The sequence below is a fragment of the Aegilops tauschii genome, chromosome 7, assembly GCF_002575655.3.
Source record: "Aegilops tauschii subsp. strangulata cultivar AL8/78 chromosome 7, Aet v6.0, whole genome shotgun sequence".
Classification (NCBI taxonomy): domain Eukaryota; kingdom Viridiplantae; phylum Streptophyta; class Magnoliopsida; order Poales; family Poaceae; genus Aegilops; species Aegilops tauschii.
The window spans coordinates 506,168,589-506,240,677 of NC_053041.3; the positions used below are offsets into that span (position 1 = coordinate 506,168,589).

The 72,089-nt window shown below is 46.9% G+C and overlaps 1 pseudogene; it reads right to left on the reverse strand.

Moving 5' to 3' along the window:
- Nucleotides 1–13,452: 13,452 nt before the first annotated feature.
- LOC141027309 (diphosphomevalonate decarboxylase MVD2, peroxisomal-like) lies at nucleotides 13,453–42,927 on the reverse strand (annotated as a pseudogene).
- Nucleotides 42,928–72,089: the final 29,162 nt, after the last annotated feature.

Consider the following 72,089-nt stretch of genomic DNA (forward strand, 5'->3'; position numbering starts at 1 on the left):
TTGACAAATTTAACCGTTCTTTTCCATATAATTGTTCAGGATAGAAAACTATAGCTTTTGAATAGATAGTTTAGAGTAATCATATGGACCTTCCTAACATAAATATCAAGTAAGACATCATAATAAGCTAGTGTAGCTAAACATAAGTCTAGAAGTTATTGTGAGACCAATACATCTCTCCCCTACAAGTTTGACTGAACGGGCCTGTCCAACGGATGTTGTATGTGAATGGTTTTCAAAAGTTTTCATATAAGTAAGGTGGTTATTAGTTTTAGGAAAGTTTCATAAAGTTTTCTCCTTCGTTTTTCAACTAGTTTACCGGTTTTCATTTTCAGTTTTTCCTTTAAAAATTTTGTTCTTTTTTCTAACATTTTCTTCGTATGTTTCCTTTCTACAATACATAGTGACACTTTTACAAATACAAGTCAATTTTTTATTGAATACATGCAAAATATTTTTTCAAATCCATAACAAATTATTTTCAAGTTCATGTTGAACACTTTTCCATACACATGTTGCACATTTGTCAATAGCACGTTAAACATTTATAAATACATGACAAGCATTGTTTAAACACACAATGAACATATTTTAAAAATGTCATGAACATATATTTGAACATTTGAAACATTTTCATATGTCATAAACAATCTTTAAGGGTACGGAACATCTTTTTTTTCAAACATGCAAATAAATTTTACATTTCATGAAAAATTCCCAAAATAAAGTCATGCGCATATTTTTAAATGGGTGGACATTTAACAATATCATGAACATATTTTAAACATGTGAAACGTTATTGAAGTGTTATGAACATTTTTCTTTCAATTGTATGGAACAACTTTAAAAAGTTTTGCGAACATTTTTTTTACATTTCATGAACATTTTCTTTAGAATATCACTAAAGTATTTTCAGATGTGTGGACATTTGTTAAATGTTTTGAACATTTTTACAAACTACGTGAAAAATTATTCACATTTTCATCATTTTTCTTAAAATGTCATGAACATATTTTAAAATGTACGGAAATTGCATAAATGTCACAAACATTTTCTTTAATTTTACGACCATTTTCTAAAACCGCATGAAAAAAACTTAATATTCTGCAAAAAATTTAACATGTGATACAACACAATATGATTTATATGCTATGAAAAGTATACTGTTAGATACATATTCAAAAGAGGATTCCTCCACATGTTTTTCTGTATATATTTTATGTTTTGTTAGTTAAATATTTTAAGTTTTACCTAAACTACCAAAAGTGCCAATAAACCCGGAGAAAGGAAATTAGTAAAGAGATTAGGACATGCTAATTGAGAATGACACATCTTCTTTTTACGTCATCTCGTGGTGCGATTTAGGAATGCTATTGATGATATCAACAATTTTATTGAATTGGGAAGTTCAGGGAAAGGAAAGGAGTTCTAAGCATTGTTTATAAAGCGTCCCGCCTTAGATGCTTAGGCGATAAGGCGCCCTGGAAACACCATACAAATACTCCCGCTTTAGGTGCTTAGGCATCGGCGCGGATGGTGCTAGTCTTAATTAGGCTGCCTTACTGCTTATATACGGTGGTTCTAAACGAAACGTGTAGTGTGAAATCATCCATCTTTTTTGCAAACATGCTGCAAGCAAAGTGATAACCCCTCACATCCAGCAAAGTACAAAAAAGACATTCTTATCTAGAAAGTAAATCTAGATCTAGCTTTTCGGAGCACTTGCGAGCGAGGGTTTCATCGCAAACCTTCCACCACAGATCTACAACTAAGCAGTTTTTCTTTCTTGGCCTCCTTTCAATTAGTGTCATCCTGTCTCACCAGGTCCCACCTTAATCACCCTAACCATTGCCACCACTTGCTGGTGGTAGTGGGAAGAAGAGAAAAAAAACCCAAGGAGGAAGCACGAGGGCATGGATATCACACATAAAGTGGTCGATGTTGAGGAGGAAAGGATCCGAAATAGAACACCTTGTTCCACCCCCTACTGAGTGGTCGAATGAAAGAAGGATCACAGAGCAGCATTGTTAGTTTTTTGAGATGTTTGGTGGTATTGAGTTTTCTTTCTCTAGGTTAATGCATTTTTTTCTAGGTTCTCTTATGCATCTTCAATTGATTTGAATGTGGAGGTTGGTGTGATTTGTGACATGCTTAAAATATTTACATTTACATTTCCTCAACTTCCATGTTACTCCTTGTGTATCTTTGTAACAAACTCAAAATTTGAAATATATCCAGGTGGGATGCCTCCCATTCCTACTGGCATGCAATTTTTATCTTGTGTGTTATTGATTAGGTTGTTGTTGTCTTTTCAAGACACCTACTGCAACATATATGGGTGGAATAGCCTAGCTAATCTGATGACTGCAATCAAAGGCACTCGCGGGATATCAAGGGCGAAACAGTCAAAATAAATGAGGGTTTGGCATGTTTACAATTTCAGCGACCACTTCATTCGGGAACAACTAGCAAATTGGTCGTCACAAACGTGAATGCAAGGTTTGTGGTGCGTGGGCATCATCGTTATATCACACGTACAAATACTACAAATGTTAAGTAAGAAATTTTATTTGTATATGTCTAATGTGCCTAGTCCATATTATCTATCTATATTGAAATTATAAGGTATAATATTAATTTAATCCGGGGATTAATAGCGTATTCATGTTGTTTTATAGACTACAATACTGTGAAAGAACCAACATATTTTGTATTATTTCCGTACACCAGTCAGATTTAATCTAATTAATTGATTGCACAGAACTGAAATCATATTTGTTTCGAAAAGGAGATGGACCCATGGCCTCGACCCCAACCGATACACACATCCATCTATGACACCTAGTTTAGTTAGAAGTACATAACAAATAAATTAATAGTCACTTCTTCAAGTTGCTTGCACTCATAAATTCCCATGGGTCATTTGTATTGCGAAATTTTATCACGTGTGTTTTCCTTTATCTACACTAAGTTGTGGTTAAATTTAATTAGGCTTTGATTATCCTTATCAGAAGGCTACAATAAAACTTCTTGCTTCACAGCAACTTTTGTAAGTGGTCAACATATTCGTAATTAGGGATGGTTATGTAAAATATCTATAACATCTTGCACAAAGAAAGAATTTATAGTAATAAGCCAAAAAAGTGCAAACATGTCATCGAAAAGCACATCAAGTCTTCGAAAATTGTATTCACCTCAGTGTCTCAAAAATGTGCCGTAAAGTATTTGATTTTCTTTGAACACGGTTAGTTTCATAAGAATAGCTTGTCTATAGCCCTTTTGTAGTTTCTTTGATAGTTTCAGTACCAGTCCATCCAACAGACATTTGTTTCGAGCAAAGTCCAACTAATTAAATTTTGAGTATATATTCATTTCCTTCATTTTAGTATCAAGAATTGACAAATTTAACCTTTCTTTTCCATATAATTGTTTAGGATAGAAAACTATAGATTTTGAATTAATAGTTTGGAGCACTCATATGGACCTTCCCAACATAAATATCAAGTAAGACATAAAAATAACCTATCATAGCTTAACATAAGGCTAGAACTTATTGTGACACTAATACTGAAGGAAATATGCCCTAGAGGCAATAATAAAGTATTATATATTTCCTTATATCATGATAAATGTTTATTATTCATGCTAGAATTGTATTAACCGGAAACATAATACATGTGTGAATACATAGACAAACAGAGTGTCACTAGTATGCCTCTACTTGACTAGCTCGTTAATCAAAGATGGTTATGTTTCCTAGCCATAGACATGAGTTGTCATTTGATTAACGGGATCACCTCATTAGGAGAATGACGTGATTGACATGACCCATTACGTTAGCTTACCACCCGATCGTTTAGTATGTTGCTATTGCTTTCTTCATGACTTATACATGTTCCTATGACTATGAGATTATGCAACTCCCGTTTACCGGAGGAACACTTTGTGTGCTACCAAACGTCACAACGTAACTGGGTGATTATAAAGGTGCTCTACAGGTGTCTCCAAAGGTACTTGTTGGGTTGGCGTATTTCGAGATTAGGATTTGTCACTCCGATTGTCAGAGAGGTATCTCTGGGCCCACTCGGTAATACACATCACTATAAGCCTTGCAAGCATTATGACTAATGAGTCAGTTGCGGGATGATGTATTACGGAACGAGTAAAGAGACTTGCCGGTAACGAGATTGAACTAGGTATCGAGATACCGACGATCGAATCTCGGGCAAGTAACATACCGATGACAAAGGGAACAACGTATGTTGTTATGCGGTCTGACCGATAAAGATCTTCGTAGAATATGTGGGAGCCAATATGGGCATCCAGGTCCCGCTATTGGTTATTGACCGGAGAGGTGTCTCGGTCATGTCTACATAGTTCTCGAACCCGAAGGGTCCGCACGCTTAACGTTACGATGACAGTTTTATTGAGTTTTGATGTACCGAAGGAGTTCGGAGTCCCGGATGAGATCGGGGACATGACGAGGAGTCTCGAAATGGCCGAGACGTAAAGATCGATATATTGGACGACTATATTCGGACTTCGGAAAGGTTCCGAATGATTCGGGTATTTTTCGGAGTACCGGAGAGTTACGGGAATTCGTATTGGGCCTTAATGGGCCATACGGGAAAGGAGAGGAAGACCCCAAAGGGTGGCCGCACCCCTCCCCATGGGCTAGTCCGAATTGGACTAGGGAAGGGGGCGCCCCCTTCCTTCTTTCTCCTTCCCCCTTCCCTTCTCCTACTCCCACAAGGAAAGGAGGAGTCCTACTCCCGGTGGGAGTAGGACCCCCCCCCCTTTGGCGCGCCTCTCCCCTTGGCCGGCTGCCTCCCCCTTGCTCCTTTATATACGGAGGCAGGGGGGCACCCCAGGGACACAACAATTGATCCTTGAGATCTTTTAGCCGTGTGCGGTGCCCCCTCCACCAAATTACACCTCGATAATATCATTGCGGAGCTTAGGCGAAGCCCTGCGTCGGTAGAACATCATCATCGTCACCACGCCGTCGTGCTGACGAAACTCTCCCTCAACACTCGGCTGGATCGGAGTTCGAGGGACGTCATCAAGCTGAACGTGTGTAGAACTCGGAGGTGCCGTGCCTTCGGTACTTGATCGGTCGGATCGTGAAGACGTTCGACTACATCAACCGCGTTGTGATAACGCTTCCGCTGTCGGTCTACGAGGGTACGTGGACAACACTCTCCCCTCTCGTTGCTATGCATCACCATGATCTTGCGTGTGCGTAGGATTTTTTTTTGAAATTACTACGTTCCCCAACAAATACAACTCTCCCCTACGACGTTTGACCGAACGGACCGGTCCAACGGATGTTGTGTGTGAACGGTTTTCAGAAATTTCCATATAAGTATGGTGGGTATTAGTTTCGGTAAACTATCATCGAGTTCTTTCCTTTCTTTTTTCAACTAGTTTATCAGCTTTGATTTTTAGTTTTTTCTTTTAAATTTTTGTTCCTTTTTCTAAACTTTTCTTCTTATGTTTCCTTTCTGCAATACGCGGTGACATTTTTACAAATACACGTCAAATTTTTATTGATACATGTAAACTATTTTTCAGAGCCGCAACAAATTATTTTCAAGTTCATGTTGAACACTTTTCCGAACACATGTTCGACTTTATCAAACACTTGTTAAACATTTTATAAATACACGATGAATGTTATTTGTTTGATAGTTTCGGTACCAGTCCATCCAACAAACATTTGTTTCGAGCAAAGACCAACTAATTAAATCTTGAGTATATCTTCATTTACCTCATTTTAGTATCACAAATTGACAAATTTAACCTTTCTTTTCCATATAATTATTCAGAATGTAAGTCTATAGCTTTTGAATTGATAGTTTGGAGTACTCATATGGACCTTCCCAACTTAATTAAATATCAAGTAAGACATCATAATAACCTACCATAGGGGAAGAAAATTATAGAACTTACTGTGTCACCAATACAGCTCTCCCCTAAAATGTTTGCCCGAGCGGTCCGGCCCTACCGATGTTGTGTGTGAACGGTTTTATGAAGTTTCCATATATGTATGGTGGGTATTAGTTTTGGGAAAGTTTCATCGAGTTTTTTCCTTTGTTTTTCCAACTAGTTTATCGGTTTTCATTTTCAGATTTCCCTTTCAATTTTTTTTGTTTTTTCTAGCTTTCTCTTCTTATTTTCCATTTCAGCAATACACGGGGACATATTTCCAAGTACACATCAACTTTTTCTGATCACAGTAAAATATTTTTAAGATCCACAACAATTTCTTTCAAGTTCCCGTTGAACACTTTTACGAACACATGTTGGACATTTGTCAAATGCACGTTAAACATTTTATAAATACACAATGAACATTATTAAACAGATATTGAACATTTTTTTAAAATGTCATGAACATATATTTGAACATTTGAAACATTGTCAAATGTCATAAACATTTTTTAGTGGTACAAAACATCTTTTTAAAACACGCGAACAATTCTTTACATTTGATGAAATTTTTCTAAAAATGTTATGCGCAAATTTTTAAATGTGTGAACATTACAAATGTCATGCATATTTTTAAACATGTGAAACATTATTGAAGTGTCATGAGAATTTTTCTTGGTTGGTACGAAACAATTGCACAAATATATTTTTTACATTTCATGAACATTTTCTTCAAAATGTCATAAACATATTTTTAAATGCTATATTTTTTTAATTGTTTTGAACATTTGTTTGAATGATTTGAATTTTTTTACAAACTACATGGAAAAATATTTACATTTTCTCGATTTTTTTCTAAAAATTGACATGAATATATTTTAAAATGTATGGAAATGTTTAAATGTCACGATGTCTTTAAAAAATTACAACCATTTTCAAAAACCCCATGAAAAAACTTAGCATTCTGCAAATAATTTTGGACCTGTGGTACAACAAAATATGATTTATATGCTATAAAATTGTAATGAAAGAGGATTCCCACCATATGTTTTTGTGATATATAGTTTATGTTTTAGTAGTTAAATTTATAATTTTGACCAAAAATACGAGGGGGCCCAATAAATCCAGACAAAGGAAGTAACTAAAGAGATTAGGACATGTTGATTGAGAATGACACGTCTGTTTTTTCCGTCAACTGGTGGAGCACTTCAGGAATGCTATTGATGACATCGGCAGTTTTATTGAATTTTGAAATTCATGAAAAGGAAAGGAGTTCCAAACATTGTTTATAAAGCATGCTCCCTTAGACGCTTAGGCAATAAGGCGCCCTGTCAACACCTTACAAATATGCCGTTTTCGGCGCTTAGGCGTCAGCGTGGATGGTGCTTACCTTAGCTTGCCTTACTACTTATAAATGGCGGTTCGAAAAGCAATGTGTAGCTTGAAATGCTCCATCTTTTTTGCAAACACACTGCAAGCTAAGTGATAACCCCAGACTCCCACAAGTGATATCCTATCTGGAAAGTACATCTAGATCTACCTTTTTGGAGCTCTAGCGAGCGAGGGTTTCATCGCAAACCATCCACCATATATCTACAACCATGCGGGTTTCCTTTCCCGTCCTCCTTCATCCTGTCTCATCAGATCCCACCTCAATCACCCCAAACATCGCCATCACTTGCTGGTGGCAGTGGAAAGAGTAAGAAAGCTGAGGAGGAAGCAGGAGGGCATGGATGTCACATATAAACCAGGGGTTGTTGAGGAGGAAAATGGTCCGAAACAGAACACCTTGCTCCTTCCCTGGCTGAGTGGTCCATGAAACGAAGGATCATCGAGCAACATTGTTGGTTGTTTGAGGTGTTTGGTGTTATCGAGTTCTTTCACTAGGTTGATGTAATTTGTTTCTAGTTTCTCTTATGCACGTTGAGTTGATTTGAATGTGGATGTTGGTGTTATTTGAGTGCATGCTAAAAATATTTACATTTCCACATGTTTCATGTGACGCCTTGTGTGTCTTTGTAACAAACTCAAAATTTAAAATATATCCACGTGGGGGTGCCTACACTCCCTGCTCACATGCGATTTTTTTATCTTGTGTGTTATTGATTAGGTTGTTGTCGTCTTTTCATGACACCTATTACAACATAGATGGTCGAACGACCTAGCTAATCTGATCAGCACAAATCAAAGGCACCCGCCGGATATCCAAGGAGAAACAGTCAAAATAAATGAGGGTTTGGCATGTTTACAATTTCAGCGAGCACTTCCATTTGGGAACAACTAGCAAATTGGTCGTCGCAAATGTGAGTGCACCATCTTTAGTGCGCAGACATCAACTTTATATCACACGTAAAGTACTACAAATGGTAAATATAATATAAAAAATTATTTGTATATGTCCAATGTGCCTAGCCCATATTATCTATCTATATTGATATTATAAGGTATATAATCTTAATTTAATCAGGGGATCAGTAGTGTATTCATGTTATTTTAAAGACTACAATATTGCGAAACGACCTAGATATTTTGTAGTATTTCCATACAACAGTCAAATTTAATCTCATTAATTGATTACACATAATTGACATCCAACACATCCTTCTCTGAAGGACCCCTGGCCTTGGCCCCAACCACATCCATCAATGACACCTAGCTTAGTTAGAAATAGATTAAAAAAACGGAAACTCACAGGAGCGCTCGTCCTCGCCTGGTCACGTTATCATCCACTGTTCAACAACTTCCAGATCTGACACATCGTCTCTTGTGGGACAGAGTTGCTTTTAATGTTCTAATGAGTGGAGAACTTCAGGGCAGTAATGTCGTTTGGATGGTCGTCCAGACTTGACGAGGGAGTTGACTTTGTACCCACAGCCCAATTTGAGGCGGGTTGCACATGGGCTGTTTGGCCGGTCCGCAAAATCTTTTTTGAAAACCCTGTTAGTACACATCGCCAGTTACAGGTTTATTCAGCCAGCAAAATCCAATAGTTACACAAATTCTGTTCCTCACACCACACAGGAAAATTGATACACCTTTTTTCTACAAATGACTGCCCTACTCTACACCATCAATTAAATCCGGCACTTGCACTTTGTGAAGCCACCTACACCACAATTGGTGCACGTCGGTCCTTTCCTAGGTTTCTTTGGTATGCCCCCCCCCCCCCCCCCCCCCTCTTTGACTCTCTTTTCAAAGTCCTTTTCATCTTTCCCTCGCGGTACTTGTTCGCTATCGGTCTCTCGCCTGTATTTAGCCTTGGACGGAGTCTACCGCTCGATTTGGGCTGCATTCCCAAACAACCCGACTCGTTGACGGCGCCTCGTGGGGCGACAGGGTCCGGGCCGGACGGGCCTCTCACCCTCCCAGGCGCCCCTTTCCAGGGGACTTGGGCCCGGTCCGTCGCTGAGGACGCCTCTCCAGACTACAATTCGGACGGCACAGCCGCCCGATTCTCAAGCTGGGCTGCTCCCAGTTCGCTCGCCGTTACTAGGGGAATCCTTGTAAGTTTCTTCTCCTCCGCTTATTTATATGCTTAAACTCAGCGGGTAGTCCCGCCTGACCTGGGGTCGCGGTCGAAGCGACGTGCGCTTCGTTGCTGGGTCGTTCTGAGGCCATAATGTCGGCTGCGCGTCGGATGCACTGCGTTGATAAAGCGAGGACGCCCACCATGCGCTGTGTCCGGCGCGGTACACCGGCAGCCCGATCTTCGGTCCACCGCCCCTTGCGAGACGAGGGACCAGATGCCGCATCCCGATTCCCGATGAGGGTGGTTGGGAGCGTGTTTTGGCGTGACGCCCAGGCAGGCGTGCCCTCGGCCGAGTGGCCTCGGGCGCAACTCCGAATGTGCTTGCTTGTTCCACCATCATCTGCCTCGCCAAGTTTTTTTATTCATTTTCTTCTTCGAATTCTTGAATGCACGTTGAAAAGAACTACTCCCTCCGTTCCTAAATATAAGTCTTTGTAGAGATTCTATTAGGTGGACTACATACGAAGCAAAATGGATGAATCTACACTTAAAATGCATCTATATACATCCGTATGTGGTTCATAGTGAGATATCTACAAAGACTTATATTTAGGAACGGAGGGAGTAGTAGCTAGACTAAATGGATGGATTGTAGAGAACGAACAGTAGTAGAAGATGTGTACGTGAAGGAACTGTAGCTGATCGGAAGTAGCACATGTATAGTACGAAAATCCATAGGAGCTCATGAGGTCGCCTACTCATGGAAGCGCTAGGCACAGAATGACGTGCGCTAAATATAATGCGCGACTTTGAAAGCAAAACAACACGTAATGTTACGTGTGCACGGAAGCACCGTCGTGGGGGTTACTACGTGATTAATAAATTACTAGTAAAATGCCCGTGCGTTCCTACGGGCCATAATGCGGGTAAATGAATCAAATAGATTATTAAGTGACATAAATAAGTGATGAAAGTGAACAAAATCATGGCTTGCATTCTTCATTTAAGATTGGTCAGCAATATGATCCATCCACCAATAAGACTTGATTCATGCACAAGCTTTTGCATCACATTTGTAGAGCAATCAAGGTTTTAGCAACTTCATAATTGAACAATTATATGATATCTCAATGTTATAAATTCTCCTTCACCTGAAGGTCCACGGGAATGGTGACCACGGTCTCCATCTTGAGATTTTTTTTGTGGAACAGGGCATGCAGTAGGGTCACGAGGGCTTCGCTGCATGGGGACATTGACTTTGTTGGTTTCATGTTGACAAATGAAGTGTGAACCTTAATTCAATGGAAGTCACTGGCTTTTCAATGCGCGGTGATTAGCTTTGTTCCTTTTATGTTGGCAAAATAAGTGTCACCCATATCATGACCAGGAGTATAGTACATTTCTAATGCTTCCTAGGCAAGTATTTAGTTGGTTTAGCAAATTCAAATGAATGTCAAAAAAAAATTGAGACATGATTTATAGCCAATAGTAAACGTGTACGTGCCAACATAAATAAATAAAAGTAACTGTTGTGTGGCAATGCACATATGAACTAACGCACAAAAGTTTGGAGTATATACTAAGTATGCTACTTGAAACTCAAGCTAACATTAATATATATGTTCATGAAAGTAAACATCTCTTGTGAAAATGTGTTTGCTTCACCCGAGGAATTGCGAACCAATACAAAAGGTGTACTTATCTGCTAACAGAAAATAGTTTCCACTTCTCTTAAAAAAAGCAAGTCATGAAATAACAATAACAACGAACTACAAAAGTTCATATTTCTAACTTGTAATGGGGCAAAGAAGCATCTCAGTAAAAGTTTTGACCATGCAATTAAATGAAACTTTTTTTCACAATTATGCAAATAGTGAACATACCCAGAAAAATATCTCCAATTTTTCTTTCGGCTGCATACAGCAGTTTGTTTCAAATAATACTAATTTACATAGAGCCCGATGGCAGCAATACCAGGAATAGAAATTGTTCGATGGCAGAAACCAGGAGACCAAAGAATCGACGATGGATATAGAAATATCTAGGCTATACATACATACCAGCCATCCGGCTGCACTTTTGGCTTAACATCGCCCAACTCCACTCCGAGTTGCTCCAAAGTCTTCTCTAACTCGAGCAAACATACCCAGGCAGGTTCAATCACTCTCATGCCCCTCATGTTAGGCAATAACAGTGAAGAATGGCCTTGTAATGCCATCAATGGAGGTTACCCCTAATGATTCATCTAGAATGGCTTTCACAGTAAGCAAAAGAATAGGAATTAAACGCTTCCTGTAAAAACCTAGCTAGATCCTACAACATTGCAGGAAGGTGGAATCAAGTTCCGTAGTGTAGCACTTGATGGCACACCATCATGCATATTTTCAGTAATCCAGACTGAAGTAGGGCTGTCGGGAACACTGTTGAGGAGAATGCTGAAAGTGGACGTCAGCAACAATGTCGTCATCCACTCTCGAAACCTTGGGGGAACCCCCTCCTTTGGAACAGGTCAAGCAGGTATTCCCATTTAACTGAATCAAAATCCTTCTTGATGTCCAACTTGAGCAGAAGCGATGGCGTGTTGGTTCGTTGGAGATGGTGAGCATAGTTGCGTACATACATGAAGTTGTCATGAATGCATGCTTCAGGGTGACCCGTTATCGCCCCTTATTTTTGTCCTTGCGATTGACCCCTTTCAGCAGATTTTGGACGTGGCTACGGCCAATGGTAGCCTGGCCAAATTACGTGGTTGCGGGGCTTGTCTTCGCACCTCCTTGTGTGCGGATGATGCAGCGTTTTTTTAAGCCTATTAAGGAGGACATGGACATGCTTGCCTCCATCCTCCAGAGCTTTGGCAATGTCACCGGTCAAGTTACAAATATCCATAAGAGCTCGTTGGCCCTTATCAGATGCTCCAATGTCGATCTGGACATGATTTTGGGTGACTTCCTGGCGGTCTGAGCTCAATTCCCCTTGAAGTACCTCGGCCTTCCTCTTTCTATTCACCGGTTGTGGCTGTGGACTTCCAGCATTTGCTTGATAAGATTGCCAGAAAAATCATGCCCGTTCGAAGGAAGTTCCTTACGATGGCTGGCAGGAGCACTTGGGTAAAGTCGGTTGTCACTTCGCTGGCCATCCACCACCTCACTTCGCTTGTCGTACCCAAATGTCTTCCATTGGCAAGTTGCAACAAGCTTTCCTTTGGAGTGGCACAGATAAGGTTTCCGATGGAAATGTAAGATCAGATGGGCCAACATTTGCAAGCCTAAGGATTTGGGCGGGGGCCAACATTTGCAAGCCTAAGGATTTGGGCGGGGGCCAACATTTGCAAGCCTAAGGATTTGGGCGGGTTGGGCAACCTGGACATGGAAAATTTCGCGTGTGCATTGCGTCTCCAGTGACCTTGGCAGGCTTGGAAGGACCCGAGCAGAGCTTGGGTTGATTTAGGGCACCTGTGCGATGAGGAAGACATGGCGCTCTTTTATGAGTGCACCACCATCACCATTTTCAATGGAAAGAGGACCCCCTTTTGGCACTCCCCGTGGCTTGGGGGGCACAAGCCAAAAGACATCGCCCCCTCCATTTTCGCAATTCCCAAACACAAGAATGTCACTGTCCATATGGCTCTCACTACCTGGAGAAACTTCCACAATGTGGAGTGATGGCACCACACGGTGGGCGTCAATGCCAACGTGAGAAAGGGCCTTGCATCCCTCGTCATGATAAGTCTCTCGGGGGATTTGCTACAAGCGGAATGCACGGGTGTTTAGAAATGTGTCATCCTTGCCAACTGTAATCACATCCAAGATTAAGACCGATGTTGGGTTATGGGGGTTGGCGGGGGCTAAGCGTCTGTGTTCTTTAATGCCACAGAAGTAGGCTTATTTTTTGGGGTCGTCCTTTGACGGCTGGCTATGTATTTCCAAACTCTTCTTAATTCATGAGATGAGGCAAATCTTTTGCCTCCGCTTCAAAAAACTGACTGAAGTAGATATCAAGTACTTGAGGCATTAAAAAAATTTAACAATGTATGAAAAAAATCTAATAAGATCTATAAGCAAGTTGTTTTTCCTCTATGTTGAATAAGTGAAATATAAGAGTAACAAACTCTCATAACTACGGAAATATTTTAGTAAAATGAAGATGTGAAATATAAGAGTAATAAACTCTAATAACTACGGAGATATTTTAGTTAATTTACATATTTCTAAAGCAAAAGTGTTGCCAATTAATTAAATTACAAGTGATGATACAAAGTAAACAGGATCCCATGTATACAATAGTAACAAAATATGCCTTCATTAAAAATAGTATCTTAACAGGACAGTCTTAACTGTTTGTGTTGCACAACCTTGTGGTTTTTCCATGTCTCCGACAGCCTTTACGCACAACTTTGACCTTGTTTATCACAGTTCATGACGAATCTCCTGCTAAGGTAGAGATCATAGAAACCTTTATTGCACTTTCCAGTTTCTGGCCCAAAGAAAACATACGACTTAACACATCCAAAAGCCCACAATAGTTTGCACACTTCAAACCTGAAGCAAGACTAACCAGTTTATCCACTCATTTTCTTCCCATGCATCATTGCCTATTAATATTATGCAAGCAATAACATTAGGAATAGCAAAGCCAATGGAGTACTAACTGACACTATTCCTAAATATTCCCTCCGAACTAATGCAGTCAAAATAATTTCAGAAGTTGCTAAATCGAAGATACTTATTTTGGGATGAAGGGAATAGATGATCAGGCCATCCTAGAACTAATGCAGTCAAAATTCTGAAATTTGGATAACTAATAAACACAAACAGTTTGATTCTGGCTCAAATATATGGTACAGGCATAGTCAAAAAAAATGGTACAGGTATATTTTTATAGTATCAAGTTAACTGTCAAGGACCTCGGTGCCCAAGACAGCCGGACCTCGACTACGTAGTTCGTAGTCTCGGTTGATAGGAGCGCTAGGGTTTTTGCCTAACTGCTCAATGGCGCAGGAGATGAGATTAGGAGTAGAGGAAGAGGTAGGAAATAATGATTTATTGCTTGCCGTCAAAGGGTGCAGATTACACGATATATAAAGGCCTCATGGGCTGCTAACAAACTGGAAACTATGCCTAACAAACTACTCCTGGACTCTAGGAACCAATGTATACGGATCAGGACTCCTTGCCCCGATCACGCCTCGCCAGCTGTGGCCGTCGGCTGATGCTCCTGGGCGTGTGGCCCGCGCCTGTACGCAGCGCCCCACATGACAGCTCTCCCCCCTCGACGAGCAGCTCGTCCTCGAGCTGAAAAGTGGGATAGCGCTCGATGAAACTGTCAAGATCCTCCCATGTTGCCGATGATGCAGCCTCGCCCTTCCAGTGGACAAGGAGCTGGCGAACGCCACGTGCTAGGCGTGAACGAGTCACGCGTTCTGGTTCCGGGACAGCCGCACCGTTGTGGATCGGAGGCAAACCCGGCGGTGCAGTTGGAGGCGTGCGGAAGAACTTCTTGAGGAGGCCCACGTGGAACACGTCATGGAGGCGCGAGCGCGCCGGAAGCTCAAGGCGGTAGGCGACGTCGTTGACGACCTCCGAGATGCGGTACGGCCCGTAGAAGCGTGGCTTGAGCTTGCCCCTGGATGGCAAGTTGAGAGAAGACGCGGCGCGCTGGCGAAGACGAAACCACACCCAATCGCCGACGACATGCCGAACATCGCGATGGCGTCTGTCGTAGTAGGACTTGTAGACCGCCTGCGCCTGCTGTAGACGATAGCGGACGTCAGCGAGTAGCTCGTCGCGCTCCGCCATGCTCTTGGCCACGGCCGCCACCCTCGTGTCGCCTGGCTCGTAAGAGCGAATAGTGGGAGGGTCGTGGCCATACACGAGCTTGAACGGAGTTTCTTGGGTCGCTGTCTGGTAGGCGGTGTTGTAGATGTACTCGGCCCAGGGAAGCCACCGTAGCCACTGCCGCGGACGATCCCCTGTGAGGCAACGCAGGTACATAACAATGATCTTGTTAGCAGCCTCTGTTTGGCCATCCGATTGAGGATGGAACGCCGACGTCATGTGCAGCTTCGTCCCGGTGAGACGCATGAGCTCTCGCCAAAAAACCGAGGTGAAGACGGGGTCGCGGTCAGAGACCATGGACTGCGGAACGCCATGGAGGCGCACGATCTCGGCGAAGAACACTTGTGCCACCAACTCCGCCGTGTACGGGTGGGCCAACGCCACGAAGTGGCAGTACTTGCTGAAGCGATCCACCACGGTGAGGATGACGGACTTCACGCCCACGCGAGGAGCGCTTCCACGAAGTCGATGCCGACATCAGTCCAAAGGCCCGTGGGCACCGGCAGTGGAAGCAGCAGACCGGCGGGGTGCAAGTGCTCGGACTTGTACCTCTGGCAAGTACCGCAGGCGCGGACGTACTCTTGCACCGTCGTGCGAAGGTTAGGCGTGTGGAAGTCGCGGCGGAGACGATGCAGCGTGCGCAGGACGCCTTCGTGCCCGTCGTCATGCACTGCGGTGAGGAGCTCCTGGAGTAGTGGGGACGACGGCGGAATGTAGAGGCGGCCGTTGAAAGTGACGAGGCCGTCGGAGAGCGACCACGGCAGCTGCCGCGTGCCTGCCGTGATATCCTCGCGCAGCGCGACGAGCGCCGGGTCGGTTGACGTAGCTTGCCGTAGGCAATCGATGAAGTCGAAGCGAGGACCCGATATCGCCATGACCGTCGTCTCCTCCGTGTCGCGGCGGGAAAGGGCGTCCGCCACCGTGTTTGTACTACCTGCCTTGTACTCCACGGTGAAGTCGAACCCCAGTAGTTTGCCGACCCAATGGTGCTGCGGAATGGTTGCCAAACGCTGGTCAAGGAGGAATTTGAGACTGTAGTGATCAGTTTTTACCACAAATTGGCGGCCCCAGAGGTATGGTCTCCAATGACGAATAGCGAGCACCAGGCCGATGAGTTCCCGTTCATATGCTGCCAGGGAACGGTGACGAGGCGCGGCCGGCCGGCTAAAGAAAGCCACCGGGTGCTGGTCCTGGGGAAGGACGGCCCCGAAGCCGTATGTAGAGGCGTCACACTCGACGATGAACGGCCGTGTGAAGTCCGGCAACGCGAGGACGGGAGCCGTGGTGACCGCCGTCTTGAGGGCGGTAAAAGCTGCTGCCGCCTCCGGCGACCAGGAGAAGCCGTCCTTGCGAAGGAGGGCCGTTAGGGGCGCGGCGACCACGCCAAACTCCTTGACAAACTTGCGGTAGTACCCCGCAAGGCCGAGGAACCCCCAGACCGCGCGCGCCGAGCGTGGCTGCGGCCAGTCGGCCACTGCCTGCACCTTTTCCAGGTCCATGGCCACTCCTGCAGCGGAGATGGTGTGACCCAGGTAGGAGATTGACTCGACGGCGAACGCGCATTTGGATCGCTTGACGAAGAGCCGGTGCTGGTGCAGGACGGTGAAGACGGTGCGCACATGTCGGAGATGGTCGGCCCACGTCTCGCTGAAAATGAGGATGTCGTCGAAGAAGACGAGAACGAAACGGCGCAGGTACGGCCGCAGCAGATTGTTCATGAGTGCCTGGAACGTCGCCGGCGCGTTGCAGAGGCCGAACGGCATCACCAGGAACTCGTAGAGGCCGTCGTGGGTGCGGAAGGCGGTCTTTGGGATGTCCTCTGCGCGCATCCGCACCTGGTGGTAGCCGGAGCGCAAGTCGAGCTTGGTGAAGAAACGAGCGCGCCGGAGCTCGTCGAGGAGTTCGTCCACCACCGGGATCGGAAACGCATCCTTGACGGTGATGGCGTTCAGGGCGCGGTAGTCGATGCAGAAGCGCCAGGACCCGTCGGGCTTGCGGACCAGCAGTACCGGCGAGGAGAATGCGGAACAACTCGCTCGGATGATGCCCTGGGCGAGCATGGCGGCGCACTGACGCTCCAGCTCGTCCTTGTGCGCGGCCGGGTAGCGATACGACGGACGGCCACCGGAGCGGAACCGGGCAGCAGGGTGATGCCGTGGTCGCGGCCGCGGGGTGGTGGCATGCCGGAGGGTTCGGCGAAGATGCCGTCGAACTCGGTGATGATGGCGTCGAGGAAGTCGCGGCCGCTGCATGATTTCAGGGCTGGTCCAGCCAGTCCTGCAATGCCGCGCCAGCACACCCGATGGCCCTCCCGCCAGAACGTCATGGAGAGGGTGCGGAAATCCCACAGGATCGGTCCAAGCGTCGCAAGCCACTGCGTGCCCAGGACGACGTCGTAGCCCGCGAGCGGCAAGGCGAGGAAATCCTCCGAGAACGCCTCTTGGTCGATGTGGAAGGACACGGCGCGGTATGCGCCCTGGCACGGAACGCGCTCGCCGTTGGCCACCGTTACGCGCATCTTCTCAGGGGTGGGGGATGGCAGTGTAGCACGGGCGGCCGCCTCCTCGGCGATGAAGTTGTGGGTGGAGCTGGAGTCGATCAGGGCGAGGAGGGAGACACCCCCGAGTGTGATATGCATCTGCATGGTCTCGCTCGTGCGCACGCCGGAGATTGCGTGGAGCGAGATCCGAGGGTCGGCCGGCGAGGCATCAGCGGTGGCGGAGGCCGCGTCGTCGTCGTCGTCTGGCGCCAGGTCGAGGAGAAAGATGCGCTGACACACGCGGTTGTGGCCCCTGCCAAACTTCTCATTACAATTGAAGCAAAGGCCCAGGCAACGGCGTTCCTCCATCTCCGCCTGTGACAGGCGTTTGATTTGGCGCCCTTCCGGCAGAACGGGGGCAGGCTGGGGTGCGGCTGGTGGTGCCGGTGCGGGGGGCGCGAGGCGTGGTACGGGCGCCGACAGGATGCCCTTCTGCTGAAAACGAACCGGTGGCGCGGAGGTGAGCGCGCACTGGTCGCGCAGCTCCAACTTGCGGGCGAGACTCATGGCGACGGCGAGGGACTGCGGGTTGTGGATCTCCACGTCGAGGCTGAGGGGTGGCTGGAGTCCCGCGGTGAAGATCTGAACCTTTTGTGTCTCCGATAAGAAGCCTGCCCGGGGAAGGAGCGCCTCAAACCGCTCCTGGAAGCGACGACGGACGTCGTGCGCTTGCACGCCATCAGTTCGCCCAGCGGGTTAGCGCGCAGAGGTGGCCCGAAGCGGAGATTGAGCAGCTCGGTGAAGCGGCGCCACGGAGGTGTGCCCTCGTCGCGCTGGACCTGCATATACCACAGTTGGGCAGTACCCTCGAGATTGTATGACCCCATCCACACTTTCTCCTCCTCGGTGATCCGTTGTTGATGGAAGAAGGACTCGCATCTGTTGATGAATGCGAGAGGGTCGGACTTGCCGTCGAACTTGGGGAAGTCCATCTTCTGAAACCGGGGTGGTCGATCGTTGTGGTGCTGCCCATCGTGGGCCCCGTCAGCGCCCGACGAGGAGGCGGACTTCTCCTTCTGCAGTGCGGTGACGGACGTCTGCAGGGACGCCACCGTTGCAGTCAAGGCCTCGATCATCTTGGCCAAATCAGCGGTGGTTGGTTCTGCCATGGCGGAAGTAACCGAGGCGACGGCGGATGGTGGCGATGGAGGTGGGCTTGGCGCGGACGCATGGGTGGAGGCGGGCTGCGGAGGCGTGGACAAGGAAGAGGAACGCCTGGAACCCGATACCAAGTTGTCAAGGACCTCGGTGCCCAAGACAGCCGGACCTCGACTACGTAGTTCGTAGTCTCGGTTGATAGGAGCGCTAGGGTTTTTGCCTAACTGCTCAATGGCGCAGGAGATGAGATTAGGAGTAGAGGAAGAGGTAGGAAATAATGATTTATTGCTTGCCGTCAAAGGGTGCAGATTACACGATATATAAAGGCCTCATGGGCTGCTAACAAACTGGAAACTATGCCTAACAAACTACTCCTGGACTCTAGGAACCAATATATACGGATCAGGACTCCTTGCCCCGATCACGCCTCGCCAGCTGTGGCCGTCGGCTGCTGCTCCTGGGCGCGTGGCCCGCGCCTGTACGCAGCGCCCCACATGACATTAACATCGACAGGAAAAGAGTACTGATATATTTTTACAGTACCTAGTTCGCACCGATTAAAAAAAAGTACTAATCAACAGGTAGGTGAGTTCACTCCGTTCAATCATTTATAGGAAGTCCTCATCGCTGATGTCCATCTAGATCATCTTGTCTTCCTTGTCCTGCTCGTCCCTCAACGGCTTTTACTTTTACAGAATCTTCTACACTCTAGGGAGAGACTTTATTCCTACATCCAAGGTGTTAGGCTTGGCAGTATCTTGCTATAACTTTAGCGGTCCAAAACATATCTTACTAAACCGCCCTGCAGCAATGAGGAGATCAGCACTGACACCAAAAAAATTATAGCCAAGCAATAGTACAAAAGTCATCCCCTAACGATACGTCAATAGAATTCTGTTGCCAACCCGTAAATACGAACCAACTGTGGTTGTCCAATGTGGTCGCATCGACCCATATCCTGCAAAGGATGCTCAAATGCCGGACTTCAACAACAGAGAGACTATGCCATCTAATTTAGGCATTTCTATTTAACCTCAAAAAATCATTTATGATCTGAACCTTTCAAATTCGTTAATTCAACGTCCAGGTCGGCGAAATGCAGTTCCTCTAAAAAAAATTGAATGAGTGACTGTAGGTACAGTAGTGTGACCATAAGTATGGGCGATGAAACTACATGTTACCGTCCATAATCATGTTCTTGGGCTCTGCTTTGCCATGTGCATACCAAGGTGCCTGAAACCCCAAACTTATTATCTCCCAAATAATTACCAACCAAACAGGAAGATGACGAAGGATTCCAATAGCTAAATTAATGTACAAGCAAGCATTAATAGCAATACTTCAACACGAGAAATTGGAGATTAAAAAGAGGAGTCATAATATGTAGTATCATTTACCTTAGACTGAAGCTTGGTTAAGAAGAGTGCAGTCACCAATTAAGCTTGGTTCCTCATAGCAGCTAGAAATCACTTCATCAATCGGTGGAACATCACACTTTTTTTTAACATCACTCCACTATGGCACTCCTTCAAAGAATTATTATGTCTGGACCACAACGCCAGCGAAACCCATCCTGCCCAGCAACCGTGAGATGAAGTGAGTAGTTAAAGTAAAGATAAATCAAGGAATGAGAGCATATGCCGACATCTGTGCTCTGTAGCGAGGCCAGTCTCCATCGTACAGGTCGCGCACTCTGTGGAGCCCATTACCACGTCAAGCACTTAGCATGTGGTGTCGTTGGCCTGTCCGGGCGTCCTACGAATGTCAACTCAACGTAGGAAAAAATAGACCACTAAACCCACGATACATGGGCAGCAAAGAACACATCAAGATCAAGCGAAAAACAATAAGATCATATCATGATGAGGAGAGCCTGTGCCGCTACCTTGTCAGGTTATATGTCAACGACGGAACCGATTCCTCATCGGCGTCGGAGAATCGATGGCCACCATGTCTCCGGAGCCGGTGAAGGCTCCTGGCATAGCAGCAGAGGAGGACACGCCTGATCTCCTTGGCTACAAGGCGGTGAAGCAAGAGGAAATAGTTGTCGCCCCTGGCGGCGGAGGTGGGTTTCACGTGGCCTCCGGCCACAACGCTTATGACAACACACAAAACAATCAAGAAGAGGAATAACTACCAGCCTTGATAGGAAAAGGACATGAAGGATCGACGCAAACCGAACTGAGTTATTGCAAAATAGAGGAGGACGAGAACAGATTCCTTTCTTGACTGGACTATCAAATATCGCAGATGCATTTTCCTGTGTGAGGGTCGTGATCAGTGGAAGTGTGTTAACCGATATGAATTTGGCAATGGCAGATGCTCTGAACTTGCTGTCAGCACAATGAATGGTACATTTATATCGAATTCATAGGCCAAAATCATCTAATATACATAGGAAGGCTGCTGGAAGCTGAACCAAGTTAGTGATGAAAATACCTTATACGTTCAACTTCTCCTCTTTCTTCAGCAAGACAAGACTGTTAGCTTTGTTAATCTTGATTCACATGTATCTGCATATTAGTTTGCTTGTCCATGCATATAGGTAGTTGTAGCAGGTGGAGCCTCGGAGAACATGCAGGAGGTGAGATGCGAGGAGCCGTGAGATATGGCGCATGGCGAGATGCCGAACGGTGGCGAGAGGCTGCTGTGTATGCATGTCCGAGGTTGCTAGCTGCTGTTGCATGAGTGGCCGGGTCGTGTGGTTCCTAGAGTGATTCTAGGAGAAGATCAGGTCATTAGTTAGTGGTGTGAGTGGGTGCGTGCATGCAGTTAGTGGGCGAGTGTGTGGCCCGGCTGCGTGGGCGTGAGTCTACTTAAGCACTTGTACGCATATTTGCTTTGAGAAAAGTATACAGAGAAGAGAAAAGGGTCGGCTGTGTGATACAGCGGCCACCAAATATCTGTGTTCTTTTGTTCTTGCGTGAGCTTTGAGAGGAAGGTAGACGAAGAAGAAGAGGAGCTGGCGATCAGCTCCAACAAAGACTACAGAGGTGCACTTGGCTTCAGGGTCAATGTGGAAAAGCTCAGCTACATTAGGACTAGTAGTATGCTAGAAGTTGAATGTGTCTTCCAGCCTTGAAGCAGCAGCAAGCTCATTACTTCGAGCACCCTACAACATTTGACATGATTTATTGACCACAACACTACAGTCTGCAATATCTAAACTCCAGGCACTGCTACTCTTAGTGAAGGTACACATATGAGTATATGACTGCTTTCCTTTGTAGTTATATTAGTAGCCATGATTGGTGGTTGGAATATTAATTAAGCTGGCCATACGATATTACTGCTACTCTTAGTCATCTTTCAAACACAACAAACTTGACATGCATATATACAGAGAATATAATGCTAAGTAATGAATGGAAGAAAAAGAATAACATAGTTGAGACACTTATTTTGCGATGGAGGAAGTAGAAAATAGGATGAAACCAGAGCTCAGCGTTAAAAGATAGCTTGAAGAAATAAGATGGGTATCTATATATGAGTGGAGTTATACCTAAATTCCTTGTTCTGTCCAAGCAAGATCAGTCATGAGCACATCATCAAATTGGTACACTATGCAACATATATCATCAGTAGTGCAAGTGGCAAACTTTGCATTTGATTGTCAGGAAATCCCTCTGCGAGAAGAAACATCTTGTTGTAAAGAAGTACAAGATATGGATTGCATCAATGAATTAAGTCTCCGCAAAAAAATTCAATGAATTAAGTCCCCCAAAAAATTAAATAATGCATGCTCTGTTGGTGTTAACATAGATATGTCTACATTGCTTAGTTTGTGTGATGCAGTTTAATATACCCACAAAATAAGTTGAATTGTTCGTAATCGGTGCCATTAAATCACAATGTGAGCCAAACTTAGGACTGAGAAGGGATTAGGGAGAGAGGGGCTATTACATGAATCTGCTACCTGCTGACGGTGGGGGTGTATGAGGTGAAAAGGCTTCTTGCAGGGGGGAGAGAAACAAAATAAGATTTTTAATGTAACAAAATGAGATGTCCTATTCTTCTTCTGCATTGGAACTGATTACACACTACATTGTCTCCTTGAATGTAGCTAAATACCAAATTACCGGCTGAAGTTATTTTCCATTTCACCTGTTTGTTCTGTAGGGAGAGACTGCTCGGTGCTCAAGTGGTCTGAGGTCACGCAAATCAGTGCTATGATCTCTCTGCTTAGATAAGTCATGATGAATCCAAAGCTACAAGCAGAAGACAACAATTCTTAAAATGCTCTGACTTGTTATGTTTTCCTAAATGTGGTGACTTTAGGAGCATCTCCTTTTCAGTTTCCTGTGCCAAGACCTGAAGAAAAAAATGCAGAGTGTGGGGGCTGACCTTGCTGCTGCAGGCTAGCATAGATCGAGGAGGCAGTGGCTGCGGGGATATGTTTTCATCATGAACTCTTCAAACTGAACTATATGTTCCCTAAAAACCAAAGGATTGGAAGCTTAAACTCGTATTTTCTGGACCTTTTTCAGAAAGATGGCAATAATTTTGTTGCTCTTTTAAATTAAGTTAAATTACTTCATTGTGTGATGCTAGTTAAATATGTTATATCCAGTGCAGTGAAAACTTATTGTACTGGCATATCATAACAAAGCTTGACCAACCTTATTTTAGAACCCTATATGCAGCACCGACGCAGGTCAGAAGAATTTAAAACAAGGTAGCAAGTGTTAAACAGGAACAGAATATACCTGTGGGGTTCCTTCCGAGTGGTTCCACTTCTCCACAAGGCTAATTATCCTGCAGTTGGTTGAAAGAGCGATCCTCAACTCTGGGATTTCAGTACTAACAGAACCTCAAAATCAGGACTGCCAAAAAACTACCTGTGTGACGTATCATTCATGTAGAAGATGGGAGGACTCGTGTCCAAACATACAGCATGAAACTGGTTGCTATCTGCACAAGTTAACCTGGCAAAGGATTCAAAATCACGATTCTTGATGGCCTCTTCCATTTTCAATATGCGACCTGGCACTACAGTCTGGAATACAAGAAAAAGTAGTGCAGTGCAGAGTGAGAGCAAGAAACAGTAAGCTGCAGCTAAAGAGATAAATGGCCAAAAGACTTGATAAAAAAATTGAAACAACAAAACTTGAGGGTCCACACAAGAGGAGGGATGTTTTGTTTCCTCGATGATTCGTAAAAAAAATTGTACTATATGTGCCAAAAACAAGTTAAAGATGAAAATGCAATCACCTGGGCCCTGTACTGCAAGAGGGGGCTTGTTTCAACAGTGTCCCGCATCCCACTGGTGCTACTGGTTTCCTTCTGCTTTGAACTGACCTAATTCCACAAAGCAACACAATAAGAGAAAGATGTTGGGATAAAAATGGTAAAACGGTGTCACTATATAGTTAAGGATTGGTGTTAATGGAACCATGACTCGATGAGCAATATCTGTTATACAACAGAGATCACATTGACATACCACTGCTATGATTATAACAAGATCATCCCAATGCGATTCGTCAACAGTACTGCCATACTGTCACTTCCATCATCATTCTACAAGTATAGGGTCAAACTCAATCGTTTTACAATAGAAAAACATGCATTTTAACCAATTCAATTTCTCTGCCTTAACCAAGAGATCACTTACTTTTCCCATACACCATTTCACAAATCCACCGTATATACTGCGGCATGCACTTCCAGACCCCTGCCTGCATTGAAATTTGTCAGCCCGAGAGAAGTATAACTAAAGAGAGGACATAAGTATACAGAGTAAGATGAAGTAAAATTGTTGCTATATCATCAAGCAAACATCATGAACAGGATAGTGCACAAACAGAGTGTTGCTACATAATGTATCAGTACAGAGTACAGACCTTGCTATTGAAGAAAGTTCTCCATAATATTCATTCACGTTCATTAGCTTTCCGAGGGTGAAAACTACAAACAGTATTCAAATTACTAATTTGTGCTGTGATATTGGTATGAAAGCAAGACCATGTTTAGCTTCTCCCGTGTCTTCTCATGGCGACCCAGACCCCCGGCGCGATGGCGAGGACCATGAGATCTGGCGGAGGGGATTCACGCAGCGGCGAGAGGGGATTCGCGTAGTGGCGAGGAGTGCGGCATCCGGATCGGACGTGAGGGCGGGAGATGGTGGGGATGCGGGCGGTGGAAGGCAGAGGCCTCCTCCTCTTCCTGTGCGTTGGCTGTGGAGCTCAAGGATGGCAAAGATGCGGAAGCAGCGGTGCGACCGTGGCGGATCTTGTTGCGGCCGGAGCTCGTAGGGGGAGAGAATGGGAGGGGAGGGAAGGGGGCGCCGACAGAGGGGTAGAGGGGGGAGGCCGGAGTTGGGGGAGACGAGGTGGGCGGTGGGGTTGGAGGCCGGCGGCTGGTTTGGAGGAATCGGGAGAGGAGGAAGATAGCGGCGGCGGGCGGCTGGTTGGGTGGACAGTGGGCGGCTGCCCTGGTTCTTTTTCGTGGGTTTATTTTCGTAGATTTTATTTTCTAGTCGTTTTTTCCTCGATCGGCCGTGTGGGAGGAGGCAATCGACGCTCGAACCAGCGGGGGGTTCGCTGTTACGTACGAGGTGGGAGCGAGGACGAAAATAAACCAATCTGACACATCGTCTCTCGCTCTCTTGTGGGACAGAGTTGCTTTTAATGCTCTAACGAGTGGAGAACTTCAGGGCAGTAATGTCGTTTGGATGGTCGTCCAGACTTGACGGGGAGTTGACTTTGTACCCACAACCCAATTTGAGGCGGGTTGCACATGGGCTGTTTGGCCGGTCCGCAAAATCTTTTTTGAAAACCCTGTTAGTACACATCGCCAGTTACAGGTTTATTCAGCCAGCAAAATCCAATAGTTACACAAATTCTGTTCCTCACACCACACAGGAAAATTGGTACACCTTTTTTCTACAAATCACTGCCCTACTCTACATCACCAATTAAATCCGGCACTTGCACTTTGTGAAGCCACCTACACCACAATTGGTGCACGTCGGTCCTTTCCTAGGTTTCTTTGGCATGCCCCCCCCCCCCCCCCCCCCCCCCCCGCGCTGCCTACATATTCCGCAGAACCGAATGTGCTTGCTTGTGCCACCATCATCTGCCTCGCCAAGTTTTTTTTATTCATTTTCTTCTTCGAATTCTTGAATGCACGTTGAAAAGAACTAGTAGCTAGACTGATGGATGGATTGTAGAGATCGAACAGTAGTAGAAGATGTGTACGTGAAGGAACTGTAGCTGATCGGAAGTAGCACATGTATAGTACGAAAATCCATAGGAGCTCATGGGGTCGCCTACTCACGGAAGGGCTAGGCACAGAATGACGTGCGCTAAATATAGTGCGCGACTTTGAAAGCAAAACAACACGTAATGTTACGTGTGCACGGAAGCACCGTCGTGGGGTTACTACGTGATTAATAAATTACTAGTACTACTGCAAAAGGAAGCTGCAGATCAGATATTTGCATTTTTCCAGTTTTTCTTCTTCTCTTACCCATTTAAAAAAATATGTTGACATGTTTTTACAAATTGAACATTTCTTAGATGTACTCTAAACATTTTCCGAATACATGTTGAACATTTGACAAATGCAAGTTGATTATTTTTTAAATAGATGGTGAATTTTTTAAACGTTGAACAATTTTCAAAGACACGTTAAATATGTTTCTAAATACACAATGAATATTTTTAATATCTCCTGAGAATTTTATAAGATACACGGCGACATTTTCAAACCACATGGTGAAAATGTTTTGAGCACACTATTATTTTTCAAAATTATAACAAACATACTCTAAATACACAGTGAACATTTTGTAACACATACATTGAAAAAAAATCAGATACACCATGATCATTTTCTAAAACACATGATGAACATTTCTCCTTTTCTTTTTTCCATTTCTTTCTTGCAAAAATACACACATTTTGTGATGCATGCTCAAGCACATTATAATACATCACAAACATTTTCTTAAAGCGTGATGACTCTTTTTTAAATGCTCAACAAATATTTAGTACTCCCGCCGTTCCAAAATAGATGACCCAACTTTTTTTTGCAGGGGATAGATGACCCAACTTTGTACTAACTTTGTACTGAAGTTAGTACAAAGTTGAGTCATCTATTTTGGAACAGAGGGAGTACATGTTGTTTTTTTAAAAGATATGGCATGCACATTTTTAAATACACATTGACTATTTTTTAAATGCATGTTGTAGATGTTTTAATACACACTGAACACTTTTAAATATATGGTAAAAGGTTTTGAATTACACTACAAACAATTTTTTTTATAAAATTCAATGAGTTTATTAATATATGAGGATTAGTTTTTAACTTGCCAATGAACACTTCATAAAAAATGTTCGCACGAAAAAAATGTTTGCATGACCATGAAAAGTCGTAATGCATGATGAACATTTTCATATTACATGATGAACATGGTTCAATTACACTACGAATAATTTTTAGTGCACGACAAACAAGTTCTAAAATAAATGATATTTTTTTAACACGTTGAACCCTTTTTAACATTTTTTTAAAAATACATATGAACCCTTTTTTATCCACTAACATTTTTTTTTACATATGTGAACATTTTATATTTTTTAGCACATGTATTTTACCCAAAAGAATAAAGAATCACTCGCCAGTGGGGCTCATCACTGCCGATATCAAGGAGTTGGCGTCGTTCTTCTTGTCTGTTTGCTGTAGTCATGTAAATCGTTTGTCAAATATCGCAGCACATATTCTAGCTAGATCATCTGAGTCTTCTAGCGACTCTATTTTTCATGTAATACCGGATTGCATTCGGGAGACACTCTCTCTTGATTATCCTTGTTCAATAATGCACGATATTTCTCAATAAGAAAGAATAAAGAATCAAAAATAAAATCTAAAGGAAACCAAATAGAAAAATTGCGCTTGCCCCACAGCCTTTTTTTAATAAGTGTGTTGCTAACTTTTTCTGTTTTAGAGGTAGTGTGTTTCTAGCCTTGTTTACTCACGAAATAGCAGTGCCCCCCCCCCCCCCTCATGTGCTAAACAGCCCACCAAGATGCTCAGTGTCTCCACAACATGCAAAAATATTTGATTTTCTTTGAACACCGTTAATTTCACAAGAAAATAGCTTGTCTATAGCCCTTTTGTATTTTCTTTGATAGTTTCGGTACAGTCCATCCAACAGACATTTGTTTCTAGCAAAGACCATCTAATTAAATTTTGAGTACATATTCATTTCCTTCATTTTAGTATCAAGAATTGACATATATTAAACCTTTCTTTTTCATATAATTTTTCAGAATGGAAGTCTATAGCTTTTGAAGTGGTAGTTTGGAGTACTCATCTGGACCTTCCCAACATAAATGTCAAGATAGACATCATAATAACCTACCATAGTGGAACATAAGTCTAGAACTTATTGTGATACCAGTACATCTCTCCCCTACAACATTTGCCCGGAAGGTCGGCCAAACAGATGTGGTACGTGAACGGTATTCAAAAGTTTCCATATATGTACGGTGGGTGTTAGTTTTGTGAATGTTTCATCTAGTTTTTTCTTTGTTTTTTCAAACTTGTTTATCGGTTTTTATTTTTAGTTTTTCCTTTTAAATCTTTGTTAGTTTTCTCTAACCTTTTCTTCTTATTTTTCTTTTCTGCAATATACAAAGACATTTTTATTAATACATGTCAATTTTTTGAATGCATGTAAAATATTTTTCGGATCCACATCAGTTTTTTTCCAAGTTCATGAACACTTTTCCGAACACATGTTGGACATTTGTCAAACATACGATAATCATTTTATAAATACACAATGAACAATATTAAAAAACCCATTGAACATTTTTCAAAAATGTCATGAACATTTGAATATGTCATAAACATTTATTTAATGTTACAAAACATCTTTTTAAAAGCATGCGAATAATTTTTTACATTTCATGAACATTTTCTAATAATGTCATGGAAACTTTTTTAATGGTATGGACATTTTCACAAACTAAGTGAACAAATAATTTATTTTTTATGATCCGTTTTTTGAAATTGTCATGAACATATTTTGTTAATGTATGAATGTCGTTTCAATGTTACAGAGATTTTTTTTTCAATTGTATGTTCATTTTTTAAAAACAACATGCACAAAGTTTAACATTCCACACACATTTTTTAAATGCATGTAAAAACATTTTTCCTATACACGTTGAACATTTTTTCAAACGCATGTTGAAAATTTGTCAAATGCACTTTGAACATCTTCAAAAAATAACATGAATATATTACTATAATGTGAAATACATTGTAAACGTCATCAACATTGAATGGTACGAAACATCTTCAAAAAGTTATGCAAACAATTTTTGACATCTTGTAAAAATGCCAGGAACATATTTTTAAATGAGGAATAAATGTCACGACAAATGTTTTTAATGGTATGAACAAAATCTTTCCTGTTTTGATTTGTTAGTATTCTGCATCGAACTAATCCTTAACTTTCCATTCCTTTGACCATAATCTATGCATAAAGTTGTTTCACGTGTTCAAATTTGCCAATTTATTTTTGTTATAAACACATGCCCCACTCCCACCCATCCCCAAGTTGGGTCTTGTTTTACAAGAGACCATATGCAAAACTACCCCAACCCACCCCCTCTCCCCATAGTGTTCTTTCCCAGAGCTTTCCCTCTGCTCCTTGTCCACTCTCTCCATCGACCATGCCTTTTGAGTTCTTCCCAAATGGATCACCCGAACATGCTACTATTGGCACTAGTACTAGAACTATATGACTAGATTAAGCAATTTGTGAACCTAATATGATCTACTATGCAAATTTTCTTATTTCTTCATTATTATTTTTTGTCAAGTGTGCTAGAAGAATGTTCTTCCTCTCGTTGTAATGTATCTATTCTTTCAGAGTGTAGATGGTACCGATGATGTTAACCTCCTTCTGAGGCTTGTCCTGATGAAAAGACCTCTAGCTTGGTTAGCTAAAACTGGTGCACTCGTTGTTATTTGTCCATACTTTCCATGAACCTTTCTTATAGTCATTTCAATCTATAATCAAAGTCCAAAAATAGATCTATTCTTTCTTTGCAGGATTCACTACTAGGGAAAACCCTAGTAGTAGTGCGGGATAAAGGCATAGCAGTAGCATAGGTGCCAGCACTACTGCTACGACGCTACAACTAACTTTTAGCAGTAGCGCTGGTCCACCACCGCTACTGCTATCCGTATGTAGCAGTAGCGCGTTTTAGTAAACTATGCTGCTAAAAGCTGCAACGCGCCTATTTAGCACGCGCTACTTCTAAGGCAGCACTGCTGCTACACACACACCCCGCGCTACTGTTATTATGTATTTGTTTAGGTGTTCTACAATAGTCTCTATCATATCATACACAATAGTCTCATCATATCATACACACACAAATAGTCTCATCAAATCAAGTCATCATCATCCAACACAAATGATGTCTCTCGTCGTCATCTCAAAATAGCGATACAAGTTATGATATGTCTCTAATACATGCAACTACATCATCATCCCATACACATGTTTCATCATCCATCTATGCCATGATATAGAAGAGAAGAGCTATCACTATGAGCAAGAGCAGAATTATGTAGTAGTTCATGAGGTGCCGGTTCTGATTCCTCTCTTGCGGTAGCGTGAACCTCAAGTAACTAGCTTCCGCTTCTTGTGTGCTATCAAACCCTTTCTGGCTGCCGCCCAATCGAGAACCCTGACACTTGGGCCTGACACTCTGGACACTCGTCGTAAACTCCCGGAACCCTCCCTATGTACATGACATAACACTTCTTCGCCATCCAGGACCTATGTACCTGTTATAGATGCATCTTCATCAAGCGAATTCAACAATAATATGCAACATAATATACTTGAGCAACACGAAGAGAAAGAGTTAGCAAAAATATGCAACATATAGTAAACATAATCAATGCATGTTATATCATACCCAAACTAATTAACTATATGTACGCAGGTTCATCGTACCCAAACTAATTAACTACCGTTAAGAAAGTTCAACAGGACGTTTACATCACAAAGTTGCATCGCTATATAAAGTACTAATTCAACCGACACATCATCATCGGCATCATCAATCACTGCAAGTTTCATCCATCCATATCCGGGAGGATGCACCTAGCTCCATGAACGGCGTCAGGTCCAAATGTTGTAGGCCTATGCGAGTCCGGACGTCGGGTCGCTATATAAGGCTGTGGTGGAACATCCCGTTCTCTTCGACGACTTCTTTCATGATGATTGTTGCAATTCCTTATGGATGCAAAAGAAGTCATCTCTGAGTTTATAATCCGGTTCGGCTCCTAAGGATTCTGCCCATTTGTGGATATGGCCATCGTTTCTGGTTGTCATGCGAAGATGTTGGCAATCCCTTCTGAACTCCATCATGAGATGGAGGACGTAGAATCCATCGTTCTTGCTTGCTGTCGGTTGATGCACGGAGTAGAAGGTAGTTTTATGCAAGAAACCCGACACGCCCTTCCTTTGTTTCCTGATCTCGATGTGGCCACCCATCATGCTGAATCTGTTGAGAGCACTACCCAGAATATTTATTATGTGGCTGTAGTCTTTCTTCTGGAAGTTTCTGGATGAGTCAAAATACATAGCGTGGGAGACTCGCGGGAAAGAACAATAAGGATGGCGCACCCGTTCTTGCGCAAAATAAATACACCTCAAATTAGCCTCCAAATGAGCTAAGGAATGATTGAAATGTACGAAAGGGATGTCCGGCAATGACTTACATTGGATGATAAGGCAGGAGAACCATTTCCTTGGTCCTTATTCATTATCATGAAGTATACGATGTACTTCCTAGCAGCTTCACGTTCAAAGTCACCGAGACTCAAGAAGGACTCATGCATGTAATATGGATCCACAACCGAGATTTGCGAGATTTGGTCTCTCTTGATGATGAAGTTCATATGTAGCGCAAAAAGGCGTACAATCGTAAAATTGAGACACCTCGTGAGAAACATCTCAAAGATGTGATCAACCGCAGGAAGAACACATCTGCGGGTACTGTGTCGACGTAGAACTTGGCCTCAGGCACATGAACCGCATAAAGCGGGTATCTTGGAGTCTTTGAGGCAAGAAGGCTTTTCTTTGTTGACAGCACATGGTTGTGTAGTCTCCTGAGATCCTGTGATATAGTAACCTCGCATTCAGCAGGAAGAATGTGACAAATCTAGTGTTTGCTTGGTTGGCTACATATCATTCCAGCGTTATTGTCTTCAATCGAATGTCATGAGAACTGAGAAAATCCCAGTTCTTACGAAATCACCGATTGGTTATAACTTTCTTACCGCGTCCTGTTGCCTAAATAGACATGAAGATTGAAAACAATTAAGGTCTAAAAAAGGGTGTCAAAAGAGCAACAGCTAAACTGTTAATTCTAGTAGACTATATGCGGGCTTCCAATGTGCGTGAAATTATCACCTTTATATACAACTTCTCCAGACAAGGAAAGCGTTACAACAAGACAATAATCTTGTTCAGATCAAAACTATTCATATGGATATATAAGATCTTGACAGAATCCAGCACCATTAATAGGCTATCCATGGATAAACTCGTTATTGGGCATAGAACATAATATTAGTACAAAAAGTGTACTCCAAGATGATATAGAACTTATGCATAGAAATTTAAAATGCAGCTTATGATTACAAATGTAGATGATAATATACAGTACCTGAAGAACTGTGGATCCAAACAACATTGAAATGAGTGCAAAGATCATGTATTACACCCAAGGTCTCCAGTTTAGGCGCAGAGACGACAGTTATTTGCAACGGTGAATAAAAAGAATCAAGGATCAACCTTTGAAGTGAAGGGGCATCTTCGATGATGAGCTCCCTTCCGTCAAAAGAAATTCTAATTCTTATAAGGTTAAGCGACTTTATTTGGAGACAACCGATTCAAACTATCAAAACAAGCACCAAGCACTCTAGGGCAGGGCAACTGGAGTGGATGATGCTGTGCAATGAGGCTTCCGACATACGAACCAGCACAATGAATTTTTTTTGAGAAGTGGGAGTTGAAGCTTTTGTACCAGATTGCCTGGTAGGTTGCACAACGCAAAGGTGGCGGTGTAGACAAAGGAGGAAAACCGTGAGATGGACATCGGTGCTGAGGGCACAAGTACATGGCGTTCTTTATGTGGTATGTGATATCTAGGGGAATAGTAGAACTCAAGCAGCTGTAGTTTTGTGAAATCAGGGGATTTCAGCCAGGCGTCCACCATGCAGGGCATGCACAGGTAGCATGTGATGTCTACTACACAACCTTCTTCTTGTAGACGTTGTTGGGCCTCCAAGTGCAGAGGTTTGTAGGACAGTAGCAAATTTCCCTCAAGTGGATGACCTAAGGTTTATCAATCCGTGGGAGGCGTAGGATGAAGATGGTCTCTCTCAAGCAACCCTGCAACCAAATAACAAAGAGTCTCTTGTGTCCCCAACACACCCAATACAATGGTAAATTGTATAGGTGCACTAGTTCGGCGAAGAGATGGTGATACAAGTTTAATATGGATGGTAGATATGGGTATTTGTAATCTGAAAATATAAAAACAGCAAGGTAGCAAGTGGTAAAAGTGAGCGTAAACGGTATTGCAATGCTAGGAAACAAGGCCTAGGGTTCCTACTTTCACTAGTGCAAGTTCTCTCAACAATAATAACATAATTGGATCATATAACTATCCCTCAACATGCAACAAAGAGTCACTCCAAAGTCACTAATAGCGGAGAACAAACGAAGAGATTATTGTAGGGTACGAAACCACCTCAAAGTTATCCTTTCTGATCGATCTATTCAAGAGTCTGTAGTAAAATAACACGAAGCTATTCTTTCCGTTTGATCTATCCTAGAGTTCATACTAGAATAACACCTTAAGACACAAATCAACCAAAACCCTAATGTCACCTAGATACTCCAATGTCACCTCAAGTATCCGCGGGTATGATTATACGATATGCATCACACAATCTCAGATTCATCTATTCAACCAACACAAAGAACTTCAAAGAGTGCCCCAAAGTTTCTACCGGAGAGTCAAGACGTGTGCCAACCCCTATGCACAGATTCCCAAGGTCACGGAACCCGCAAGTTGATCACCAAAACATACATCAAGTGAATCAATAGAATACCCCTTTGTCACCATGGGTATCCCCCGCAAGACATACGTCAAGTGTTCTCAAATCCTTAAAGACTCAATCCGATAAGATAACTTCAAAGGGAAAACTCAATCCATTACAAGAGAGTAGAGGGGGAGAAACATCATAAGATCCAACTATAATAGCAAAGCTCGCAATACATCAAGATCGTGCCAAATCGAGAACACGAGAGAGAGAGATCAAACACATAGCTACTGGTACATACCCTCAGCCCCGAGGGTGAACTACTCTCTCCTCGTCATGGAGAGCGCCGGGATGATGAAGATGGCTATTGGTGAGGGATCCCCCCTTCGGCAGGGTGCCGGAATAGGGTCCCGATTGATTTTTGGTGGCTACAGAGGCTTGCGGCGGCGGAACTCCCGATCTAGGTTTCTTTTCGGGGGTTTCTATATTTATAGGGATTTTTGGCGTCGGGAACAAGTCAGGGGGTCTCCGAGGCGGCCATGAGGTAGGGGGCGCGCCCAGGGGGTAGGGCGCGCCCCCACCCTCGTGGGTGCCTCGGGACTCTTCTGGTCCATCTCCGATACTCCGTGGGCTTCTTATGGTCAATCTCCATGAAATTTCAGGTCAATTGGACTTCGTTTGATTTTCCTTTTCTGCGATACTCAAAAACAAGGAAAAAAACAGAAACTGGCACTGGGCTCTTGGTTAATAGGTTAGTCCCAAAAATCATATAAAGTAGCATATAAATGCATATAAAACATCCTAGATGGATAATATAATAGCATGGAACAATAAAAAAATTATAGATACGTTGGAGACGTATCAGCATGCCGGGATGCAGAAGCCTTGAACGGAGCCCTGGTGGGAGGAGATGATCGCTTCGGGAAGTTCAAATTCATTAAAGAGAGATAGGCCACAATAGTCAAGATTAAGAGGCACGACACGCCATAGAGGGCGCCACCGGCATGCGAGTACTTGAGTGCGGCAGCCATCCTTGGTGGGGAGAAGGGAGACGATATCCCCAAGGATGGTGTCCGGGACATCGCTGATGAGGTCCACCCGAGTTTCTTTGGGTTCCTCAGATCAAGGGGTGGCCCTCACCGCTTCTCCCCGTGCTACCGGGTGCGGGATCTACAACAGGCGTCACCGCTGGCGGAAGCCTCATTTTCTTGGTGCTGGGGTCAGCCGACTCCATTTTCCTTCCGGCGCCGCGTCAAGCTCACATATTTGAGCAGAGTAACGAATGACGAGCCTAGTTGTAGCGCGGGTGAAGAAGAAAGGCAGCTAGGGTTTTCTATAGTAGTGAGGAGGAAGAAGGGGAGCTGGGGTTTTATGTAGGAGTGAGGTGAGGAATTTGGGGGTAAGAGTGGAGCGAGCTAACGTGAGGTGGGTGGGAGTGAGGAGGAAGAAGAGCAACCAAGTTTTTTGGGGGGCGGTGTGCTTGGGAACGCCTCTCATTAAGTAAATATATGGTCTTTTGAATAGATTTTGATATTTAGGGTCAATGGGCTCTTTTGTCTTGGGCCCAGAGAAACAATTACTACTAGTACAGTGGAGACACTCTACATCTACCCAGAAAAACAATTACTACTAGTACAGTGGATACACTACCGCCTCTGGCTCCTGCTTGGTCATCGAAATGTCTTCCGCTACTGACTGTCGTTTTACTTTGGTTCATCGACATGTGGGCCATGCAGCGTGCGGGCCCAAATGGCATCCATCAAATTCGAAGGCAGTATGCAGGCTTTGAGTCACCCCGGTCGTAGCGCCGCAGTAATGAGCCGTCATATCACAAAAACCCACCTCCCCGCAGTCTAAGTTGGACAGACGAAGCAACCATCATTTCACACTTCGCTGAATCCCCTTCTCCCTCACCGCCTTCAAGAAAGCCAACACTCACTTCTTTCATTGTTCTTCTCTCCCAACAAAGGGAAGGTAAGCGGATCCGTGATGTTGGTATATTTTCTTTAAAAAAAAACTTCTGCAAAGTAGTAACCGATCCTCACTCTCTTTTTTTGTTTCATTTTCATTGTGATTGTGTTTTCCTTTCAGTTGTCTCCTATTCGTCAGTTTCATGATGGACCAAGGAGAACTAGGCAAAGATCTGTTGATGTTGGCGCAGACGCGGGAGGCTGATCCCCACGAGACAGAGAGCTCCAAGAAGATGAAGGCCACCACCGAGCCGACCCCAGATACGCTCACGGCCACTACTGAGATGGTCAACAACACGTTTGAGGTTACAGCCCCCGTGGCCCTACAGGACCAATTTTCCCCCGTCGATGATGTGTCCCCCCCCCCCCCCCCGCTAAGCTGCCCAAGGTGATTTTCTTCTTTGCCGATCTTGATTGTAATTTTTCATCTAAGTATGTGGTGATAAAAAATGCAATATTTATTAGCTCCGATACCATGCTACCTTCCCTGTCATGCATACTTTTGACTCAACATAGTGGTTTAAATAACTTGTGTTTTTATATTAGAAAGTAATTTCAAATTCGTTTTTGTTTCAGTTAGAGCCCTGATGAAGACAAGGATTGTGTGGTTGTACATGTCACTCGCTATGAGGTGGATGGCCTGAATATACGCAGTGGAAAAACAAAGTTCTTAGGCTGTTCGATCCTGGAAGTTAGTTGCACTTATACCAAAGACGAGATGTATTCCAGCCACACTGTTGTCAAACGTGTTGTCCAGGGTGTACTGAAGCACAAGAAGTTCAAAGCTACTCCTTCGTTTGTGAGGCGTACTGTTCTTGTCAAGCTTACGCAGGAAAATGATGTGACATGCCTGGACAAACAAGTTTATGAGTGGCAAGGCCACAAGGTTATCTTCAAGAAGGTTGACAGGATTGAGCTGCTGTCTGACGTCCTCGTTGATGTTCATGGCAAGGTCCGTCTTGTGTCCATCCCAAATTAGATCGATGGCATGAAATAGTTGGCACAACTAGTGTTTCAAAGTAGTTTGGATTGTGTTTAATTATCCAAACCATGCCTATTATCGAGCCCTCTGGGGGTAGTACTCTGTTCGAATTTGTCTATGGGAACTACTGCAAAAATTTTGTGCCGTGAATCATGTGAGAACCATCGTAATTTTTGCCGAAACAGATGCATCCTCACTAGTTTTTTCATTTAATATGGCATGGTAAGACATAAGTTGCCACAGTTTATCATACGAGTAGTGTGTGTTGGATGAAATAGAGTACTTATTTGACAATTGTGCGCCGACATATACATTGTTGGGGAACGTAGTATTTCAAAAAAAAATCCTACGATCACGCAAGATCTATCTAGGAGAAGCATAGCAATGAGCGGGGAGAGTGTGTCCACGTACCCTCGTAGACCGAAAGCAGAAGCGTTTAGTAACGCGGTTGATGTAGTCGAACGTCTTCGCGATCCAACCGATCAAGTACCGAACGCACGGCACCTCCGCGATCTGCACACGTTAAGCTCGGTGACATCCCTCATACTCTTGATCCAGCTGAGGCCGAGGGAGAGTTTCGTCAGCACGACGGCGTGGTGATGGTGATGATGAAGTTACCGACGCAGGGCTTCGCCTAAGCACTACGACAATATGACCGAGGTGGAAAACTGTGGAGGGGGCACCGCACACGACTAAAGATCAACTTGTGTGTCTATGGGGTGCCCCTCCCCTGTATATAAAGGATGGGAGGAGGAGGCCGGCCGGCCACAAGGGGCGCGCCCAAGGGGGGGAATCCCACTCCAAGTAGGAATCACCCCCCTTTCCTAGTCCAAGTAGGAGAAGAAGGAAGGAGAAGGAGAGGGAAAGAGGGGCCGCACCCCCATCCCCTAGTCCTATTCGGACTCCCCTTGGGGGGCGCCACCTCCTGACTGCTGCCCTTTCTCTCTCCCCTAAGGCCCACTAAGGCCCATTACTTCCCCGGGGAGTTCCAGAAACCCCTCCGGCACTCCGGTTTTATCCGAAACCAACTCGAACACTTCCGGTGTCCGAATAACATGGTCCAATATATCAATATTTATGTCTCAAGCATTTGGAGACTCCTCGTCACGTCTATGATCTCATCCGGGACTCCGAACAACCTTCGGTCATCAAACCACAAAAACTCATAATACAAATCGTCATCAAACGTTAAGCGCGCGGACCCTACGGGTTCAAGAACTATGTAGACATGATCGAGACACATCTCTGGTCAATAACCAATAGCGGAACCTGGATGCTCATATTGGCTCCTACATATTCTACGAAGATCTTTATCAGTCAAACCGCATAACAACATACGTTGTTCCCTTTGTCATCAGTATGTTACTTGCCCAAGATTCGATCGTCGGTATCATCATACCTAGTTCAATCTCGTTACCGGCAAGTCTCTTTACTCGTTCCATAATGCATCATCCCGCAACTAACTCATTAGTCACATTGCTTGCAAGGCTTATAGTGATGTGCATTACCGAGAGGGCCCAAAGATACCTCTTCGACAATCGGAATGACAAATCCTAATCTCGATCTATGCCAACTCAACAAACACCATCGGAGACACCTATAGAGCATCTTTATAATCACCCAGTTACGTTGTGACATTTTATAGCAGAGTAAGTGTTCCTCCGGTAATCGGGAGTTGCATAATTTCATAGTCATAGGAACATGTATAAGTCATGAAGAAAGCAATAGAATAAAGTAAACGATCATAGTGCTAAGCTAACGGATGGGTCTTGTCCATCACATAATTCTCTAATGATGTCATCCCGTTCATCATATGACAACACATGTCTATGGCTAGGAAACTTAACCATCTTTGATTAACGAGCTAGTCTAGTAGAGGCATACTAGGGACACTTTGCTTGTCTATGTATTCACACATGTACTAAGTTTCCAGTTAATACAATTCTAGCATGAATAATAAACATTTATCATGATATAAGGAAATATAAATAACAACTTTATTATTGCCTCTAGGGCATATTTCCTTCAGTCTCCCACTTGCACTAGAGTCAATAATCTAGTTCACATCGCCATCTGATTTAACGCCAATAGTTCACATCTTTACGTGATTAATACCTATAGTTCACATCACCATGTGACCTACACTTACTAGAGTCAATAATTTAGTTTACATCTCTATGTGATTAACACCCAAGAGCAATAAGGTATGATCATTTTTTGCCCGTGAGAGAAATTTTAGTCTACGGGTCTACAACATTCAGATCCGTATGTATTTTGCAAATTTCTATGTCTACAATACTCTGCATGGAGCTACTCTAGCTAATTGCTCCCACTTCCAATATGTATCTAGATCGAGACTTAGAGTCATCCAGATCGGTGTCAAAGCTTGCATCACGTAACCTTTTACGACGAACTCTTTGTCACCTCCATAACCGAGAAACACTTCCTTATTCCACTAAGGATAATTTTGACCGTTGTCCAGTGATCCACTCTTGGATCATTATTGTACCCTCTTGCCAAACTCATGGTGAGGTACACAATAGGTCTGGTACACAGCATATCATATTTTATAGAACCTATGATTGAGGCATAGGGAATGACTTTTCATTCTTTTTCTATTTTCTGCCGTGGTCGGGTTTTGAGTCTTTACTCAATTTTACACCTTGCAACATAGGCAAGAACTCCTTCTTTGACTGTTCCATTTTGAACTACTTCAAAATCTTGTCAAGGTATGTACTCATTGAAAAATCTTATCAAGCATCTTGATTTATTTCTATAGATCTTGATGCTCAATGTGCAAGCAGCTTCACCGAGGTATTTCTTTGAAAAACTCCTTTCAAACACTCTTTATGCTTTCCAGAAAATTCTACATAATTTCCGATCAACAATATGTCACTCACATATACTTATCAGAAAGGCTGTAGTGCTCCCACTCACTTTGTTGTAAATACAGGCTTCACTGCAAGTCTGTATAAAACTATATGCTTTGATCAACTCATCAAAGCATATATTCCAACTCCGAGATGCTTGCTCCAGTCCATAAATGGATCGCTGGAGCTTGCACACTGTGTTAGCACCTTTAGGATTGATAAAACCTTCTAGTTGTATCATATACAACTCTTCTTTAATAAATCCATTAAGGAATGCAGTTTTGATATCCATTTGTCAGATTTCATAAAATGTGGCAATTGCTAACATGATTTAGACAGACTTTAAGCATCGATATGATTGAGAAAATCTCATCGTAGTCAACATCTTGAACTTGTCAAAAACCCTTTTCGACAAGTCGAGCTTTGTAGATAGTAACACTACTATCAGCGTCCGTCTTCCTCTTGAAGATCCATTTATTCTCAATGGCTTGCCGATCATCGGGCAAGTCCACACTTTGTTCTCATACATGGATTCTATCTCAGATTTCATGGCCTCAAGCCATCTGTTGGAATCTGGGCTCATCATCGCTTCCTCATAGTTCGTAGGTTCATCATGGTCTAGTAACATGACTTCCAGAACAGGATTACCGTACCACTCTGGTGCGGGTCGTACTCTGGTTGACCTAGGAGGTTTGGTAGTAACTTGATCCGAAGTTTCATGATCATCATTAGCTTCCCCACTAACTGGTGTAGGAATCACTGGAACTGATTTCTGTGATGAACTAACAATTACCTCTTCAAGTTCTACTTTCCTCCCACTCACTTCTTTCGAGAGAAACTCCTTCTCTAGAAAGGATCCATTCTTAGCAACGAATGTCTTGCCTTCGGATCTGTGATAGAAGGTGTACCCAACAGTTTCTTTTGGGTATCCTATGAAGACGCACTTCTCCGATTTGGGTTCGAGCTTATCATGTTTGAAGCTTTTTCACATAAGCATCGCAGTCCCAAACTTTAAGAAACGACAGCTTAGGTTTATTGCTAAACCACAGTTCATACGGTGTCGTCTCAACGGATATTTAACGTGAATGCAGCTGTCACTAATGCATAACCCCAAAACGATAGCGGTAAATCAATAAGAGACATCATAGATCGCACCATATCTAATAAAGTGCGGTTATGACATTCGGACACACCATCACGCTGTGGTGTTCCAGGTGGCGTGAGTTGCGAAACTATTCCGCATTGTTTCAAATGAAGACCAAACTCATAACTCAAATATTCACCTCCACGATCAGATCTTAGAAACTTTATTTTCTTGTTACGATGATTTTCCACTTCACTCTGAAATTCTTTGAACTTTTCAAATGTTTCATACTTATGTTTCATCAAGTAGATATACCCATATCTGCTCAAATCATCTGTGAAGGTTAGAAAATAACGATACCCGCCGCGAGTGTCGGTGTGAAACGACACCTATGGGATCACAAGAATCCCTACTACGGTTGTCGGGGCGCGGGGTTGTGAGAAGAGCAGGATTAACAGTCAGTACAAGGATCGTTTACCCAGGTTCGGGACGCGAGGGTGCGTAAAACCCTAGTCCTGCTTTGGTGGATGTATTGAGTGTTCTTGAGCTCTCAAACTAGCTACGGGGGCTGTGTAGTTCAAAAGAGTCGAATCCCTCTCCAGTACGCCATGGGCCTCCTTTTATAGTCGAAAGGGGCTGCCACAGTGGTACACAGGAGGTGGAAAGGCCTACAGTACTGTGAGCTTATCGTCCGTATTATAGGACAAGACGCATTTAATTCGCGGCTTAGGTGTCCCCTAGCTTTATCGGGGACGGGAACGAGGCCCGTCCCGTCCGTTGCCGCTCCCAACTCGCTTCGACACGCGCCCTGGCCAGCGATGCATGCGGCGCCATGTAGGCAGGCAGGCAGCTGAGGTGGCGCGGTGGTAGGGTCTTCGCGAAGATCCGCATGCCGCCACGCAGGCGCTTGCTGATCTGGCCTGGAAGCTGCATGTCGCCGCGCAGGTGCCTGCCCAGCTGGTTGGGCTGGCAGCTGCATGCTAACGGCAGTGGAAACTTGGCTGGTGCGGGTCTGGTGGTGGCCCTGCTGACGTCCTCGGCAAGGGCCTTGCCGGGAGCCCGGCAAGGGTCTTGTCGTGGCGCGCAGTCGTCCTCGGCAAGGATCTTGCCGGGGGTCTTGTGGCCTTCCTCGGCAAGGATCTCGCCGAGGGTCGCCATCTTCTGGTCCTCATCTGATCTTGTGTGTTTATGATCTTGACAAAGATCTGCACGCCACCACGGAGGTGCCTCCCGAGCCCTGGTCCCAATGTAGTTGGTTGGGTTGGAACCCGCGGTGCTCAAGGGCGGCTCGCTCTGTTGGTGTTTGGGCAAGTTGCCCCGGCAGGGCCCTCGCCGGGGCCGCGGAGGCCGCCCTAGCAAGGGCCTTGCCGGGGGACTCCATCTCGCCACTTTGCTGCCTTGTGTTCCCAGTCTTGGCGTCGCCTCCGACCATCTTGTGCCTCTGGCTTCTCTCCGGTTTCCCTCCCCTGCTCTGCTCAGTGTGGCCGTGGGCGCGGCTCCGATTGTCCGTGCACAAGTAAAGGGGTCAAAAGGAGCGCCCCTATCTTTTGTATACCGACAGGAGCCCCCGGGCCTGGGCCACACATAAGCGCGACGCGTTGTTGGGCCAGGCCCAGAACGGTGCGCGGGCAGGCGGGGCGGATTTTACCATAGTAATTTTCCATCTGCTAGCGCTTCCCCACGACCCGCGTCGAACGCGCGACGTGGGGGGGGGGGGGGGTCGTGCGTGACATGGGGGCATGTGCGGACCGGTTCCCACACGCATGCGTCACATCGCAGTTAATGGGAAAGGAGGCGGTCCGTGCCTTCCCCGTAAAAAGGAATCACCGCGGGCGCGCTCCTCACTTTACCCTCCTCCCTGCGTCTTCTCCAATCTCAGAGCCGCCGTCCCCTTTCTTCCTCCTCGAGCTCTTGCCTTCGCTTGCCGCTGCTACGCCTTCGCCATCCTCCGCCCCTTGCTTCTCGCAGCCGCCATGGCTCCCAAATCCACCAAGGGCAAGGGAGTGGCCAAAGATGCCGGGGCGATGGAGCCGCCCGAGAGTGAGCAGGCGGCGCATGGACGCAGCTCGCCTACTTCCCCTCGACGGTCGACGTGTTCGAGCTCCGGGAGGCCTTCAAACCCTTGTGGGGGGTGAAGACGGGGGGAGAGACGACGGGGCATCCAGCCACACGCGTCATCCCTGCCAACTACACCGAGGCTGCCCCAAATCGGTACCCTTTCTTTGTCGACTACTTCTCCTGCGGGCTCTGTCCCCCCTTCTCCGATTTCTTCAACGACGTCATGCACACCTACGGCTTCCATCTTTTGGATTTTACTCCGAATACCGTTGCATGCATGGCTCTTTTCGCGGACCTCTGCGAGGGCTTCGCCGGGGTGCATCCCAACACGGCGATCTTCCGCCATTACTTCTTCCCTCGGATCCAACCGGGGGGCACCATTTCCGGGTGCGTCGCCTGGATCCCAAGGGCCAAGGGGGCGTACCCGGAGGGCGCCATGAAGGAGAGGTGGGAAGAATGGCGGGGCCGGTGGCGCTGGATTGAAGAGAAGGACCTGCCGGACTTTTGTCGGGTCCGCGGCGCGCCGCCGGTTTGCCGGGGCGACTGGAGCAATGCTGACGCTGATGACGCGAAGCTCACGGTCGCCACCACCAGGATCCTCCGCCCTACCGAGGCCGGGCTCACCCTTGAGATGATCGGGGCGGATTTCATCCGCCGCCGAATCGCTCCGCTGCATAACAAGGGGAGGCGGCTTGGCTCTTCATGAACGCCGCCGACATCATGAGGCTTCGCCCCGGCCTCGACCACAACCTCACGGTGATGGGGCATGCCCACTTCTGCCAGCGGCTCTTCCAGCTCGACGTGAACCGCGACGGCGAGGTTGAGCGGACCGGCAAGGTCGCCAAGGGGCCTTTGTTCAAGTTGCCGGCAGGAGTGGTCCCGCTGAGCAACAACTCGCGCCGGATCGACATCATCGCCATGATGCCGGACTTCAACGCGCATGGGCTTGACCCGAGCTGGGTTGAGCCAGAGGAAATTCAAGTGCAGGAGTTCTTCGACACCCTGCATAAGGGGTACGTCACCACCGAGCCGCGGCTCGTCCAGGACACTACCCAGGCGAAGCTGGACTACATCGCCGCCAGGGCGGCAGAGGCGAAGCTCACCGAGGAGGCCGGCAGCACCGGTGGCGTTGAGGACCAGGCCGCGGCGGAAGCGGAGGAGAAGGAGCTCGCCCAGTGGGTGGAGGCCGCCGGGGAGGCCAGCAGCACCGGCACTGGGGCTCCTCTCATCGAAGACGTGGTCGGCGATTCGTCGGAGGAGGAGGCTGTGGCCGTTGACCCCCAGCCACGGGGAGAGGGCGGGTCCTGCGGCGGGCCACCTCTGGCGAGCCGGTCCAGCCCGGCAGGGCGGCGCAGCTATGGCACGCCCAGGAGACGTCTGTGCGCCAGACGAGGGCCGCGGCGGCGAAGAAGAAGGCATCCACTTCTTCCTCATCCAAGCGCGTTCAAACGCCACCTCCTTTCCCTCCTCTGGCAGATGTTGACGCGGAGATGACTTTTGACTTCGGATCCCTCGGCCCGAGGAGGAAGAGGAAGGCGGCAGAGGAGGAGGAGGAGGAATAAGCTCTTTATTCCCCCCTTCTTTTTGTCATCTCCGTTTCCTCAAACAGTGCTGCTTATCTTGGATTATCTTCATTTGCTGGGAGGTGGAGACGCTGGCCCAGAGGGTGAAGAGGGCCAGGACCTCGACGAGCGACCAGCCCCTGGCAGGCGCCTCCGGCACACCACTGGTGGTGTTGAGCAGCCCGGACAGCAGCCCCGGCCCAGCCCCCAGCGCGAGTCCATCACTTGCCCTCCGCCAACGTGTGTCGGGGGTATGATCAGTTGGCGCTGACCTTGCCATGGTTGCAGGAGGAGAACAGCGGCAGGAGGAGCCACAGAGGGCCACCCCCAACACGCCGCCCCCATCGACCACGCCGCCCCGAGGGGCGTCCCCGGCAAGGGCGCTGATACGTCTCCAACGTATCTATAATTTTTGATTGCTCCATGCTATATTATCTACTGTTTTGGACATTATTGGGCTTTATTATTCACTTTTATATTATTTTTGGGACTAACCTATTAACTGGAGGCCCAGCCCAGAATTGTTGTTTTTTGCCTATTTCAGAGTTTCGCAGAAATGGAATATCAAACGGAGTCCAAACGGAATGAAACCTTCGGGAAGTGATTTTTAGGAAGAATATGATCTAGGAGACTTGGACCCTACGTCAAGAAACAAAGGAGGAGGCCACGAGGTAGGGGGGTGCGCCTACCCCCCCAGGGCGCGCCCTCCACCCTCGTGGGCCCCCTGTTGCTCCACCGACGTACTCCTTCCTCCTATATATACCTACATACCCCCAAACGATCAGAACAGGAGCCAAAAACCTAAGTCCACCGCCGCAACCTTCTGTACCCACGAGATCCCATCTTGGGGCCTGTTCCGGAGCTCCGCCGGAGGGGGCATCCATCACGGAGGGCTTCTACATCATCACCATAGCCCCTCCGATGAAGTGTGAGTAGTTTACTTCAGACCTTCGGGTCCATAGTTAGTAGCTAGATGGTTTATTCTCTCTTTTTGGATCTCAATACAATGTTCTCCCCCCTCTCTCGTGGAGATCTATTCGATGTAATCTTCTTTTTGCGGTGTGTTTGTTGAGACCGATGAATTGTGGGTTTATGATCAAGATTATCTATGAACAATATTTGAATCTTCTCTGAATTATTTTATGTATGATTGGTTATCTTTGCAAGTCTCTTCGAATTATCAGTTTGGTTTGCCCTACTAGATTGATCTTTCTTGCAATGGGAGAAGTGCTTAGCTTTAGGTTTAATCTTGCAGTGTCCTTTCCCAGTGACAGTAGGGGCAGCAAGGCACATATTGTATTGTTGCCATCGAGGATAACAAGATGGTTTTTTTTATCATATTTCATGAATTTACCCCTCTACATCATGTCATCTTGCTTAAGATGTTACTCTGTTTTCATGAACTTAATACTCTAGATGCATGCTGGATAGCGGTCGATGAGTGGAGTAATAGTAGTAGATGCAGGCAGGAGTCGGTCTACTTGTCTCGGACGTGATTCCTGTATACATGATCATACCTAGATATTCTCATAACTATGCTCAATTCTGTCAATTGCTCAACAGTAATTCGTTCACCCACCGTAAAATACTTATGCTCTTGAGAGAAGCCACTAGTGAAACCTATGGCCCCGGGTCTATCTTCATCATATTAATCTTCCAACACTTAGTTATTTCCTTTGCTTTTATTTTACTTTGCATCTTTATCATAAAAATACCAAAAAAATTATCCTATCATATCTATCAGATCTCACTCTCGTAAGTGACCATGAAGGGATTGACAACCCCTTATCGCGTTGGTTGCGAGGATTTATTTGTTTTGTGTAGGTATGAGGGACTCGCGCGTAGCCTCCTACTGGATTGATACCTTGGTTCTCAAAAACTGAGGGAAATACTTACGCTACTTTGCTGCATCACCCTTTCCTCTTCAAGGGAAAACCAACGCAGTGCTCAAGAGGTAGCAAGAAGGATTTCTGGCGCCGTTGTCGGGGAGGTCTACGCAAAAGTCAACATACCAAGTACCCATCACAATCCGTTATCTCCCGCATTACATTATTTTCCATTTGCCTCTCGTTTTCCTCTCCCCCACTTCACCCTTGCCGTTTTATTTGCCCTCTCTTTTCCATTTGCCTCTTTTTCGCTTGCTTTTTGTTTGCTCGTGTGTTGAATTGTTTGTTTGTCACGATGGCTCAAGATAATACCAAATTATGTGACTTTACCAATACCAACAATAATGATTTCCTTAGCACTCCGATTGCTCCTCTTACCGATACTGAATCTTGTGAAATCAATGCTGCTTTGTTGAATCTTGTCATGAAAGATCAATTCGCCGGCCTTCCTAGTGAAGATGCCGCTACTCACCTAAATAGCTTCGTTGATTTGTGTGATATGCAAAAGAAGAAAGATGTTGATAATGATATTGTTAAATTGAAGCTCTTTCCTTTTTCGCTTAGAGATCGTGCTAAAGCTTGGTTTTCGTCTTTGCCTAAAAATAGTATTGATTCTTGGAACAAGTGCAAAGATGCTTTTATCTCTAAGTATTTTCCTCCCGCTAAAATCATCTCTCTTAGAAACGATATTATGAATTTTAAGCAACTGGATCATGAACATGTTGCACAAGCTTGGGAGAGGATGAAATTAATGATACGTAATTGCCCTACTCATGGTTTGAATTTGTGGATGATTATACAAAAATTTTATGCCGGATTGAATTTTGCTTCTAGAAATCTTTTAGATTCGGCCACGGGAGGCACTTTTATGGAAATCACTTTAGGAGAAGCTACTAAACTCCTAGATAATATTATGGTTAATTATTCTCAATGGCACACTGAAAGATCTACTAATAAAAAAGTGCATGCGATAGAAGAAATTAATGTTTTGAGTGGAAAGATGGATGAACTTATGAAATTATTTGCTACTAAGAGTGTTTCTTCTGATCCTAATGATATGCCTTTGTCTACTTTGATTGAGAATAATAATGAATCTATGGATGTGAATTTTGTTGGTAGGAATAATTTTGGTAACAACGCGTATAGAGGAAACTTTAATCCTAGGCCTTATCCTAGTAATTCCTCTAATAATTATGGTAATTCCTACAATAACTCTTATGGAAATTTTAATAAGATGCCCTCTGAATTTGAGACTAGTGTTAAAGAGTTTATGAATTCGCAAAAGAATTTCAATGCTTTGCTTGAAGAGAAATTGCTTAAAGTTGATGAATTGGCTAGGAACGTTGATAGAATTTCTCTTGATGTTGATTCTTTAAAACTTAGATCTATTCCTCCTAAGCATGATATCAATGAGTCTCTCAAAGCCATGAGAATTTCCATTGATGAGTGCAAAGAAAGAACCGCTAGGATGCGTGCTAAGAAAGATTGCTTTATAAAAGCGTGTTCTTCAAATTTCTATGCAAATAAAGATGAAGATCTAAAAGTTATTGATGTGTCTCCTATTAAATCTTTGTTTTGCAATATGAATCTTGATAATGATGGGACTGAATATGATCCACCTTTACCTAGAAGGCGTTCGAAAAATTTGGAGTTTTTAGATCTTGATGCTAAAATTGACAAAAGTGGGATTGAAGAAATCAAAACCCTAGATGTTAAACCCACTATTTTGGATTTCAAGGAATTTAATTATGATAATTGCTCTTTGATAGATTGTATTTCCTTGTTGCAATTTGTCCTAAATTCTCCTCATGCTTATAGTCAAAATAAAGCGTTTACTAAACATATCGTTGATGCCTTGATGCAATCTTATGAAGAAAAACTTGAGTTGGAAGTTTCTATCCCTAGAAAACTTTATGATGAGTGGGAACCTACAATTAAAATTAAGATTAAGGATCATGAGTTCTATGCTTTATGTGATTTGGGTGCTAGTGTTTCCACTATTCCCAAAACTTTGTGTGATTTGCTAGGTTTCCATGATTTTGATGATTGCTCTCTAAACTTGCACCTTGCAGATTCCACTATTAAGAAACCTATGGGAAGAACTAATGATGTTCTTATTGTTGCAAATAGGAATTATGTGCCCGTAGATTTTATCGTCCTTGATATAGATTGCAATCCTTCATGTCCTATTATTCTTGGTAGACCTTTCCTTAGAACGATTGGTGCAATCATTGATATGAAGGAAGGGAATATTAGATTTCAATTTCCATTAAAGAAAGGCATGGAACACTTCCCTAGGAAAAAAAATTACCATATGAATATATCATGAGAGCCACTTATGGATTGCCTACCAAAGATGGCAATACCTAAGATCTATCCTTGCTTTTATGCCTAGCTAGATGGTTTCTTCTCTCTTTTTGGATCTCAATACAATGTTCTCCCCCTCTCTCGTGGAGATCTATTCGATGTAATCTTCTTTTTGCGGTGTGTTTGTTGAGACCGATGAATTGTGGGATTATGATCAAGATTATTTATGAACAATATTTGAATCTTCTCTGAATTCTTTTATGTATGATTGGTTATCTTTGCAAGTCTCTTCAAATTATCAGTTTGGTTTGGCCTACTAGATTGATCTTTCTTGCAATGGGAGAAGTGCTTAGCTTTGGATTCAATCTTGCGGTGTCCTTTCCCAGTGACAGTAGGGGCAGCAAGGCACGTATTGTATTGTTGCCATCGAGGATAACAAGATGGGTTTTTTTTATCATATTGCATGAATTTATCCCTCTACATCATGTCATCTTGCTTAAGGCGTTACTCTGTTTTCATGAACTTAATACTCTAGATGCATGCTGGATAGCGGTCGATGAGTGGAGTAATAGTAGTAGATGCAGGCAGGAGTCGGTCTACTTGTCTCGGACGTGATTCCTATATACATGATCATACCTAGATATTCTCATAACTATGCTCAATTCTGTCAATTGCTCAAAGTAATTCGTTCACCCATCGTAAAATACTTATGCTCTTAAGAGAAGACACTAGTGAAACCTATGGCCCCCGGGTCTATCTTCATCATATTAATCTTCCAACACTTAGTTATTTCCTTTGCTTTTATTTTACTTTGCATCTTTATCATAAAAATACCAAAAATATTATCCTATCATATCTATCAGATCTCACTCTCGTAAGTGACCGTGAAGGGATTGACAACCCCTTATCGCGTTGGTTGCGAGGATTTATTTGTTTTGTGTAGGCACGAGGGACTCGCGCGTAGCCTCCTACTGGATTAATACCTTGGTTCTCAAAAACTGAGGGAAATACTTACGCTACTTTGCTGCATCACCCTTTCCTCTTCAAGGGAAAACCAACGCAGTGCTCAAGAGGTAGCAGGCGCCAAGCACCGAGCCTATGCACACGGAGGAGGAGGAGGCGGACTCGGGCACTGGTGGCTTTGCCTCGGCGCCAAATGGTGGTGGGGAGGGGCCTCTGCTTCCCAGCCTGGCACGGGTAAGCCACTCGCCTTCCGTTCCTGTTTGCTTTTTCTTTGTTTTATTTTTTGTCTTGGCCTCGCCTCATCCTCTCCTCGGCGTTCAGATCCTCCCTCGGCAGATCCAGAGGACATCGACACCGTCATCGAGGATGTCGCCAAGGCCGCTGAGGCGGAGGCCGAGAAGATCGCTGCCGAGGAGGCCGCCAAGGGCGCTGCTGAGGACGCCGCGAAGGAGCCTGTCGGGGAGCCCGGCAAGGGGCCTGCCGAGGGGCCAGCAAGTCCGTTACCGAGGAGGAGGTTGTTGATGACCAGCCTTCCTCCTCCACTGCCTCTAGCTCTGGCAGGTATCTGAAGGTGAGTGACGACCTCTTCGTCCACCTTCCAGGCGCGTCGAGCACCAGGGCTCCCGTCGAGGGAGAGGTGTTCGACGACGAGGTGCTTGCTGCCGTTGGGCTCAAGGTTGTTGACGAGCCGAGCGCTGGTGGCGACGGCTCCCAGGAAGAACGGCTCCTCCATGCCATGGGCGCCAGCTTCCGGAAGCTCCAGGCACTCCACCGTGCCCGCTTGGACAAGGCTAAGTCCAGGATGGCGGTGGCGGAGAAGGCGGAGGCGGACCTCCAGAAGCGCGTCGCCGAGACGCAGGACTGGTTCCGCCAGGCTCGCGAGGAGCTGAAGGATGCCCAGGGCAAGCTGGCCAAGCATGACGTGAAGCTCACCATGAAGCGGGCCGACATTGAGAAGGCCCAGGAGACGGCGGAGAGCTTGGCCGCCGCAGCCGAGGCCGCTCGTGTTGGGTATCGTAGCATAATTTTAAAATTTTCCTATGCTCACCAAGATGCATCTATGGAGTATACTAGCAACGAGGGGAAAGGAGTGCATCTACATACCCTTGTTGATCGCGAGCGGAAGCGTTCCAATGAACGTGGATGACGGAGTCGTACTCGCCGTGATCCAAATCACCGATGACCGAGTGCCGAACGGACGGCACCTCCGCATTCAACACACGTACGGTGCAGCGACGTCTCCTCCTTCTTGATCCAGCAAGGGGGAAGGAGAGGTTGATGGAGATCCAGCAGCACGACGGCGTGGTGGTGGATGTAGCGGGTCTCGGCAGGGCTTCGCCGAGCTTCTGCGAGAGGGAGAGGTGTTGCAGGGGAGGTGGGAGGCGCCCAAGGCTGTAGTGTGCTGCCCTCCCCCCCTTTATATAGGCCTCCTGGGGGGGGGGGTGCCGGCCCTGGAGATGGGATCTCAAGGGGGGGCGGCGGCCAAAGGGGGGAAGGGGGTGCCTTGCCGCCCAAGGCAAGTGGGAAGCCCCCCACCCTAGGGTTCCCAACCCTAGGCGCATGGGGGGAGGCCCATGGGGGGGCGCCCAGCCCACTAGGGGCTGGTTCCCTTCCCACTTCAGCCCATGGGCCCTCCGGGATAGGTGGCCCCACCCGGTGGACCCCCGGGACCCTTCCGGTGGTCCCGGTACAATACCGGTAACCCCCGAAACTTTCCCGGTGGCCGAAACTTGACTTCCTATATATAATTCTTCACCTCCGGACCATTCCGGAACCTCTCGTGACGTCCGGAATCTCATCCGGGACTCCGAACAACTTTTGGGTTTCCGCATACACATATCTCTACAACCCTAGCGTCACCGAACCTTAAGTGTGTAGACCCTACGGGTTCGGGAGACATGCAAACATGACCGAGACGCCTCTCCGGTCAATAACCAACAGCGGGATCTGGATACCCATGTTGGCTCCCACATGTTCCACGATGATCTCATCGGATGAACCATGGTGTCGAGGATTCAATCAATCCCGTATGCAATTCCCTTTGTCAATCGGTATGTTACTTGCCCGAGATTCGATCGTCGGTATCCCAATACCTTGTCCAATCTCGTTACCGGCAAGTCTCTTTACTCGTACCGCAATGCATGATCCCGTGACTAACGCCTTAGTCACATAGAGCTCATTATGATGATGCATTACCGAGTGGGCCCAGAGATACCTCTCCGTCACACGGAGTGACAAATCCCAGTCTCGATCCGTGCCAACCCAACAGACACTTTCGGAGATACCCGTAGTGCACCTTTATAATCACCCAGTTACGTTGTGACGTTTGGCACACCCAAAGCACTCCTACGGTATCCGGGAGTTGCACGATCTCATGGTCTAAGGAAAAGATACTTGACATTGGAAAAGCTCTAGCAAACGAAACTACACGATCTTTTATGCTATGCTTAAGATTGGGTCTTGTCCATCACATCATTCTCCTAATGATGTGATCCTGTTATCAATGACATCCAATGTCCATAGTCAGGAAACCATGACTATCTGTTGATCAACGAGCTAGTCAACTAGAGGCTTACTAGGGACACTTTGTGGTCTATGTATTCACACATGTATTACGATTTCCAGACAATACAATTATAGCATGAATAATAGACAATTACCATGAACAAAGAAATATAATAATAACCATTTATTATTGCCTCTAGGGCATATTTCCAACAGTCTCCCACTTGCACTAGAGTCAATAATCTAGTTACATTGTGATGAATCGAACACCCATTGTGTCCTGGTGTTGATCATGTTTTGCCCTAGGGAGAGGTTTAGTAAACGGATCTGCTACATTCAGGTCCGTATGTACTTTACAAATATCTATGTCTCCATTTTGAACACTTTCACGAATGGAGTTGAAGCGACGCTTGATATGCCTGGTCTTCCTGTGAAACCTGGGCTCCTTCGCAAGGGCAATAGCTCCAGTGTTGTCACAGAAGAGAGTCATCGGGCCCGACGCATTGGGAATCACCCCTAGGTCGGTAATGAACTCCTTCATCCAGACTGCTTCCTGTGCTGCCTCCGAGGCTGCCCTATACTCCGCTTCACATGTAGATCCCGCCACGACGCTTTGCTTGCAACTGCACCAGCTTACTGCTCCTCCATTCAAAATATACACGTATCCGGTTTGTGACTTCGAGTCATCCAGATCTGTGTCGAAGCTAGCGTCGATGTAACCCTTTACGACGAGCTCTTCGTCACCTCCATAAACGAGAAACATATCCTTCGTCCTTTTCAGGTACTTCAGGATATTCTTGACCGCTGTCCAGTGTTCCATGTCGGGATTACTTTGGTACCTTCCTTACGGCAAGGTTTACATCAGGTCTGGTACACAGCATGGCATACATAATAGACCCTATGGCCGAGGCATAGGGGATGACACTCATCTTTTCTATATCTTCTGCCGTGGTCGGGCATTGAGCCGTGCTCAATTGCACACCTTGCAATACAGGCAAGAACCCCTTCTTGGACTGATCCATATTGAACTTCTTCAATATCTTGTCAAGGTATGTACTCTGTGAAAGACCAATGAGGCGTCTTGATCTATCTCTATAGATTTTGATGCCTAATATATAAGCAGCTTCTCCAAGGTCCTTCATTGAAAAACACTTATTCAAATAGGCCTTTATACTTTCCAAGAATTCTATATCATTTCCCATCAATAATATGTCATCCACATATAATATGAGAAATGCTACAGAGCTCCCACTCACTTTCTTGTAAACACAGGCTTCTCCATAAGTCTGTGTAAACCCAAACGCTTTGATCATCTCATCAAAGCGAATGTTCCAACTCCGAGATGCTTGCACCAGCCCATAGATTGAGCGCTGGAGCTTGCATACTTTGTTAGCATTCTTAGGATCGACAAAACCTTCCGGCTGCATCATATACAACTCTTCCTTAAGGAAGCCGCTAAGGAATGCCATTTTGACGTCCATCTGCCATATCTCATAATCATAGTATGCGGCAATTGCTAACATGATTCGGACGGACTTCAGCTTCGCTACGGGTGAGAAAGTCTCATCGTAGTCAACCCCTAGAACTTGTCGATAACCCTTAGCGACAAGTCGAGCCTTATAGATGGTCACATTACCATCCGCGTATGTCTTCTTCTTAAAGATCCATTTGTTTTCTATGGCTCGCCGATCATCGGGCAAGTCAGTCAAAGTCCATACTTCGTTTTCATACATGGATCCTATCTCGGATTTCATGGCTTCTAGCCATTTGTCGGAATCCGGGCCCGCCATCGCTTCTTCATAGTTCGAAGGTTCACCGTTGTCTAACAACATGATTTCCAGGACAGGGTTCCCGTACCACTCTGGTGCGGAACGTGTCCTTGTGGACCTACGAAGTTCAGTGGCAACTTGATCCGAAGCTTCATGATCATCATCATTAACTTCCTCCCCAGTCGGTGTAGGCACCACAGGAACATTTTCCCGCGCTGCGCTACTTTCCGGTTCGGAAGGGGTGACTATCACCTCATCAAGTTCCACTTTCCTCCCACTCAATTCTTTCGAGAGAAACTCCTTCTCCAGAAAGGACCCGTTCTTGGCAACAAAGATCTTGCCTTCGGATCTGAGGTAGAAGGTATACCCAATAGTTTCCTTAGGGTATCCTATGAAGACGTATTTCTCCGACTTGGGTTCGAGCTTTTCAGGTTGAAGTTTCTTGACATAAGCATCGCATCCCCAAACTTTTAGAAACGACAGCTTAGGTTTCTTCCCAAACCATAATTCATACGGTGTCATCTCAACGGATTTCGACGGAGCCCTATTTAAAGTGAATGCGGCAGTCTCTAAAGCATAACCCCAAAATGAGAGCGGTAAATCGGTAAGAGACATCATAGATCGCACCATATCCAATAGAGTGCGATTACGACGTTCGGACACACCATTTCTCTGAGGTGTTCCAGGCGGCGTGAGTTGTGAAACTATTCCACATTTCCTTAAGTGTGCACCAAACTCGTGACTTAAATATTCTCCACAATGATCTGATCGTAAGAATTTTATTCTCCTGTCACGTTGATTCTCAACCTCACTCTGAAATTCCTTGAACTTTTCAAAGGTTTCAGACTTGTGTTTCATTAGGTAGACATACCCATATCTACTTAAGTCATCAGTGAGAGTGAGAACATAACGATATCCTCCGCGAGCCTCAACACTCATTGGACCACACACATCGGTATGTATGATTTCCAATAAGTTGGTTGCTCGCTCCATTGTTCCGGAGAACGGAGTCTTGGTCATCTTACCCATGAGGCATGGTTCGCACGTGTCAAATGATTCGTAATCAAGAGACTCCAAAAGTCCATCTGCATGGAGCTTCTTCATGCGCTTGACACCAATGTGACCAATGCGGCAGTGCCACAAGTATGTGGGACTATCGTTATCAACTTTACATCTTTTGGTATTCACACTATGAACATGTGTAACATCACGTTCGAGATTCATCAAAAATAAACCATTGACCAGCGGGGCATGACCATAAAACATATCTCTCGAATAAATAGAACAACCATTATTATCGGATTTAAATGAGTAGCCATCTCGAATTAAACGAGATCCAGATACAATGTTCATGCTCAAAGCTGGCACTAAATAACAATTATTGAGGTTTAAAACTAATCCCGTAGGGAGATGCAGAGGTAGCGTGCCGACGGCGATCACATCGACCTTGGAACCATTCCCGACGCGCATCGTCACCTCGTCCTTCGCCAGTCTCCGTTTATTCCGTAGTTCCTGTTTTGAGTTACAAATATGAGCAACCGCACCTGTATCAAATACCCAGGAGCTACTACGAGTACTGGTAAGGTACACATCAATTACATGTATATCACATATACCTTTGGTGTTGCCGGCCTTCTTCTTGTCCGCTAAGTATTTGGGGCAGTTCCGCTTCCAGTGACCACTTCCCTTGCAATAAAAGCACTCAGTCTCGGGTTTGGGTTCATTCTTTGACTTCTTCCCAGTAACTGGTTTACCGGGCGCGGCAACTCCCTTGCCGTCCTTCTTGAAGTTCTTCTTACCCTTGCCCTTCTTGAACTTAGTGGTTTTATTCACCATCAACACTTGATGTTCTTTTCTGATCTCTACCTCAGCTGATTTCAGCATTGAATATACCTCAGGAATGGTCTTTTCCATCCCCTGCATATTGAAGTTCATCACAAAGCTCTTGTAGCTTGGTGGAAGCGACTGGAGGATTCTGTCAATGACCGCGTCATCCGGGAGATTAACTCCCAGCTGAGACAAGCGGTTATGCAACCCAGACATTCTGAGTATGTGCTCACTAACAGAACTGTTCTCCTCCATTTTACAGCTGAAGAACTTGTCAGAGACATCATATCTCTCGACCCGGGCATGAGCTTGGAAAACCAATTTCAGCTCCTCGAACATCTCATATGCTCCATGTTTCTCAAAACGCTTTTGGAGACCCGGTTCTAGGCTGTAAAGCATGCCGCACTGAACGAGGGAGTAATCATCGGCACGCTGCTGCCAAGCGTTCATAATGTCTTGGTTCTGTGGGATTGGTGCATCACCTAGCGGTGCTTCTAAGACATAATCTTTCTTGGCTACTATGAGGATGATCCTCAGGTTCCGGACCCAGTCCGTATAGTTGCTGCCATCATCTTTCAGCTTGGTTTTCTCTAGGAACGCGTTGAAATTGAGGACAACGTTGGCCATTTGATCTACAAGACATAGTGTAAAGATTTTAGACTAAGTTCTTGATAATTAAGTTCATCTAATCAAATTATTTAATGAACTCCCACTCAGATAGACATCCCTCTAGTCATCTAAGTGATACATGATCCGAATTTAACTAGGCCGTGTCCGATCATCACGTGAGACGGACTAGTCAAGATCGGTGAACATCTCCATGTTGATCGTATTTTCTATATGACTCATGCTCGACCTTTCGGTCCTCCGTGTTCCGAGGCCATGTCTGTACATGCTAGGCTCGTCAAGTCAACCTAAGTGTATTGCGTGTGTTCCGAGGCCATGTCTGTACATGCTAGGCTCGTCAACACCCGTTGTATTCGAACGTTAGAATCTATCACACCCGATCATCACGTGGTGCTTCGAAACAACGAACCTTCGCAACGGTGCACAGTTAGGGGGAACACTTTTCTTGAAATTATCATAAGGGATCATCTTACTTACTACCGTCGTTCTAAGCAAATAAGATGCTAAAACATGATAAACATCACATGCAATCAAATAGTGACATGATATGGCCAATATCATTATGCTCCTTTGATCTCCATCTTCGGGGCACCATGATCATCTTCGTCACCGGCATGACACCATGATCTCCATCATCATGATCTCCATCATTGTGTCTTCATGAAGTCGTCACGCCAACGATTACTTCTACTTCTATGGCTAACGCGTTTAGCAACAAAGTAAAGTAAATTACATGGCGTTATTCAATGACACGCAGGTCATACAAAATAATAAAGACAACTCCTATGGCTCCTGCCGGTTGTCATACTCATCGACATGCAAGTCGTGATTCCTATTACAAGAATATGATCAATCTCATACATCACATATATCATTCATCACATCTTCTGGCCATATCACATCACATAGCACTTGCTGCAAAAACAAGTTAGACGTCCTTTAATTGTTGTTGCAAGTTTTTACGTGGTTTGTAGGTTTCTAGCAAGAACGTTTTCTTACCTACGTATGACCACAACATGATTTGCCAATTTCTATTTACCCTTCATAAGGACCCTTTTCATCGAATCCGTTCCGACTAAAGTAGGAGAGACAGACACCCGCTAGCCACCTTATGCAACTAGTGCATGTCAATCGGTGGAACCTGTCTCACGTAAGCGTACGTGTAAGGTCGGTCCGGGCCGCTTCATCCTACAATGCCGCCGAAACAAGAAAAGACTAGTAGCGGCAAGAAGAATTGGCAAACTCAACGCCCACAACTTCTTTGTGTTCTACTCGTGCATAGTAACTACGCATAGGCCTGGCTCATGATGCCACTGTTGGGTATCGTAGCATAATTTTAAAATTTTCCTACGCTCACCAAGATGCATCTATGGAGTATACTAGCAACGAGGGGAAAGGAGTGCATCTACATACCCTTGTTGATCGCGAGCGGAAGCGTTCCAATGAACGTGGATGACGGAGTCGTACTCGCCGTGATCCAAATTACCGATGACCGAGTGCCGAACGGACGGCACCTCCGCGTTCAACACACGTACGGTGCAGCGACGTCTCCTCCTTCTTGATCTAGCAAGGGGGAAGGAGAGGTTGATGGAGATCCAGCAGCACGACGGCGTGGTGGTGGATGTAGCGGGTCTCGGCAGGGCTTCACCGAGCTTCTGCGAGAGGGAGAGGTGTTGCAGGGGAGGAGGGAGGCGCCCAAGGCTGTAGTGTGCTGCCCTCCCTCCCCCCTTTATATAGGCCCCCTGGGGGGGGGGGGCGCCGGCCCTAGAGATGGGATCTCAAGGGCGGGGCGGCGGCCAAAGGGGGGAAGGGGGTGCCTTGCCCCCCAAGGCAAGTGGGAAGCCCCCCCCCCACACTAGGGTTCCCAACCCTAGGCGCATGGGGGGAGGCCCATGGGGGGGCGCCCAGCCCACTAGGGGCTGGTTCCCTTCCCACTTAAGCCCATGGGGCCCTCCGGGATAGGTGGCCCCACCCGGTGGACCCCCGGGACCCTTCCGGTGGTCCCGGTACAATACCGGTAACCCCCGAAACTTTCCCGGTGGCCGAAACTTGACTTCCTATATATAATTCTTCACCTCCGGACCATTCCGGAACCTCTCGTGACGTCCGGGATCTCATTCGGGACTCCGAACAACTTTCGGGTTTCCGCATACACATATCTCTACAACCCTAGCGTCACCGAACCTTAAGTGTGTAGACCCTACGGGTTCGGGAGACATGCAGACATGACCGAGACGCCTCTCCGGTCAATAACCAACAGCGGGGTCTGGATACCCATGTTGGCTCCCACATGTTCCACGATGATCTCATCGGATGAACCACGGTGTCGAGGATTCAATCAATCCCGTATGCAATTCCCTTTGTCAATCGGTATGTTACTTGCCCGAGATTCGATCGTCGGTATCCCAATACCTTGTTCAATCTCGTTACCGGCAAGTCTCTTTACTCGTACCGCAATGCATGATCCCGTGACTAACACCTTAGTCACATAGAGCTCATTATGATGATGCATTACCGAGTGGGCCCAGAGATACCTCTCCGTCACACGGAGTGACAAATCCCAGTCTCGATCCGTGCCAACCCAACAAACACTTTCGGAGATACCCGTAGTGCACCTTTATAGTCACCCAGTTACGTTGTGACGTTTGGCACACCCAAAGCACTCCTATAGTATCCGGGAGTTGCACGATCTCATGGTCTAAGGAAAAGATACTTGACATTGGAAAAGCTCTAGCAAACGAAACTACACGATCTTTTATGCTATGCTTAGGATTGGGTCTTGTCCATCACATCATTCTCCTAATGATGTGATCCCGTTATCAATGACATCCAATGTCCATAGTCAGGAAACCATGACTATCTGTTGATCAACGAGCTAGTCAACTAGAGGCTTACTAGGGACACTTTGTGGTCTATGTATTCACACATGTATTACGATTTCCGGACAATACAATTATAGCATGAATAATAGACAATTACCATGAACAAAAAAATATAATAATAACCATTTATTATTGCCTCTAGGGCATATTTCCAACAGCTCGAGCCCAGCACCAGGCCGCGCTGGACTCCTAGGAGGAGGACTTTGCTGTGCGTGAGGAGAAGCTTACCGCCATGCTCCGCAGCAAGGATGAAGAGGTGGAGAAGCTCGTCGTGCAGCGGACCCGTGAGCTGGAGCGGAGGCACAAGGAGACACTCGATGCCCAGGCTCGGGTTCACGCCGACAGAGTGAAAGAGCTGAAGGTGGAGCGGGATGGGCTGAGGGACCAGGCCCTAAAGCTGTCCAAGGAGAAGGACAGGCTCAACAGTGCCCTGACGGAGGCGCAGGGCGCGGCCGTTAACAAGGCCGGGGAGCTCTCCGAAGCCAACAACTCCATCAGAGAACTCAAGCTGAAGCTGGAGGGTCTCGAGGGGATGCTGTCGGAGGCCCAGGCCCGGGAAGGGACCCTCGCCAAGAACCTGGAGGCCGAGAAGCAGCTGCGGAAGAACGACGCCCTCAACTTCAAGGAGCACGTGGAGGGCGAGAACCGCTGGCTCGATCGCCTCGCCGCCGTCGCCAACCAGGCCGCGGCGCAGCTGGCCACCATGGGGATGCCGGACGTGACGTACGCCCCAGAGCGGAACGTGAGCGCTAACTGCAGCCTGACCCTATTCTTTGAGAGGGTCGTCGGTGCTTTGGAGCGGCTTCACGCCAACCGGGCGGCCTCGCTGGCCGATGAGGCCCGGAGGCTTTGCCAGGGTGCCATGACCAAGGTTCTCACCAAGGTGGCGTACTGGAACCCCAACCTCGACTTTGACGCCGCGCTGGACAGCTTGCTGGCAGGTGTGGACCTCGCGGCGCTCAAGGAGCGTATCAAGCCCATCATCAGCCGCATCGATGGAATTGAGAGGATAGAGGGCCAGCGCCGAGATAAGGCACCCCATCTCCCACTGTCGCTGCAGGTTCATGACCAAGACAGTTTTTATCTTTAGTTAGAACCGCTGCAAGAATTGGTGTAATAGAACTCTGCAGTACTTTTGATATGATGCACGTTATTTTCCTGTTCAACCTTTCTTTGTATGTCCACCCTACGTTTACCGGGTAGGCTTGCCGGCGCGTAAACCCAGGGCGGCGTCTTGAGGACGGATCCCCAATGGCCTGCCGGGTGCGCTTGCTGCCGGGCGAACCACCTTACCACCCTTAACGCGGCCGCTTGAACTGTTGAGCTTGACTCAAGTCAGAATCGAGAGCGTTGCCGAGTGCGGAAGGCTACCCTGCCACTCTCGACGCGGCCGCTTGAGCTGTTGAGCGGACTCGAAACAGAACAAGGGCGTTTCCAATTGCGGGAGGGCCCCTTGGCATGAAGGTTTTCCATACATAGGCAGGATCTCCGAGGACAATAACCTTATGTATAAAAGGAAATTGCTCAAGGCTCTGGTGACTTAGCTTTTCTGTTGCCGCGCCGGCGTCCTTCGCGCTCGCAGGCGACGCCGTTCTCTCCTGGTCGTCTTCTTCTTGGGAGCCATGGCGATCAAGAACTGCTAGGCCAACTACTAGACCAGATTCTCACAATTGCGACCCCTGCCTGGCGCGCTAAAGATGTCGGTGTGAAATGACACCTATGGGATCACAAGAATCCCTACTACGGTTGCCGGGGCGCGGGGTTGTGAGAAGAGCAGGATTAACAGTCAGCACAAGGATCGTTTACCCAGGTTCAGGCCGCGAGGGTGCGTAAAACCCTAGTCCTGCTTTGGTGGATGTATTGAGTGTTCTTGAGCTCTCGAACTAGCTACGGGGGTTGTGTAGTTCAAAAGAGCCGAATCCCTCTCCAGTACGCCATGGGCCTCCTTTTATAGTCGAAAGGGGCTGCCACAGTGGCACGCAGGAGATGGAAAGGCCTATAGTACTGCGAGCTTATCGCCCGTATTACAGGACAAGACGCATTTAATGCGCGGCTTAGGTGTCCCCTAGCTTTATCGGGGACGGGAATGAGGCCCGTCCCGTCCGTTGCCGCTCCCCCTCGCTTCGACACGCGCCCTGGCCAGCGATGCATGCGGCGCCATGTAGGCAGGCAGGCAGCTTAGGTGGCGCGGTGGTAGGGTCTTCGCGAAGATCCGCATGCCACCATGCAGGCACTTGCTGATCTGGCCTGGAAGCTGCATGTCGCCACGCAGGTGCCTGCCCAGCTGGTTGGGCTGGCAGCTGCATGCTAACGGCGATGGAAACTTGGTTGGTGCGGGTCTGGTGGTGGCCCTGTTGACGTCCTCGGCAAGGGCCTTGCCGGGAGCCTGGCAAGGGTCTTGCCGTGGCGCGCAGTCGTCCCCGGCAAGGATCTTGCCGGGGGTCTTGTGGCCTTCCTCGGCAAGGATCTCGCCGAGGGTCGCCGTCTTCTGGTCCTCATCTGATCTTGTGTGTTTATGATCTTGACAAAGATCTGCATGCCACCACAGAGGTGCCTCCCGAGCCCTGGTCCCAACGTAGTTGGTTGGGTTGGAACTCGCGGTGCTCAAGGGCGGCTCACTCTATTGGTGTTTGGGCAAGTTACCCCGGCAGGGCCCTCGCCGGGGCCGCGGAGGCCGCCCCGGCAAGGGCCTTGCCGGGGGACTCCATCTCGCCCCTTTGCTGCCTTGTGTTCCCGGTCTTGGCGTTGCCTCCGACCATCTTGTGCCTCTGGCTTCTCTCCGGTTTCCCTCCCCTGCTCTGCTCAGTGTGGCCGTGGGCGCGGCTCCGACTGTCCGTGCACAAGTAAAGGGGTCAAAAGGAGCGCCCCTACTTTTGTACACCGACAGCGAGCATCAACACTCATTGGACCGCATACATCAGTATGTATTATTTCCAATAAGTCTGTTGCTCGCTCCATTGTTCCGGAGAACGAAGTCTTAGTCATCTTGCCAATGAGGCATGGTTCGCAAGCATCAAATGATTCATAATCAAGTGATTCCAAAAGTCCATGTGCATGGAGTTTCTTCATGCACTTTACTCCAATATGACCTAAACGGCAGTGCCACAAGTATGTTGCACTATCAGTATAAACTTTGCATCTTTTGGCATCAATATTATGAATATGTGTATCACTACGATCGAGATTCAATAAACCATTTATATTAAGTGTATGACCATAGAAGGTTTTATTCATGTAAACAGAATAATAATTATTCTTTGACTTAAATGAATAACCGTATTGCAATAAACATGATCCAATCATATTCATGCTCAACGCAAACACCAAATAACATTTATTTTAGGTTCAACACTAATCTTGAAGGTAAAACACTACAAAAAAAAAGACACATCCGTGACATTTTGGGCCGAACGATTTTTTTCCTGTCATACATATGACACTTCTATGACGATAATTGTGACAAAACCCGGTATCATCATAGATGTGGTGGGCTCCTACTTCTATGACAAAAAATCATGACAGAAAATGGGCTTTTTGTCCTGGGCGGGCCGGAGACGCAGCTGCATGACATTCTTTGGGCCGTCCATGACGGAAAAAACCGTGGTAGAAGCGAGGGCGAGGAAAATTTCGGGGAGTTCCCGGTTACGGTGGGAGGTCGGGGGCCGAGCGATGCGCGTTTCTCTCGTACACGTACGCGCGTGTGTGCGAGGCGTTGGCTCTAACTGAACCCGAGCGAGGCGTTGGGCTCTAACTGAACCCGAGCGATTGCACTGCAGGCTACGCGTTACTGAACCTGAGCGATCGATGGATGGCTGTTAACTGAACCCGATCGAGCGATTCCTTCGCTACTGCTGCTAACTGAAGCCGATCGATGCTGCCTCTGGGATGAACAGTGAGCGTTGCGGGGGGGTTTGGATGAACAGTGAGCGGTGGCGTTTCCTCTGGATGAACAGGACCCCATGGTGTGGTGGAGGGCTGGATGAACTGTAGACGGTGGAGGGGTGCCCGTGGAGGGGTGGTTGAACAGGACCCCGTGGTGTGGAGGGCTGGATGAACAGTAGACGGTGGAGGGGTGCCCGTGGAGGGGTGGTTGAACAGTAGCCGTTGGAGTAGTGCGCGGTGGAGGCTGGATGAACAGGAGCCCGTGGAGGCTGGAGGAGGTCGACGATAGCCCGTGGAGGCTGGAGGAGGTCGACGGTAGCCCGTGGAGGCTGGAGGAGGTCGACGGTGGAGATGAACAGTATCCCGTGGAGTCCCGTTTTGCGGTACGCCACACCCCTCCCGATGAACAGGACCCCCGTTTCGACCGTAGGAGGTCCGTTTCGTCCGTTTTGCGGTATGCCACACCCCTCCCGATCAACAGGACCCCCGTTTTGACCGTAGGAGGTCCGTTTCGTCCATTTTGCGGTACGCCACACCCCTCCCGATCAACAGGACCCCCGTTTCGACCATAGGAGGTCCGTTTCCTCCGTTTTGCGGTACGCCACACCCCTCCCGATCAACAGGACCCCGTTCCGAACGTAGGAGGTCCGTTTCCTCCGTTGTGCGGTACGCCAGGCCTCGTTTCCATCGCCTGTTCCGTCCAAGCCCTCCCGATGAACACGACCACGCATTCCGTTCCGACCCAGCCGGTTGGCTCCCATGCGTTCCATTGCCTCCCGATGAACACGACGCATTCCATTGCCTCCCCATGAACACGACACATTCCGTTGCCTCCCCATGAACACGACGACGACGATGTTTCTCCGTTCCGACCCAGCCATGTACACGAGCCCTGGCCGTACGTATGCGCGAGTAGGCGTTCGAGACCCCGCCCGTATGTACACATACGTGGCCGTATTTTCTTTCTTGCACCCTGGCCGCTGTACGTACGTGTACATGCAACGTGCGCGCCTCTACTATGACACGTATGCGCCTCTACATCCACCAGTATGTATGTACGTACACGTTTGCGACCAGAATGACAACGATACATACGCTTCGACCAGGTGGGTCCCGACTGTCAGGCGCTTCCTTGCCTGCGAAGATGTAGCTGGTGGGTCCCAGCAGTCAGGGGGGCGAATCGTTTTTTTGCCCGGACGCACTTCCTTGCGTGCGAAGATGTAGCTGGTGGGTCCCAGCAGTCAGGGGGAAACATTTTCTCGCGAAATACAGTGGCCCGTCCGGTGGGTCCCAGCTGTCAGGTGGAGGAATCATTATTTTCCGCGTAATAAGGAGGCACTTCCTTGCTGCGGCCGTGGACCCAGCTGTCAGCCTCTCCACGTACAGTCCACGTCCGATGGAAGTCGTTCCTTGACCACGTTGACCACGCTGCGCCGAGAGCACCAGGGCGGTGGACGACGGCGAGGCCTAGGAAGGGGACGATGGGGAGCCGGGGAAGACGCGGCAGTGGAAGCCCGCGCGGATAGGAGTACGAGGGTTCACTGGTTCAGCTACGGTGTGAGGCCTCCGCGGCAGCATAGCCGGCCACGGGAGGCAGGAGCATGCGGCACGACCGGCGCTACTTTGGGCGGCTGGAGCAAGAAGACCAGAGGTTGAAGAAGCACTACGGCCGTTGGATGGACATCGTACGGCCACTGGAGCTAGAATCGTTCATATTGACTAAAGTTGACAAAGGCCCCCGTCCCAGTCAACTTAGTAGGCCCACAAGTCAGCCTCCCACCATGGTGGGTCCCAGCTAGCAGGGGGAGTATTCATTTTTTTGTGCGTAATAAGGAGGCACTTCCTTGCGTGCGAAGATATAGCTGGTGGGTCCGAGCTGTCAGCGGCGGTAACGTTTTTTTCACGAAATACAGAGGCCCTTTTCGGTGGGTCCCTGATGTTAGGTGGACGAATCATTATTTTGCGCGTAATAAGGAGGCATTTCCTTGCGTGCAGCCGTGGACCCAGCTGTCGGCCTCTCCACATACAGTCTACTTCAGATGCATGTCGGTCGTTGACCACGTTGACCAGGCCGCGCCGAGAGCACCAGGGTGGTGGACGACGGCGAGGACTAGGAAGGGAACGACACGGAGGCAGGGAAGACTCGACAGTTGTTTCCCACGCGGAGGGGAGTACGACTGTACGAGGGTATATTGGTTCATCTGCCGTCGCCGGAGAATAACAGCAGGTGTGGGTGAGTAGAGGGATGGCTAGGCCAGCGATGGGAGTACGGTGGGGCGGTGAGGCCTACGCGGCAGTAGAGCCGGCCACGAGGAGGAGGGAGCAGGCAGTCCCGCCGGCGCTTGTTTGAGCGGCAGGAGCAGGAAGAGCAGAGATTGAAGAAGCACGACGGCCGTTGGATGGCCATCCAACAGTCACTGCTTGTGCGTCAACCTTTTTTTAGGAAATCCTCAAATCTATGGAAAACAACATACATCCCATCTGCCATTATTTCTAATAATTTACAGCCCATTTGCTAATTATTAAGGTTTTTTTGGAGCCCATATTCTTTTTGTTAGCATTACAGCCCATATTGTGGCCACGGTTAAAAAATTATACGAAATTTTGCATATTTTGGTGCGGTCCGAACTGTTTTTAATCCCAAAATTTCGACTCACATTCAAACTGATTTTAAAAATAAATGTATATCAATATAAAATCCAACAAATTCTCCACGCATAAAAATTAATGTAATTTAAAATCTCGAAATGAAAAGAAATATTTGAAACTAATTGCCGGTTTGATGTGTTTTAAAAATGTACATCCCATTTCTCATTACTGATGGGCCATTTTCTCGGCCAGCCGAATGAAAGCTCTCCTCTTCTTGAAAGATTTGCAGCCCAACAGGCCTGACAAAGCGACTTACTTGGCAAATCACAAAAAAACTGGGATGTGGCCGTGGACCCAGCTGTCAGCCTCTCCACGTATAGTACTCTTTCGATGGAAGTCGTTCCTTGACCATGTTGACCACGCCGCGCGGAGAGAACCACGGCGGTGGACGACGGCGAGGCCTAGGAAGGGGACGACGCGGAGCCGGGGAAGATGCGGCAGTGGAAGCCCGCGCGGAGAGGAGTACGAGGGTTCACTGGTTCGGCTGCGGTGTGAGGCTGCCGTCGCCGCAGGGCCTGGCCAGCGGTGGGAATAGTAGGGGGCGGTGAGGCCTCCGCGGCAGCACAGCCGGCCACGAGAGGCAGGAGCATGCGGCACGACCGGCGCTGCTTTGGGCGGCTGGAGCAAGAAGACCAGAGGTTGAAGAAGCACTACGGCCGTTGGATGGACATCATACGGTCACTGGAGCTAGAATCGTTCATATTGACTAAAGTTGACAAAGGCCCCCATCCCAGTCAACTTAGTAGGCCCAGAAGTCAGCGTCCCACCATGGTGGGTCCCAGCTAGCAGGGGGAGTATTCATTTTTTTGTGCGTAATAAGGAGGCACTTCCTTGCGTGCGAAGATATAGCTGGTGGGTCCGAGCTGTGAGCGGCGGTAACATTTTTTTCACGAAATACAGAGGCCCTTTCGGTGGGTCCCTGATGTCAGGTGGAGGAATCATTATTTTGTGCGTAATAAGGAGGCATTTCCTTGCGTGCGGCCGTGGACCCAACTGTCGGCCTCTCCACATACAGTCCACTTCAGATGCATGTCGGTCGTTGACCACGTTGACCAGGCCGCGCCGAGAGCACTAGGGCGGTGGACGACGGCGACGCCTAGGAAGGGAATGACACGGAGGCAGGGAAGACTCGGCAGTTGTTTCCCACGTGGAGGGGAGTACGACTGTACGAGGGTTTACTGGTTCGTCTGCCGTCGCCGGAGAATAATAGCAGGTGTGGGTGAGTAGAGGGATGGCTAGGCCAGCGATGGGAGTACGGTGGGGCGGTGAGGCCTGCGCGGCAGCAGAGCCGGCCGCGGGGAGGAGGGAGCAGGCAGTCCCCCTGGCTCTTGTTTGAGCGGCTGGAGCAGGAAGAGCAGAGATTGAAGAAGCACGACGGCCGTTGGATGGCCATCCAATAGTCACTGCTTATGCATCAACCTTTTTTTAGGAAAGCCTCAGATCTGTGGAAAACAGCATACAGCCCATCTGCCATTATTTCTAATAATTTACAGCCCATTTGCTAATTATTAAGGTTTTTTTTGGAGCCCATATTCTTTTTGTTAGCATTACAGCCCATATTGTGGCCACGGTTAAAAAATTATACGAAATTTTGCATATTTCGGTGCGGTCCGAACTGTTTTTAATCCCAAAATTTCGACTCACATTCAAACTATTTTTAAAAATAAATGTATATCAATATAAAATTCAACAAATTCTCCACGCATAAAAATTAATGTAATTTAAAATCTCAAAATGAAAAAAAGATATTTGAAACTAATTGCCGGTTTGATGTGTTTTAAAAATGTACAACCCATTTCTCATTACCGATGGGCCATTTTCTCGGCCAGCCGAATGAAAGCTCTCCTCGTCTTGAAAGATTTGCAGCATAACAGGCCTGACAAAGCGACTTACTTGGCAAATCACAAAAAAACTGGGATGTGGCCGTGGACCCAGCTGTCAGCCTCTCCACGTACAGTACTCTTCCGATGGAAGTCGTTCCTTGACCACGTTGACCACGCCGCGCGGAGAGCACCACGACGGTGGACGACGGCGAGGCCTAGGAAGGGGACGACGCGGAGCCGGGGAAGACGCGGAAGTGGAAGCCCGTGCGGAGAGGAGTACGAGGGTTCACTGGTTCGGCTGCGGTGTGAGGCTGCCGTCGTCGCAGGGCCTGGCCAGCGGTGGGAATAGTAGGGGGCGGTGAGGCCTCCGCGGCAGCACAACCGGCCACGGGAGGCAGGAACATGCGGCACGACCGGCGCTGCTTTGGGCGGCTGGAGCAAGAAGACCAGAGGTTGAAGAAGCACTACGGCCGTTGGATGGACATCGTATGGTCACTGGAGCTAGAATCATTCATATTGACTAAAGTTGACAAAGGCCCCCGTCCCAGTCAACTTAGTAGGCCCACAAGTCAGCCTCCCACCATGGTGGGTCCCAGCTAGCAGGGGGAGTATTCATTTTTTTGTGCGTAATAAGGAGGCACTTCCTTGCGTGCGAAGATATAGCTGGTGGGTCCGAGCTGTGAGCGGCGGTAACATTTTTTTCACGAAATACAGAGGCCCTTTCGGTGGGTCCCTGATGTCAGGTGGAGGAATCATCATTTTGTGCGTAATAAGGAGGCATTTCCTTGCGTGCGGCCGTGGACCCAGATGTCGGCCTCTCCACGTACAATCCACTTCAGATGCATGTCGGTCGTTGACCACGTTGACCAGGCCGCGCCGAGAGCACTAGGGCGGTGGACGACGGCGACGCCTAGGAAGGGAATGATACGGAGGCAGGGAAGTCTCGGCAGTTGTTTCCCACGCGGAGGGGAGTACGACTGTACGAGGGTTTACTGGTTCGTCTGCCGTCGCCGGAGAATAATAGCAGGTGTGGGTGAGTAGAGGGATGGCTAGGCCAGCGATGGGAGTACGGTGGGGCGGTGAGGCCTGCGCGGCAGCAGAGCCGGCCGCGGGAAGGAGGGAGCAGGCAGTCCCCCTGGCGCTTGTTTGAGCGGCTGGAGCAGGAAGAGCAGAGATTGAAGAAGCACGACGGCCGTTGGATGGCCATCCAACAGTCACTGCTTGTGCGTCAACCTTTTTTTAGGAAAGCCTCAAATCTATGGAAAACAGCATACATCCCATTTGCCATTATTTCTAATAATTTACAGCCCATTTGCTAATTATTAAGGTTTTTTTGGAGCCCATATTCTTTTTGTTAGCATTACAGCCCATATTGTGGCCACGGTTAAAAAATTATACGAAATTTTGCATATTTTGGTGCGGTCCGAACTGTTTTTAATCCCAAAATTTCGACTCACATTCAAACTGATTTTAAAAATAAATGTATATCAATATAAAATCCAACAAATTCTCCGCGCATAAAAATTAATGTAATTTAAAATCTCGAAATGAAAAAAATATTTGAAACTAATTGCCGGTTTGATGTGTTTTAAAAATGTACATCCCATTTCTCATTACTGATGGGCCATTTTCTCGGCCAGCCGAATGAAAGCTCTCCTCTTCTTCAAAGATTTGCAGCCCAACAGGCCTGACAAAGCGACTTACTTGGCAAATCACAAAAAAACTGGGCTGTGGCCGTGGACCCAGCTGTCAGCCTCTCCACGTATAGTACTCTTCCGATGGAAGTCGTTCCTTGACCACGTTGACCATGCCGCGCGGAGAGAACCACGGCGGTGGACGACGGCGAGGCCTAGGAAGGGGACGACGCGGAGCCGGGGAAGACGCGGCAGTGGAAGCCCGCGCGGAGAGGAGTACGAGGGTTCACTGGTTCGGCTGCGGTGTGAGGCTGCCGTCGCCGCAGGGCCTGGCCAGCGGTGGGAATAGTAGGGGGCGGTGAGGCCTCCGCGGCAGCACAGCCGGCCACGAGAGGCAGGAGCATGCGGCACGACCGGCGCTGCTTTGGGCGGCTGGAGCAAGAAGACCAGAGGTTGAAGAAGCACTACGGCCGTTGGATGGACATCGCACGGTCACTGGAGCTAGAATCGTCCATATTGAGTAAAGTTGACAAAGGCCCCCGTCCCAGTCAACTTAGTAGGCCCACAAGTCAGCCTCCCACCATGGTGGGTCCCAGCTAGCAGGGGGAGTATTCATTTTTTTGTGCGTAATATGGAGGCACTTCCTTGCGTGCGAAGATATAGCTGGTGGGTCCGAGCTGTGAGCGGCGGTAACATTTTTTTCACGAAATACAGAGGCCCTTTCGGTGGGTCCCTGATGTCAGGTGGACGAATCATTATTTTGTGCGTAATAAGGAGGCATTTCCTTGCGTGCGGCCGTGGACCCAGCCGTCGGCCTTTCCACGTACAGTCCACTTCAGATGCATGTCGGTCGTTGACCACGTTGACCAGGCCACGCCGAGAGCACTAGGGCGGTGGACGACGGCGACGCCTAGGAAGGGAATGACACGGAGGCAGGGAAGACTCGGCAGTTGTTTCCCACGCGGAGGGGAGTACGACTGTACGAGGGTTTACTGGTTCGTCTGCAGTCGCCGGAGAATAATAGCAGGTGTGGGTGAGTAGAGGGATGGCTAGGCCAGCGATGGGAGTACGGTGGGGCGGTGAGGCCTGCGCGGCAGCAGAGCCGGCCATGGGGAGGAGGGAGCAGGCAGTCCCCCTGGCGCTTATTTGAGCGGCTGGAGCAGGAAGAGCAGAGATTGAAGAAGCACGACGGCCGTTGGATGGCCATCCAATAGTCACTGCTTATGCGTCAACCTTTTTTTTAGGAAAGCCTCAGATCTGTGGAAAACAGCATACAACCCATGTGCCACTATTTCTAATAATTTACAGCCCATTTGCTAATTATTAAGGTTTTTTTTGGAGCTCATATTCTTTTTGTTAGCATTACAGCCCATATTGTGGCCACAGTTAAAAAATTATGCGAAATTTTGCATATTTCGGTGCGGTCCGAACTGTTTTTAATCCCAAAATTTCGACTCACATTCAAACTGATTTTAAAAATAAATGTATATCAATATAAAATTCAACAAATTCTCCACGCATAAAAATTAATGTAATTTAAAATCTCAAAATGAAAAAAAGATATTTGAAACTAATTGCCGGTTTGATGTGTTTTAAAAATGTACAGCCCATTTCTCATTACCGATGGGCCATTTTCTCGGCCAGCCAAATGAAAGCTCTCCTCGTCTTGAAAGATTTGCGGCATAACATGCCTAACAAAGCGACTTACTTGGCAAATCACAAAAAAACTGGATGTGGCCATGGACCCAGCTGTCAGCCTCTCCACGTACAATACTCTTCCGATGGAAGTCGTTCCTTGACCACGTTGACCACGCCGCGCGGAGAGCACCACGGCGGTGGACGACGGCGAGGCCTAGGAAGGGGACGACGCGGAGCCGGGGAAGACGCGGCAGTGGAAGCCCGTGCGGAGAGGAGTACGAGGGTTCACTGGTTCGGCTGCGGTGTGAGGCTGCCGTCGTCGCAGGGTCTGGCCAGCGGTGGGAATAGTAGGGGGCGGTTAGGCCTCCGCGGCAGCACAACCGGCCACGGGAGGCAGGAACATGCGGCACGACCGGCGCTGCTTTGGGCGGCTGGAGTAAGAAGACCAGAGGTTGAAGAAGCACTACGGCCGTTGGATGGACATCGTACGGTCACTGGAGCTAGAGTCATTCATATTGACTAAAGTTGACAAAGGCCCCCGTCCCAGTCAACTTAGTAGGCCCACAAGTCAGCCTCCCACCATGGTGGGTCCCAGCCAGCAGGGGGAGTATTCATTTTTTTGTGCGTAATAAGGAGGCACTTCCTTGCGTGCGAAGATATAGCTGGTGGGTCCGAGCTGTCAGCGGCGGTAACGTTTTTTTCGCGAAATACAGAGGCCCTTTTGGTGGGTCCCTGATGTCAGGTGGAGGAATCATTATTTTGCGCCTAATAAGGAGGCATTTCCTTGCGTGCGGCCGTGGACCCAGCTGTCGGCCTCTCCACGTACAGTCCACTTCAGATGCATGTCGGTCGTTGACCACATTGACCAGGCCGCGCTGAGAGCACCAGGGCGGTGGACGACTGCGAGGCCTAGGAAGGGAACGACATGGAGGCAGGGAAGACTCGGCAGTTGTTTCCCACGCGGAGGGGAGTACGACTGTACGAGGGTTTACTGGTTCGTCTGCTGTCGCCGGAGAATAACAGCAGGTGTGGGTGAGTAGAGGGATGGCTAGGCCAGCGATGGGAGTACGGTGGGGCGGTGAGGCCTGCGCGGCAGCAGAGCCGGCCACGGGCAGGAGGGAGCAGGCCTAGACGGGGCAGCCCAAAACCACGTCCAACACTTGCCAAAACTTCGTCCCTCATTTTCTCTGTGTTTCGCACACTCGAC